Here is a 59,178-nt window from a genome sequence, read left to right as displayed (position 1 = left end):
TAGCAGAATCATTGTGTTCCATGCCAAACCTGACTAGCCTGGGAGTTGGGTTTATGGCTTTAGATGTTGACGATTTCTGCTATACATTGAGAGCAAAGGCATCATCCATTCAGGTATAATAGATCACTTGAAATACAGTGTCTTTGCCTAACATTTTGTGAAGAACCGATATTGCAATTTTCACTGTTGATACTTTTAATGTAATATATCACTAAATGAAACTTAACCTTCATATACTGGCTTATATTATCAAGATATTGCGTTTTACTCGTCATTCTGTTTTTGTGTTTGTTCTTGATGTTTTGTCTGGGTGCATGATCAGGGTTATTCTGATGAATATGCAATAATTAAATGCACCATGGTTGTAATTGTAAAAGTCAGTCCTCCTATTGTTAGACACATGCTCTGTCAGCACTTTTTCTTTGCTTTTTATCCTGCATTAACCAAATTCTCAACTTCAACCCTATTTTACTCAGCATTCTTTTTTTTCCTTTTTTTTTCCTAGATGTTTTGGATAGTTGCATGACATGGGTTACTATTATGATACAGACATTACTGTAAATGCACTAAGGCTGTATTTTTAAAAGTCAGTCCGCTTATTTTTTTGTTATATGTGCATGTTTGTCTGGGGGGGGGGAAGGAGGTGCCAGCATAAAGTTTTGTTTAAATGTCGACCAGTTTTGAATGTGTGTGTTTGGTGGGGAGGGAGGAAGGAGGCTGAGGGGTATCATCATAAATTTTTGTTTGAATATTGACCAGTTCAACAAAGCTGTTTTGTATGCGTGTGTGTGTGTTTGGTGGGGAGCACAAGGACACTAACGTCTGTGTGATATATGGTACAGTATGTCAGCGAGACTGTAATGGAGGAAAATGACGTTTAATAAATGAATCACTATCACCAATCTTGCTCTTATATCTATATTGCTTTCAGGGTTCTTTTCCTCGAGTCAGAGAAGGAAATTTCAGGTTCAATGAAAAGCCCCAAGTGGATTTTGAATCATTCCTGCAGTGTCTCGATGAATGGAAATCGTAAGTGAACTAAACAATGAAATACACATTGATTCATTTAATATCCCAAGACGAAAATCCAATTGAATCCCCATTGAATCCAATTTGGAGTAAATGGAAAGTGAAACAATGGGTACCCATTGAAACCAATGGGGACCCATTGAAACCAATGGGGACCAATTGCCAATTGGTTCCAATGGGGACCAATTGCCAATTGGTTTCAATGGGTACCCATTGTTTCACTTTCCATTTACTCCAAATTGGGGACCAATTGCCAATTGGTTCCAATGGGGACCAATCGCCAATTGGTTTCAATGGGTATTGTTTCACTTTCCATTTACTCCAAATTGCCAATTGGTATTGAATTGGGATTCAATGGGGGCATTCAATGGGGATTCAATTGGTAAATCGATCCAGTTAGAAGAACCAGTGATAAATTATTGATACTTCATAATCGCTATTGGCAACTGTCCACCATTTAGGTATATTCCAATCTCATTTGCATTAACTTCATCACAAAGATCATTTGAAGTGAATTCAAGAGTTTCATTTACAGTGACATTGGCTCGTACAAATATATATACTAAATATGTATATTGTTTTTTGGTTAGTAATCATATAATCAATATATAAATCAATATAGCTATTGCTAAAACGTGAATGTAATTGTAACATGATCAGACAAAATAATATATTGGTTAATAATTGCTGGAGGAATAAAGAAATCACGAAATTGATGTGCATTGTCATAATTTGCTTAACAAATCATGATAAATTATTTTTTCTGTGACACGTGTAAAGTGATAATGAATATTCATGAGATGCCTAGATTTGTTGGTTTCAATTGGCCAATTGATTTCAATGGGGACCCATTAAAGTCTAATGGGGCCTAGGCCAATGGGTCCAATTTGTCCAATGGGGCCAATCCGGACCAATTGAAACCAATTGGGGACCCATTAAAGTCTAATGGGGCCTAGGCCAATGGGGCCAATGGGGCCAATCCGGACCAATTGAAACCAATTGGGGACCCATTAAAGTCTAATGGGGCCTAGGCCAATGGGGCCAATGGGGCCAATTTGTCCAATGGGGCCAATCCGGACCAATTGAAACCAATTGGGGACCCATTAAAGTCTAATGGGGCCTAGGCCAATGGGGCCAATGGGGCCAATTTGTCCAATGGGGCCAATCTGGACCAATTGAAAACATCTGAGGTCCCATTGAAACCTGTTAAAACCTATTGAGACCTATTGAGACCAATTGAAACCAATTGAAACCAATTGAAATTTCAATTGGTGTTCAATTGGTTTCAATTGGATTTTCGTCTTGGGATACAACTCACTCCTAGATTATAATCAAATGATTGGTCAAATGAGGTGACGTATGTTTCACTTACTGAGACTACCACACGTTTTTCAATGAAAAGGCATGCAATACTTTCCTACTATTTAATGATCTGTAAGTGCACAATATGCAGCAGTGCATGTAGAGTTACACATGTGTAGCACTAGCTTGTAGAGGTAAGTGCACCTATCTCTGTGTGTGCCCTCAATAAAGCTTATTAAAGTTGGGGTTTATCAATTACTAAATACCATCTTGAAATGAAGTCTCTTTACATCAAATAACATGGAATTAGGCTTTTTCTTGTATAACACAAATGAAAAGTGTTTTCATTTGTTCATTACAGGGTCTATCCAATCTTGTTAAGGATTTGTATGCACCTATCATTGTCCAGATAGATCATAATTATCATGCACAGATTTCCCCCTTATGTCTTATTTTTTCTATTAGGCACATTTCCTCCTCTTTTCATTTCTATCAAGTCTCTACGAAATGCAAGGCCACCCAAAGTTATTATGATGCAGCTAGTTGCTGCAACATTTCTGCTAACAATATATACATATATATTGACTTATTTTCCACGGACAATAACCCAAATACATATGCTTAATATTCTGGTGCCATATTCTGAAAACTATATTGTACATGTATGTTGTCTTTTATGTTTGAATAGTGAAAGTATGTTCATTGTCGTGACTTGAGAGTGCATGGAATAGACACTAAATGTAGGTGCTGGTGCAGATTTTATCTCTTAAATGTACATGTACATAGCCAGCTTTGTGTAGAAATTAACCAATTAATTTTCTTATTTATCTTTACTATAACAGGAAGCATTCTTTCACTAGCATAAAAGATGAATTAAATTTGGAATACCACCCCAGGCCATTAGCACCTGAGCCATGTAACATTCTAAGTTACGATTAATATTATCTCCCAAATCTTGATTGTACCTGTATCTCCTTTAATAAATCTAAACATTAATAAATAGCAACTTACCATTAATTTTATGTTAGTGTTACAGATACATGTAGATCAATCCTTAAAGATACAATGAATTGTAGCAAAACTGGAGATTTAACAGATTTTGTACAATTGATTGGATTGTCAGTTTGTTACAGGGCCCAGATCCTATCCCCCAAACCTATGTTTTATATTCTTTCCTCAATATCATTCAGAGAGGATTTATTTTACATCTACTCCTGGCATGAGCAAGATTTCTGAGATGAGGAAGATTACCTATGATCGACATCAGAATACCTTTGAGAGCCACACAATGGCAGTGTGCAACCATCCAGATCGCACAGATGAATTACATGCTGCACGATTGTATTCCTGAATTTGATTGGTTATCCGAGCATCATTGCGCGTACACTTCACATAAACTTTGACACGCTCGGTCATTACCACTCATTGCCCCTGATGACGTCATTCTGAGTGCAGGGAATGTACATTTGGATGCTACAGTGCGCAGTCAACTGAATGTCACGTGACCCGATTTGAACCAATCAGATTGCAGAACATTATTTCACTAGCATAGAAAATAACATAAATTTTGAAATACAACCCCAGCCCCCACTACTTGAGCCATGTTACATTGAAAGTTATGATTAATATTATCTACGATGGACATCACAGCCATCAGAATACCTTCGAGAGCCACACAATAGCAGTGTACAAGATCAGAGTTCTTCAGCTCCTGTGAAGTATATTTATACTCTCTCTCTGGTATATAGACTTAATAGTGTCCTTGTGTCCCTCACAAAACACACACACACACATACAAAAGACTGGTCTTCTACACATACCGCTTTCATAGAAATCTTGGGGGAACGAGCTTTTGCTCATCCTGGACCAACCCTGTGAAATTCACTTCCACAGGAGCTGAAGAACTCTGACTCTTCAACGTCTTTTAAGAGCAACCTTAAAGAGCGTCAATACTACTGGGCCAGAAGGGATTAGACCACACAGCGAGGTCACTGACAGGTGGCAGTCTCATTAACTCAGCTCTCAACTAACACAAGAAAAAGAGGATCATGGGGGACCAACAGGCACCGATTTGGGAAGTCTTCTATATAGAGGTAGCAAGTAGCTACAAGTAGGACAGTGGGGCTTTAAATCGTATGTGTTCCCTATTTCCCGGTTTCCTACACCAGCCAAAATTCTACCTTTAACCTCAGACCTTACATATTACTGTAAACTTCAACTTATAATATTTAACACTAATAATGTAACAGCAAATTCAATGTATTCCAGAAATATGCTGATCATACATTTATTATTAATTGTATCTTCAAGGCGGCGGGTATGCATCGGCGTAGCACAACATAGCAACGTTATTATACACATTCAATATATCATATTATGTGTACCTAACCCAGGGGCGTACGCAAAGGGGGGTTTTGGGGGTTAAACCCCCCCCCTTTGGTATTTTTATGTGTGTAAACCCCCCTAAACCCCCCTAAAAAAAACCTAAAAAACTTAAACCCCCCCCCCCCCCTTTGGGTTTTTTTTTTTTTTTTTTTTTAATTATTAAAAATAAAAAGTTATGCCCACGGCTAACCTAAAAAAGGTGACCTTACCCCCCCCCCCCCCCCCCCAACGAAGAAAAATGTCAAATTTTCAAATTTCGAGACCAAAAACAAACAAAAAAGTGTCCGCTTACCCCCCCCCCCCCCCCCCCCCCCCCCCCCCCACTGAGCGACTTTTCGGCTGGCTGAGTCGTTGCGATTTTTTTTGGACTCCAAAAAAAAAAAAAAAAGTGTCCGCTTCCAAGGTGTAACGCCCGATCGTTCGCAATTCCGAAGAAAAAAAATGCTGTGAAGGATGACCTACTGAAGTCTTTTATTATTGTCTACACTTATAATAGTAAGTTGCAAATTTGAACAGAAATCTAGGCCCTGTTTCATGAAACTTGTTATCAATAACAAATTGCAATATCTATTATAAGCTAGTGAATTGATTGCATTTGATTGGCTGAGAGCAAATTTGTCATAGAAATGTGACACTTGTTATTGATAACAAGTTTTATAAAACAGGACCCAGAGTTACTTTGAGCCAGTTTGTCTGGAAGTGGGATTCCATTATGAGAACCCTCTTGCTTTAAAAAGTTGCGATATTAAACACAACTCAAAACTGGTCGGAAATTTAATTTTAAGTTCAACTTTTCATGGAAGAGGCCTTTGAATGTAATATTGATTATGAGGTTGTTTTGTTTTGTATTGTGATTGTAATTTTATGAAGTATATACAGTACCATGTTGTACTTAATTGTATGCATTTTGTTCAGGTTCACTCAAGTTGAGGATATACAGTTGGCCCCTGAAAGTTAACATGCACCTCAAAGAAACTCATTTTTACTCAAATTTTCTCAACTGCACTCATTCCTATCAGGAGTCACTCGTCTCAGAAGGATTAGTGATGTATATACTATATATATTAAACAGAGACTATATTTGTATATCTTTCAGGCCCAACTGTACATGTATGTACATCTATAATTCAAGGATTATTCCAGTACTTGATAATGTTTTTTTTTCTTCTTCGCCTTCTTCTATTTTAACTATCAGTAGATGTGTACCAAGTTGTGTGTGCCGTATGTTATAACAGGGACCAAAATTGTCTATCTTCCTTAAGTGAAAAGTTGGCAGGAATGAGCTAAGTTATGATAATGTATATCAGGCCCAACTGTGCATGTATGTACATCTAGAATTCAGGGATTATTTCAGTACTTGATAATGTTTTGTTTTTTCTTTGTCTTTTTCTAATTTAACTATCAGTAGATGTGTACAAAGTTGTGCGTGCCTTATGATTTGTATACTATAAACAGAGACAAAAGTTGTCTATCTTCCTGAAGTGAAAAGTTGGCAGGAATGCGTGAAATTCCGATAATGTATATCTGGCCCACTATGTCTAAAGTATGCAAATTATGTCTACAATTCATGGATTATTCCACTACTTTATAGTGTTGTTGTTTGCCTCTGAGGAAATGTGTACCAAGTTGTGTTATGCCTTTTGCTGAAGTGCTCATGAGATTTGATATTTGCCTTGATGCCAAGAGCTACTTGTATAGGAGGGATATATATTATGCATTGAAATTATTTCAAAATCACAATTGTTGATACAAACTGGCATGCCAGTATGTCATTACTGTAAGACATACTTATATCAGTGTATAAATCAATATTTCTTTTGAAGGTACATGATTTTTATGAGATAAATGTAGCAATAAAAGAATATTTCCAATTTCAAGAAGAAAATATTATCATTGTAGTCCAAATCAAATGATCTTATAGTTTACAGCCTTGTATTTATATCATATGCAAAGAATACCAACTTAACTGAAATGGAAATTGTATTACATCTGAAATATTAATAATAATAACTTACTGTATATAGCACCAAATTCATGCTCTGTGGAGTGTTCAAGGCGCATGCAATTAAACAAAAGCGTTTTACATGATTTTTAAAGGAATCAGAGCCTGTAATACACTTTTTGATTTCTTCAGGAAGGCTATTTCAATAAGGTAGGACACGCGTGAGCAAGGGAACTGTTCAGAGCAATCATGTTTGTGCTTATCATGTTTATGTTTACAGGGTATTTGTGCCATAAGATTAAAGGATTTGCTGTGTTTTCTTATTCCGAGTCTGAATTTGTGATTTATTTGTAAGGGTTGAATCCAGAGAGATGGGGAAGGGAGCGACGGAGGAAGGCAGGGAGGGGAAGGGAGGAGGGAGGAAGAGATGAGGGTGCATGGGGATGAGAGAGAGTGAGGGAGAAAGGATGGAGGGAGGAAGAGAGATGATGATGGGAGGGAGGGAAGTATAGAGGTGGAAGGGGGGGGGGTAATTACTGATACAGTGAGCAAGAGAATAGAATGAGAGGTGGGGATGTAGAGAGATGGATAGCCAATATGTACCAGTAAGAGAAAGGAGATCGAAATATTCGAGTATATGAGGGGTTGGGGGGGGGGGGGGGGGGTTGGAGAGATGTTGAGGTGGATAGCTAAATAGAAAAAGGAACAAGATCAAGAGAAAGATTCAGAGCATATGAGAGGTAGGGATATAGAGATGGATAGCCAAACGAGAAATAGAGCAAGCTAGAGAGAGAAAGGAGAAATGTAGTATGTACGAGAAGTAGGGGGGGGGCGGGGATAGGTACATGCAGTGCTAGTGAAGTAGAAGATGATACATGTATGACGTGGCAAAGAGCGAGTGTTTTTTTTAATGATGTAGAGTGTTATACGCATCACAGAATTAAGAATTAAATATTGATTTCCTTTGTTATATTTTACAAGATTCCATAGATTGCTTTTATAATTGTTTTTATTAATCATGTCACAACTCTGTATTTTATTATATCATGTTGTATTGTTTTGAGTACAAAATAAAATATCATTTGAAAAACAAAATCAACCTTTCTATGTTTGATTGTCCAAGGGGGTAATTTTCTTGGGGGGGGGGGGGGTAATTTTTCTTGTGGTAATTTAGCGAGGAATGTTTGTATCAAAGCGGAACGAAGTAATACCCCAATTTGGACATGCTTACACTTCCAATAGTTTTGGTGGAATTGTCTCTCATCTAACGACCATCTCTGACAGTGTTACTCTTTCCCGACAACGTGAGCTTAAGCACAGTTCTTTGCCTAGCAAAGGAATCTATTACGTAGAAGAAGAATAAGTAGAATAAGTAGAAGAAGAAGAGGAAGAAGAAGAAGAAGTAGAAGAAGGAGAAGAAAAGAAGAAGAAGAAGAAGAAAAAGAAGAAGAAGAAGAAGAAGAAGAAGAAAAAAAGAAAGAAAGAAAGAAAGAACAGGAAGGAAGAGGAGGAGGAGGTGGAGGAGGAAGAAAACGAAGAAGGAGAAGATGATGAAGAAAATGAATCTATACCACACACTCCGAGTCTAACCGTCTGTTTTACCCTTACGTCAGAGCGTAAACCTTCTTCACTGCAGCTCTCATCATTCTTATATAAGCAGATAATCTTCACTCTACTCGCGCCCCTCTCTGCTCTGCTTGATAGAAGTTCGGGCCAGTTTCATAAAACGTTTTATCTATAAAAAAATGCTTTCAAATTTAGTTTATTTTCGCAATTCACATTCATGGATTAACAGTTTATTTCTTTCAATAAAATACCCAACAAATTGTCAGGCTCTTACCTATTTTGACACTGTCCCTTTCAACTTTTCAATATTATTTGCCCCATCAGGTAAGTATTTCCAAACAATAACCATAATAGTAATAACAATCTACACTATCATATCGATTTCTGATGTCAAATATTGAAGAATTTTAGGAAGCGACAAACAAACACACAAACAAATCACATCAAATATTACAAGAATATTTATTCATGCTTTAACAACATCTAACAATTTTTATAATCATCAGTATTATTAGATAATTACATTTGTAACGCCAAATTCATACTTCAGCTATAGGCGGGGTTTAGGAGTGTTTCAACAAGCCTTTAAGTCGATCTTAAAATAACGCCGACCATTTTATTATCAAATGATCTAAAACACCCTCAAGAAGCTTCAAATATTCTTGATTTAAACTCCAACTTGAGTCTTAGTTAGTATAAAAATGTCAGAGGTAGAAAAGGTGATAGAAGTGACAATTCAGCGTCATTTAATTTCAATAGACGTGTTTCAATTTTGTTTTCACATTTCCTTTTCCTACATCAATTTAAAGAAAGAACAACAAAAAACAAATAAGCATAATAACCCGACCCGACCCTGCGCTTGATGTCAATGTTTGTATTTCAACCCAATTTAATATTTGTTCGACCTTAATTTATATAGGCGTTTTGGGGCAATTCCATGTCATTTTCTATTTGTGCGTATTGTGTGGTATAAGGTATATCAGATTGGGGTTTTATTTTTGAGATACCACATCCCCTCATCCCTGTATCTGCCGATGTATACATCTTGAACTTTCGTGGCACTATCACCCTCTCGGAGCTGATCATCAAGTCAGATAGCTTCGCCAAGTTTTACCGGGTTTGACCGAGTTTTTATCGGGTTTGACCGAGTTTGACCGAGTTTTAATCCCCCACCCCCTCCACCCCAGCCCGTCGTTCCTAGAGCTGCCACAATGTCTCTCACATTCACTACCATCCTTTCACGCTAACTCATTCAAACAAACTTTCTAAGCCAGTCACCCCTTCTTCGCGGTATCTCTTGGCGACCCACCTCCGCACACTCTCGCTTGTCGGGTACCGCAGTTTCGGTTTCTCCGCTTCGACGCACTCCACAATGACGTCGATGACCGGTTCGGTCTGCTGGGCGGCGAACAGGTCAGGCTTGTGGAGTAGGAGTCGGAATGCCGTCATTTGCTGCATAGGATAATGATAATAATAAAAGTAGCAATAATAATAGTAATAGCTTCTATAATAATAAAGATAAGAAGTAGAAGAAGAGAAGAGGAAGAGGAAGAGGAAGAAGTAGTAGAAGAAGAAGAAGAAGAAGAAGAAGAAGAAGAAGAATAACTACATTTATTGCGTACATCCATCTATACTAGAGGATGCTTAAGGCGCCTAGTAATACTGTACGCTTAGCACAGCTGCTCTAAGGCGCTGAAACCATTCTAAGAAAAAAATCCTCCCAGGTACCCATGCACTTACTAAAACCCTTTTCAAGTGTGGCAAATATAGATTAATACAGGGACTTTTAGATTCGCAGACGAAGACAATGGGGATTGCTACGATCGACGTCCTGTTTATGCACTGCCTTGAATGGACGTCACACGTATCAGTCCACGCAAATCTAAAAGTCCCTATTAGTGCCCGACGGTCTATAGTGACGTATCCACTAGACCACGAAATTTCTTGACAATAAATGACAGGCATGCGCATGGAAGTACAAAGAACATTTTGAGCTAATACAGATTATAACAAATGAATTAAAGTTGAAAAACAAAATGAAAAGGCAATACTACTTTTTGTTCAAAGGCATCGTTTAAACGATGTAAAATCTGAGATGCATGGTATATATACGTGTTATCAGTGTCTGTGATATGGTGTAATATTGAAGCCCTAAAATAATTGCGCTTCAAAATGATCATGAAGTGCCTCAAAAAAAAAATTAGTGATCGGTTTTACCATACTCATTTCCCCAATAGTCTCTAGTGTTATGAAAAACGGTTAGGAAAACGAATTTTTAAATTTCTATTTCCAATCATAACTATCTTGATAATCAGACAGGCGATCGGCTCCTAAAAGTGCACGGGTTCCTGACTGACCTCAATATTTATAAATATCATTGCAGCATGAGCTAAATCCAGGATTTTGTTGCATAATGTGAGACAAAGTAACCCGATCCCTTCAAGAAATGAACTATGATTATTTATGGTTACGACGAAAACGATTTCTCACCTTCACCGTTTCTTCAGAAACGTCTTTGTTGTCTTCTTCTGTGCCGGCGTTCGCGGCCAAAGCTTCACCAAAGTTGGTCGCCACTGGTCCTGGCTGGACTGTACTGATGCTATAAAATACGAAGTATTTAAAGGAAGAAAAAAATATATAATACCTTGCGTGGGTAATTATTATACTAATGCCCTCACAGCTGTGTATTATTTTTATACTATCTACAACTGTGCAGAGAAGGACAAATAAAGGCTAAACATTTTACCCAAGGATGTAAGCACCGGATGAGGATTGAACCTAGAACCTCTTGTCAAGAACGCTCACCATAATATACCACAGTACCTCCATTAGAGTTATAACTTAATCTTTGTTTGTGTGTGTTTATATTCATTTTACGTCTTGGGGAGGGGGGGGGGGGGGTATTAGTAGAGTTTTTTCTTTAACAAAAAATATCAAACATCTCAAGGTGTCCATGTTAAGTTGACGAATTTCTAGCATATCTAATCAGAAAATGCCAGCAGTGGATATTATTCATTCGACTTTATTTTCAAATTTGATCGTGTAACGGCTTGTTCAGATATATATGTCGCGAAAAATCGCCGCAAAAATATACATATTTCATTTTTAAAAGAGTAAACGAATGGCATGCAACTCAAGAACAGTGCGCGAAAAATGTCCAGTTTTGCATGTATTCACTCAGCTTTGTTTATTTGTTAATTTATTTATTTAAATACGCCCCGGGATCGAAATGACCGCATGCGTGTTACCAACATGTCCGGTAAATGGGTACTTTTCACGTACCGGCAAAGTCCGGCTCGTAGTACACAAGATTCACCGGACTTAGGGGGTGTTTTCAAAAGGAGAGAACACGCATATGCGTACCCTAAATAACACTGAGTGGGGGGGGGGGGGATACGGTAAAATGTGACGCGTATTATACTTTACATCACCAGTCGGAACTCATCATAAAGAAAACCGCATCAGTTTGCCGTGTCATATCTGAACAAACCTTTACACTCAAGTCATCATAAAAAGTAAAACAAAGTCGGTTTTGATACCACGTCATGACCGAACTAGGCTTCATTTTTAATAAGTTCAATGGGATAGCACGTACCTTATACCAAAGTTTTTAAGCTGTGGCAGTAACGATTCACTAAGACCCTCCATCGCAAACTTGGACGCATTGTACATATCCATGTAAGGCAAAGCTTCAGAGAGATATATATATAGAGAGAGAGAGAGAGAGAGAGAGAGAGGGAAAGAGAAAGAGAGAGAGAGAGAGAGAGAGAACAAAAAATTGAACACGACCGCAAAGACTTTCGAGAAATCAACTCAAAGGCGATTTCAATTTTCAATACCTTATCACTTATAAATTAAGAATCTTGTTCGGATTAGCCTACGTATATAAGGCTTTTCTCATGTTTGCAAACCAAATCGACCTTTGATATATTCGTTAAACCCAACTCGAACCCTTTGTTGATTTTACGAGTTATGCAATCACAAAACTAATACACCGTGTGGCACAGCTATCAGTATCTAGTAAGCCCTCCAAAAAGCGATCTTAAAGTCATTTTTAGGATTGGTCTGGTTCGGTTTGGTTTCCGCATAAAAAAGATATACATACATATAAAAACGAACAAACAATTATAAAAAGCAAGTTTACGACTGGATAGCTCTATTCAGAACCATTTAACACAATGGCTCTGTTTTTTTTCTTCTATAGGTACAAAAAGAGAGAAGTACAAAACTTTATAAAAAAAAAATCAAATTATAATATAATACAACATATGAAGTAATATGATTATAATTATTCCATAGTATAAATACACATTCGAAATCGACATCGATCTTAATTGAAGAAACCCATATAAATCTATCAGTGGCGGATCCAGGGGGGGGGCCCGGGGGGCCCGGGCCCCCCCCCCCTTGAGAAAAAAATCATGTAAAATCACGTGATTTTTACCTTTTTGGGGGGTTGGGCCCCCCCCCTGGCGCTCAAGGGGGGGTGCAAATTGAAATTTTTTTGAGGATCAAAAAAAAAAAATGTGCTCACTACCCCCCCCCCCCCCCCCCCCCCCCCCCCCCCCCCCCCCCCCCCACTGAGCGAAGTTTTGGCCGGCGCGTTTTTCAAATTTTCGGGAGCAAAAAAAAAAAAAAAAAAAAAAAAAAAAAAAAAATGTGCTCTGTACCTCCCCCCCCCCCCCCACTGAGCGACTTTTCGGCCGGCGCGATTTTCAAATTTTCGGGAGCAAAAAAAAAAAGTTGGGCCCCCTCCCCTAAGAAATCCTGGATCCGCGCCTGAAATCTATCAAGACGATGAAATGGAGAATGGAGCAAAAAATTAAAAACTACTCGTACTCACCAAGATGTCCAACAACGCTACTGATATTCACGATGCGACCAGATTTCTGTTTCTTCATGATAGGCAGCGCTGCTCGTATCAACCGCACCGTGCCAAAATAGTTGGTGTCAAACATATTCTTAGCTTTCTCCATACTCATCGCCTCCAGCGCCCCGAAGAAACCAAAACCAGCGTTATTTACTGTGAAAAGAAATAAGAAAGGAGGAAGAAGGGAGAAATAAATAAAAGAATAAGTAATCGACCTGTGCGTACAAACTTTCGCTCCAATGCAGACCCATTTCGATTGACTTTTTATGTGGCTCGTAGTAAGGCAGGAGATCGCACATTCACTGTTGCAGCAGCTAAGGAGTGGAATAAGCTTCCCTCCAGTATAAAAGCTGCTCCACCAGTGGATGTTTTTAAAAAACTCCTTAAAACCTATTTATTTCCTACTTGATTCGCTATTATTTTTGTTTATTCAATGTGATGTTAAGATTTGTGGTTATATTGTTATATTGCATATTATTGTAAGCGCTGTGATATAGTGTATTATGAATAGCGTAGCTAAATGCCTAATAATGATAAGAAGAAGAAGAAGAAGAAGAAGGAGAAGAAGGAGAAAAAGAAGAAGAAGAAGAAGAAGAAGAAGAAGAAGAAGAAGAAGAAGAAAGAATGAAAGAAAACAGATGAAAATAAATAATGAAACAAAAACAGAATGGAAGAAAAAGAGAAATAACGAATAAAAGAAAGAAATAAGGTTTTCAAACGGTTTTCAAATGTTTCGTTTCAATGCGTTGTGAGCCCACGTACAATGATACAGATCCAATATGGTCATAATACCAGTAAAATAATAGTCTGGATTTGCTAAACAAAATGTCTGAAGTATGGGTTTTTGAGGCGGTTTCCCCGTCATATCCGGAGCCTAAAGAGAAAGTAAGCTGAAAGTAACACAATGCATACAAGTTTGTTGAACTGCTTACACTGACAATACAATATGTTTGTATTATACACTTAGTTTGCATGCACATACTCTTGCGCCAGTCACTGTATGTAACTGCAATGTGAGACTATGAGACAGCATACTACTTATATGCTATGTACTTCAGCTGCTTTAGACCATGTTCAGACACAGCCAGAGACCCGCATACCTAGGCTCTGTTAAATGCTTCATGAACTGTGGTAAATAATCGAATTAGAGTCTGTCCCTGCAAACTAGTCTACACTCACCCAGGACGTCGACACGCCCGTGTTTCCCCATAATGAACTCGAAGATGCTCTTGACCTGATCATCGACGGTGACGTCGAGCTGCCGAACGAAGAGCGTCTTGTCGAGGGCATCGTCCGCCGCCTTCTCGAGGCCTTTCTTCTTAGCCAGATTCCTCATGGTGGCATAGACCAGGTACTTCTTGTCTGGGTCCTGGGCCAGCCTGACGGCTAGGGCCAGACCGATACCGGTCGAACAGCCGGAGATGAGTACGACAAGAGGGGCCATGGTGTTCCTGAGAGGATATAGAAATGAAAGGAAGATTGGAAGGTTAAATATAATCTTCGGTGGAAGGTGCTCTAATAACCGAGTGACCCCACACCCGAAAAAACAGTCAGCTTACCCTCACACAAAATGTTGAATAGTATACCAATAGTATACCATTCGGAAGTACCATTGAAAATACCATACGGATACCATTCACAAACACCATTTAAATACCATTTTGATACCATTGAGATAACGCTTGCGACATACCATATAGGGCACCATTTAAATACCATTGTGATACCATTGAGATAACGCTCGCAACGTACCATTGGGCACCATTCATTTACCAATGAAATACCATTCAACCTATTAAAAACATTGTGGACGCTCATTTGCATAATCACTATTAGTAGATGACTGGTGCCATTTACATTACTGAAATTTGAATATGAAATATCCAAATTTTTGTACCATTTATCTACCCTTATCCTAACCTAAATAAAGCCCAATCCCAACCCTACCCTTAACCGTAAGGCCTATAACAAAGCGAAACCTTCGAGCCCGGTGCAATTTTGTCAGAGGAGTTAAAGTCACGGACGACTTGCGACGGAGTTGAACAGTCAAAATTGTATCGCAATAAAAACGCTAATAACAGTACAGTGAGTTAGATAACAATCGCAACGATTTAGAGGAGAGATGGGAGATGGTTACTTTGCGCCGATTAAATGGAAAAAATTGCGATCGATTTTGATCCAATGCAACATTTTTCTTAAATATCTAAATGGTAGTTCTTTGTAACCGTCTGCGTACAAAGTGTCGTTAGCTTAAGACTCCATTTTATATAAACTAAAATTCTCACAAATTTAAAAGTGTTGTAACCAAACCTTGTATCTTTCAGAGAATTACATGACATAGCATAGCATAGTATACGGCATCTGCAAGAATCTTCAGTATTGAAGAAGGCAGATCAGTTATCTTGAAGAAGAAGAAGCACGATTGCATTTAGCTGAACTATAGAACATACTAGATCTAAATTATACTAAAGCCTGCAAATGATAAGAAACATTTGAAGACAACAAAATATACAACAAGATACGGATACTTACAGAATGCTGTTGCGTCGACGGTCAGCTTCAAGAATGGACTGTAAATCAAAGCCGTCGGTGTACGATCAGCTTTATAAAGCAAACACGTCCACCTTACGGTGAAGCGTTATTTGCATTCAGGACTTTGTGTTTTCCAGTTACGTAATTATGAACGTTCTCGAAATAAAAGATAAGATTCGAGTTTGTTCTACAGCTTTGCCCCGCCGTTAAAGTCTAAACCATTACGAAAACCGCAAAAAATGGGACACGAATCATGAGGCAGGACTTTTTAACGTTGTAACTTTGCAAAGATTTATGGTAGATAGCCCCTAGCTCCATTTGTTTACAGTAATATATTGTGCGGGGTTTTATATGCATGCAGTTAATCATTTAACAAAAGAGTATTTGAACCCCAGGTCGAAATTCCATTAGGATCCGATCCTATTGGACCATCAGAAACCATTAGAGCTATTGGTGTCTAATGGTTTCAATAGGGAAAGTGAAATGATGGACCCACAGAAACCATTAGAAAATATCTATTGGACCAACACAAACCCAGAGAAAGAAATGCTGATGGACCAACAGAAAGCTTCTATTGGACCAGCATCCACCCATGTCTTCTATGGGTTTCTGTTGGTCCATTAGATATTTTCTATGGGTTCCTGTTGGTCCATTAGAGATCTTTCTATGGGTTTCTAATGGTCTCATATTCTGAATTCCCTATTGAAACCAATAGTCCAATGGCTTCTATTGGTAGATCAATAATGATTAATCAAAATCGATTTTAGCAACTGTCCACCAAAAAAAGTATATTCAAATCTCAATTGCATTAACTTCATCACATAGATCTAGATCACTTGAAGTCAGTTTAAGAATATCCTTTATTGTAACTTGTACTATTCTATATAATAAACATACATGAATTGTTTCTTGGTTAGTAATCTTATAATCAATATATCTATTGCTAAAACGTGAATGAAATTGTAACATGATTAAACAAATAATCTATTGGTCATTAGTTGCTGAAAGAAAATAAAAATCACAAAATTGATGTACATTGTCATAAGTTGCTTAACAAATTATGATAAATGTAATTTTCTGTGAACACGTATAAAGTAATCATGAATATGCATGAGATAGAGTTAGCTGTTGGTTTCTATTGGTTTCTATTGGACCTATTGGTTTCTATTGGTCCCATTGGGTTCTATTGGTCTCATTGGTTTTCTATTGGTCCTATCGGTCCTATTGGTCCTATCAGTTATATTGGTTTATATGCATGGGTCTTATTGGTTTATGTTGGTCCTATTGGTTTTATTGGTCTTATTGGTTTTATTGGTCCTATTGGTTTCTATTGGTCTTATTGGTTTCTATTGGTCCTATTGGTCCTATTGGTTTCTTTTTCTATTGGTTTCTATTGGTTTCTGATGGTTTGAATGGTCTCTATTGGATTCAATTCTATGGGTCCAACAGAAACCATTAGAGACCAATAGAATTTGTCTAATGGTCTCTATTGGTCTCTATGGGATTTTCGACCTGGGACGGGGGAGGGGATTGAACTACCGTGGAGGTGAACTGGGGCAGTGCTAGGGGTAGACTAGGACAGTCAGGGAGAAGTGGGATAAACTCTTAAAAATGCTAATCACAATTTTTAGAGGGAATTGTCCCAAAGTAAGTGCTTGAAATATCAAAAGTAATAAATCACTTTAAAATAGCCAACTTTCATAGTCACTTCTAAATGGTTTGTTGTTTTCTAAATATCGCACAAAGTTCTGGATAGTAATTGAAGAGTTTAAAGGGATTACAAGTCTCTTTTTCCGATTGCATTCGTTCGTCCATTTAGAGGTTGATATGATGTATTTTTCAAGTAAGTATTGATTGTTGGTATTTAAATGACAGAAACTAGAATTCCACTGAGTACTGCTCAGTTTGTTTATTTTATTTCTAATAAAATACAAATACCATATTAAATATTATGCAAAATTCATACAAAACATTATAACATTTGAAGTAAAGACCAGTCATTACAAAAATGTAAACCTTTCAAACAGAAAAAGGAGAATAATTACAATGCAAATGTAGTAGTACGCTCATTTGGGCTAAAGGGGGCGCTAGAGCCATATAAGAGCCGAGCTGGGTTGATTAATTGTATTCACCTAAAAGTTAAATAACATTAATTATGTTTCCAATAGTATGCCGGGAACGGGTAAACAACCCCTGGGTTTGAATTCTTGCATTAGATTAAAGTGTTCATTTCGAAAAGCACGTTGGAAATGAATTCCTGCATCAAGATGTACAGGTGTTCATTTCCAATAACAAGTTAGACAATAGACTGTTTTGCCGGGGACGCGACATTCTCGCGAAGAGATAGACTCCTCCCATTTCTGTCGGTGACTAGATCAGATAACACTCATCTATTATGCTTTGTCATTGGTTATAATTAATTAAAGGTATAACTCCTCAATTAATTGGTCGGATGACCTAAAGGGTAATTGGATATATCCCGTCTTGTAATTGGTTGGCTTCGTAAGAGCCCTCCTGGTTGGCTGGCAATATCATGTAATATCTAAGCCTCATCGGGTGCCGCGGTATTTAAATGCGAGGTGCGGGATTTTGAAGGGAGTTTTTAGTTGATATTATTTGAAAGTAGATATTATTTGAGAGTTTTATTTCATTCCTTTACCATGTTCAGTAGGATGTGCTGCTAATTTCAATCAATAGGGCCGCCCAGCCTCTGAGAGAAGCAGTTTATTTACCATGTTCAAATAATAATAATACTCGTCGTTTGCAACGATTGAAGCTTCGGCTGATATATATATTTAATAAAGTGGACTTCAACTGTAATTCCGAGCTTCCTGTGTTTCATTTATGTTTGAACTTGTCATCTTCAACTCATTTACTGGCCCACCACATTTGGTAGTACGGATGGGGTCAGCTTTCTTTCGTTAACGGCGAAGTTTGCCGTTGGCTTGCTAGCGGTTACCGCTGGTTCGTCCTGCCGACCCACCACTCGAACTCGATATCATTTGCTCGGAACACAGAAGTATTTTTGAGTTGCTGCTGCTGAACTGTTTTTCACCGGTGGAGTTAGCGACAGATTATCGTGGCGCTTATTGCAGGGCATGTTTTTTTTATGTGGCTCCAGCGGAGTAGTCCAGTACGAATAGGGCCAACGGGTAATTGGAGGCCCTTCTTGGAACACATTGCACATTCTTCTCGGTGAATGTGATTGGGATCACCACGGAGAGAGAAGTTTCCCCGAGACCCCCCTCTTACCTGTTACCAACACGTCCGCGATGATGTGCCTTCCGTGATGTCCAGAACGTTTGGTATATACTAATGAAAAAATTGTTTAGTCGACTGCCCCACCAGAAATATTCTGCAAACCATTTCTGCGTGGGCGATCTGATACGTATTACCTAATGGAGGTTCCCCGTACAGGAGTTACTCAAAGTCTGGCTGATTCCTCTGGACCTGGTTTGTCAGCTGGCCTGGCACCCGAAGTACGCGCGTATCGGGAAGCTCGCGGGGGAAACCAGTTACGCCGATGCCTCGTCACGATACTCAACCCTGCTAGTAGCGTGGACGCAATTGAAGGAGATGTTCTGATACTTCGATTGTTGAGCTGAACTTGGGTTTTTTGGTCTGCAACGCCAAGTTCGTAGGGAGCAACCTTCGGCGGGGGACAAGTTGAGCTGAGGTATGTTTTGAAACCAAAGATGTTGGCAGAAGTTGCAAAGTGGACAGTGAGAACTGAAATGAACTGATAAATTGAAACGTCCTTTGAATCTTGATATTTTTGGATTGATGTCTTAGATTTTTTGAAATTATTGTAGTGTAAGACTAAGTGTTGGAATATTGTGTGTTGGTGAAATTATTTGTACCCGTTTGCTCTTCAAATTTTGGCTAGCATTAATGTAAGCATAGGATAGTTAATTTAAACTTAAACCTACGTTTAACCTAAATTAGTATAATATAAGCACTTAATATTAATAGTTTCATAATGATTGAAATGGAAAAGTTAGTAACCGGGCTAACCCAAGCTTTACAGGGTTGTAGGTTTACTACATCCGGTCCAGTAAAATTACGCAAATTTCATGGTAGTCCTACTCTGCCCGATGACCCGACTTTAAAGGAATGGCTAGAAGACGTAGAATTTTATTGTGATCAAGCACATATTCCAGAAAGCCAACAACCTTCTGTTATTCTCGCACACTTAGAAGGGTCTGCCAGGGCTGAGGTTAGGTGCCATTCAGGTATCGAGAAAGATAGAAAAAAATTGATTCAGATATTGGAACAGTATTTTGGCCCCAGAGAAACTGTCCAATCTTTACAACAGGCTTTTTACGATAGGGTGCAACAAGATAATGAATCTTTGGTCGAGTTCTCACGAGAACTTATTCAATTATACGACCGTGCGGTTGATAAAGCTTCTAAAACAGAAGCACAAGCTCTCAAGGTTTTGCGAGATAAGTCATTGATAGGGCAATTTGTTGCGGGAACCAAACACCCAAGTTTTCGTTTAGAATTAAAACGAATACAAATGAGTTCGGAAGAACAATCCTTTGAAGATGTGAGGGAAGTGGCTTTGGGGTTGTTGGGTGAATTCGAGACTCCTAAGGGTAGGAGGGGAGTGGTCAGAGAACTTCACCTTGGTTCTATTTTAGAAGATCAGAGTCAAGCACCACAAGGTGCAAGTGGAGATAACTTGGCCATTAAACTCCTATCAGCAATGGAAAAATTGCAACAAAGTTTAGATCAATTGTTGCGTCAGAATTCCTCCACTTCCCAATCTCCACCCAATTACCTTCCAAATAACACATCTCAATCTCAATTAAGCAAGGGTGCTTGCTGGCGTTGTGGGGGGTTTGGTCATTGTGCGAGATCCTGTTCAGTAATTGTAGAGAAAAGAGTTAGCCGAAGCCGATGGCAGGGAAAGGGTCGTTCTCGGCCACTACCAGGGGCCAGGTAAAAATTTGGAAGAAAATGAAGTATGTATTTAAAGTAAATTGATAAAGAAAAGTCCCAAGGCTACTGTTTTGTTAGCCAATACTCCTTGTGAGTGCATTTTGAACTCCTAAGGGTAGGGTGGGAGTACTTGTAGTTAGGTCATTGGAGGAAAAGTTTGGTATTTTAATTCTCTTGTGCGACTAAAAAGGCATTGAGAATTCGGTAATAAAATATAAATGTTTTAAATGTTTGCTAACATTCAAATTCATATAGAGGCTGGGCGCTCCTTGGGAGAAGATGTATATTAAAGATGTTTCGTTTATTAATTTGCTAAGTTAGCTGCACCGTTGATTCAGTTCAACTAATTCTCCCTTTAGTAAAAGGACAAAAAAGAAGGGAAAACTATTTAAGCTTGAGTGGATTATTCTAACGAATGATTCATTTAATTTACTCAAAGAAGTTGATTCAGGCACCAGTTAGTTATCCGGGTTTTTCATAGGGTTTTGTTTTTAGAAGTTGATACAATTGCCTAAAGGTTAGGGCCTTGCCTATCACAAGTAGGGGAGGATAGAAGGCGTCATTATTTAGCATATGCTAATAGACCATTGAAACATACAGAAGAAAAATGGACAGTAGTGGATAATTTAGAGATCACTTATTTGGAGCCCCGTTTGTTATATTTACTGATAACGATTCGTTAGCTTATTTATAAAATGCTTAACTAGGAGTTAGGATGAATTCAGGGTTGAATGTTTTGGAGAGGGGGGTTATCCTCTGATATGATACGATCCTGTCTCATAATGTTGGTATATAGTGGGCATGATATCTGGGTATGATATTTTGCTGAATTCTGCATTATTTCAATGTATCGAAATTTATAAATGCAAATATGTTGGTGCTTTAACTTGTTAGGTTTGTTTACACGCATTTAATATTGTAAAGATGGAAGGTGACATCATACGGAGTGCGCTGTGGAGGTCTTGGGAAATCCAGTTCCATTAGTTGTCCTGTATGTTTTTCCTGATATCATTCATATCTTTGCGAGGTACAAAATTATTGTTACCAGGTGATTTAACTTTTTTTTTAAGAAGCCATCCTGTGCCAAGTTGGCACTTAATATTTGTTTGGTAACTGTATATATAAAAAAAGATAAAATTAAACAGTTGGAGTCTACATTAAGTAGATATTAAATAGTACATTATGTGACAAAATAGATTTGTCTGAGTTTTATAATGTTAGTTGGAAGTAGATTCGATGAGATAATTATAGACTGCTGGTTGTTGCGACTGGGGATTTTGAGATAATTATGATACATGTGCAGGTTTATGAGAAAGGGTGTTAATTGTATGTATATAATAAGGCATGTTTAGTCTTGCTTCCAGTGAGATGTTTGGTTTTCATGGTGACGATGTTGATTGTTCAGTTGAACTTTTTCTCATGGGGGTTTGAGGAAAGAATGGAATTAAGGAATATATGCATGTAGGTTGTTTGTAATGTGATTAACTGTTATCTATAGCTTTGGGTATCATATGCCGTTGGTTGCGTTATATTATTTATTATTACAATTACCAGTTGACCTGGCACGATATCATTGTGTTGTCATTTTCGTGGTTATACCCTTCCATGTTTGGGAGCAGTTAAAATCGAGGGATGATGTTTGTGCCTGCCTTTGATTTAGAGGTCTGGGGATATCCAGCTCCAAAGAAGAGGAAGGGCATGACGTCATCCTGACATTATATTCTGTTGGGTGGGTTATATTTGCAAGGTGGACAAGACATTACAATTGCAGGTCTTCCTGGTCAATTGGTTGTAAAATAAATAAATGTGGATATTGTTGTATAATGTAATTATGCATGAGTGTTTGACATTGCAAGGAGAATGTTAACTGTAATTCATTTAAAGTACATTTTTAAGTCAAAGTGTTGGTTAATGCAGCCCAAATATGCTGTATTGATAGTATATTGACAAAATTATGCTTTAAAGCAACACAAATATGTATTGCTTGATTAAATGATTCCCAGTTGGTAATCTAGTATTTTATCTTAATTTTGTACGATCTCCAGGTGCAAGATCGTTTTAGTAGGGGAGATTTGTAGTAGTACGCTCATTTGGGCTAAAGGGGGCGCTAGAGCCATATAAGAGCCGAGCTGGGTTGATTAATTGTATTCACCTAAAAGTTAAATAACATTAATTATGTTTCCAATAGTATGCCGGGAACGGGTAAACAACCCCTGGGTTTGAATTCTTGCATTAGATTAAAGTGTTCATTTCGAAAAGCACGTTGGAAATGAATTCCTGCATCAAGATGTACAGGTGTTCATTTCCAATAACAAGTTAGACAATAGACTGTTTTGCCGGGGACGCGACATTCTCGCGAAGAGATAGACTCCTCCCATTTCTGTCGGTGACTAGATCAGATAACACTCATCTATTATGCTTTGTCATTGGTTATAATTAATTAAAGGTATAACTCCTCAATTAATTGGTCGGATGACCTAAAGGGTAATTGGATATATCCCGTCTTGTAATTGGTTGGCTTCGTAAGAGCCCTCCTGGTTGGCTGGCAATATCATGTAATATCTAAGCCTCATCGGGTGCCGCGGTATTTAAATGCGAGGTGCGGGATTTTGAAGGGAGTTTTTAGTTGATATTATTTGAAAGTAGATATTATTTGAGAGTTTTATTTCATTCCTTTACCATGTTCAGTAGGATGTGCTGCTAATTTCAATCAATAGGGCCGCCCAGCCTCTGAGAGAAGCAGTTTATTTACCATGTTCAAATAATAATAATACTCGTCGTTTGCAACGATTGAAGCTTCGGCTGATATATATATTTAATAAAGTGGACTTCAACTGTAATTCCGAGCTTCCTGTGTTTCATTTATGTTTGAACTTGTCATCTTCAACTCATTTACTGGCCCACCACACAAACTTGATATAAATTCTTTTAAAACTGAGAGATCAACTCAAAATCATGCATTAACTGAAAACGGTATCTTTTAAAAATATATAAAAGAATAAGACAAAGCGGCCAACAGACCCAGGGGTCTCAGTCAAATAAAAATACTGTGAGCATGTGTGACCAAGAAAACGTATAATTATAAAGGGTGTTTCGTTTTAGATTGGACGTGGTCCGCGCGGTGCCGCGTTAAGGATAAAGAAAACGTCCATTTTCAAGAAAAAGGGTACTTTTTCCAAATTCTGCTGTACTCGTTTTGGGGTATTCTTCTAGATCCCGACTCAGAATTAAAAGCTGGTCGGGAAGCCGGTTGTCATTAACTTTCGGTTTATGTCAGCTTGCTAATGTAAAAACACATAAAGAAGCCCTTATGCTTCGCGTACCAGCATGTGACATGCTTGATTACGACAATAATATGGTCAATATTATGGTAAATATGGTCACGTTTCTGCCACTCTGGCTGCATCTAAATGGTGATATTAATGGCGTCGTGGGAACGTTTTTATACACATTTAATATTATAGTATTAATGACTGCTTTTAGAGAAATAGTTGTTTTTATACGCTCAAGGGAAGGTTAGAATTGTGCTACTACCCGAGGCGTGCCGAGGGCAATAGCCCAATTGTAACCTTCCCGAGAGCGTATAAAAACAACCATTTCTCGAATATTAAAGCAGTCATTAATACTTTTATATGCCGAAAAAAAATAGACTAAAAAATAAAAAATAAAAACACTTTTGTCGAAGATGGGATTCGAACTCTTGCGTACAAAAGGTGATGTAACTAAAGGCACCGCCTTAAACCTCTCGGCTATTGCGCTCTGTTTCCTCACTTAGCAGTTTTCTCTAATATATACATTAAAATGGATTGACAACGGCTTCGGTGGTGGATGCTTCGCTTCTGCTCCATTAAACGGGCCCTTCTTTTACTTTTGCAATGCATATTGGCACGAACTTAGATCAAGATCTATCGGCAGATGTTGTTTTTTTGTTTTGGGAAGTTTATTTTCGTCTTCATGTCAACAATGCAAGATAAAATTGTCGGTAAGATCGATCGAGATTCAATTGTTTTGAAATTACCGACCAATTCTTCGCACACGTATGGTATCCTCGATCGCTCAGACCATTTTTTAACATGTAAACCTATGGGATAACCATGGAGACTGACCTATTTTCCCAATAACCATGGTTATTGGGATTTTGAACTGTTTTAACCATGGTTACTGGGAATTTTCGAGAACAGTTAAAGTTTATGAATGCAATTTCGACTAATCAGATTGCTGGATTACTTAAGTGAGGTATATAAATCATATTACGTGTACCTAACCGTAACTCTAAACATTATTACCTTAACTCACAATGAAGTGCAACCCTAACCCTATATGTTTCATGAAGTATAGCCTGGATCATAGGATCAAATGTTGATCCTCCATTGCAACTTTTGTGACAAGCACTTGTTTTTCCCCCATCCACAGGGTTCCTTTATTAAACGATAGCAAATAAGTCATAACTGACAGTAATGGGGATAAATGCCCCACAAAAGGGCACTAATATAGCACATCGACACGGTTTTGATCCTGGGGGCTCACAGTAACGAGGCCATTGCTTAGCCAATGAATCATGACTGTACGCAGCGGGCGCTAGGGTACGTCGACGCCCCCACAAAAACAAAAAACAAAGAAAATGCAATAAATTGTTAATAATTCATTGCATCTTCCCCCAGTCCCCAACAGGAAAAAATCCTCTGTAGGGCCATGCATTATGGTTTAAGGCATGCCCACATAGAAGATTTGTTTTAATGTTGGGGGTCGGGGCAAAATGCAATGAATTATTGAAAATTTATTGCATTTTCTTTTTTCTTTTTTTACTGTCAGTTATGACTTAAGGACGTAGGTCCCCTAGTTGATTAGCATTGTAGCACACACATACTTTAGCAGTCACGCAAAACAAACAATTCCCAATTGTCATTCAATAAAATCGGAGAATGTATACTATTATCTAGATCTATTAGGAATAAATCATTGTCAAAATCATTCAATTAATTGGGGTAAAAATAATTATTCCGCCATTATGACCAACAGTGTATAAGCAGATAATCTTCACATTACTCGCGCCCCGCTCTACTCTGCTTGATATAAGATCGGGGGCCCGTTTCATAAATTTGTTTTATTTATGAGAAATGCTTAATTTCTATGATAAATTTGCTCTCAGCCAATCAGATGCCTTGATTTCAGTAGCTTTTAACAGTAGCTTGTAACTTGTTATTAATATCAAGTTTTATGAACAGGGTCCAGATCTTTCTCTTTACAACTCATGCAAGACTTTTACTTTTCGCGGTAATACTACTGACAACTGGGCCCCCGTCTTATAAAGAGCTGCGATTGATACAATCGCAAGTTTGCAGTCTTTAGCTCTTATATATGTACACAATTGCGATTGATATCAATGCCAAATAAGTTGCGATTAAAAGCAACTGTTTATAAGACGGGACCCAGAGGAAGAAACCCAAGAAGAAGTGTGATGAGGAAGCAGAGGAATATTTGAATACTATTTCCCTTTAAGAGAATGACATAACTTCAAAACATGATACAGTCGACCAGAAAGGGCGGGGTATGGGGCGACCGTCATCAAAATTTCAACTTTCAAATTTAGTTTATTTCGCAATTCACATTCATGGCATTAATAATTCATGGATTTAAAGTTCACTTCTTTCAATAAGAACACAAAAAAATAATTGTCAGGCTCATACCTATTTTGAACTCTCCCTTTCCACTTTTCAAAATTATTTGCCCCATCAGGGAAATATTTCCAAACAATAACCACAATAGTAAAAACAATCAACACTATCATATCAATTTCTGTAGTCAAATATTGAAGTATTATCGAAAACGAAAAACAAACACACACAAAAATTACATCAAATATTACAGGAATATTATATTCATACTTTAACAACATATAAACAAGACGGGAGTGTCTATAATCATCAATACAATTAGACAATTACATTTGTAACGCCAAATTCATACTTCAGCTAGGCGGGGTATGGGGGTGTTTCAACAAGCCATAATCAGATGATCTAAAGTCGATTTAAAATGATAAAACACCCTCAAGAAGCTTCAAAATAATGTTCTTGATCGAAATACAACTTGATTTTTAGGTTCGGTATAAAAATGTCAGAGGTAGAAAAAGTGCCAGAATTGACAATTCTCCGCCCCTACTTTCGATAAACGTGTTTCAATTTTATGTTCACATTTACTTTTCCTAGATCAATTCGAAAAAATAACAATAAAACAAATAAACATAATAACCCGACCCGACCTGCCCTAGATGTCAATGTTTCTATTTCAACCCCCTTTTAATTTTTGTTCGACCTTAATTTATATAGGCGTTTTGGGGCAATTCCATGTCATTTTCTATTTGTGCGTATTGTGTGGTAAAAGTTATATCACATTGGGTTAATTAATGAGATATCCTATTCCCTCGTCCCTGTATGATGCCAGTATGCCACTATATACATCTTGAACTTTCACTATCATCATCTCTGAGTTCACCATCAAGTAAGATATGCTTCACCGAGTTTTACCGGGTTTTACCGGTTTTTATCGGGTTTTACCGAGTTTGACCTAGTTTTAATCCCCCACACCCTCCACCCCAGCCCCTCGTTCCTAGAGCTGCCACAATGTTTCTCTCATTCACTATCATCATTTCATGCTTATTCATTCAAACAAACTTTCTAAGCCAGTCACCCCTTCTTCGCGGTATCTCTTGGCGACCCAGCTCCGCACATTTTCGCTTGTCGGGTACCGCAGTTTCGGTTTCTCCGCTTGTACGCACTCCACGATGACGTCGATGACGGGTCCAGTCTCCTGGGCGGTGAACAGGTCAGGCTTGCTGAGTAGGAGTCGGAATGCCGTCATTTGCTGCATAGGATAATGATATTTATAAAATTAGTAATAACAATAGTTATAATAAAGATATAAAGTAGAAGAAGAGGAACAGGAACAGGAAGAAGAAGAAGAAGAAGAAAAATAACTACATGTATTGCGTACATCCATCCATACTAGTAGAGGATGCTTTAGGCGCCTAGCAATACCATAGGCTTAGCACAGCTGCTCTAGGGCGCTGAAACCATTCAACGAAAACAAATCTTCCCAGGTACCCAGGCACTAACTACACCCTATTCAATTGTGGCAAATATTTTATATATTAGTATCTTGTCAAAGGACATTAGGGACTTTTAGATTCTGCACGACGAGAACGCGTGGACTGCCCTTTTAAGGCAATGTGACGTCCTTTTAAGGCACTGGCAGTGACGTCGCATTGCCTTAAATGGGCAGTCCACGTTCTCGTCGAGCATAATTAATCTAAAAGTCCCTATTAGTGCCACAGCGGGACCCGAACCGAAAACCATGTGTTCGACGGTCTCTAGTGACGTATCCACTAGACCGCGAAATTTCTTGACCATAAATGACAGGCATGCGCATGGAAGTACAAAGAACATTTTGAGCTACTACAGATTATAACAAATGAATTAAAGTTGAAAAACAAAATAAAAAGGCAATACTACTTTTTGTTCAAAGGCATCGTTTAACGATGTAAAATCTGAGATGCATGGTATACGTGTTTTCAGTGTCTGTGATATGGTGTAATATTGAAGCCCTAAAATAATTGCGCTTCAAAATGATCATGAAGTGCCTCAAAAAGTAAAAAAAAAATTAGTGACCGGTTTTACCATACTCATTTCCCCAATAGACTGTAGTGTTATGCAAAACCGTTAGGAAAACGAATTTTTAAATTTCTATTTCCAATCATAACTATCTTGATAATCAGACAGGCGATCGGCTCCTAAAAGTGCACGGGGTTCCTAACTGACCTCAATATTTATAAATATCATTGCAGCATGAGCTAAATCCAGGATTTTGTTGCATAATGTGAGACAAAGTAACCCGATCCCTTCAAGAAATGAACTATGATTATTTATGGTTATGACGAAAACGATTTCTCACCTTCACCGTTTCTTCAGAAACGTCTTTGTTGTCTTCTTCTGTGCTGGCGTTCGCGGCCAAAGCTTTACCAAAGTTGGTCGTCACTGGTCCTGGCTGGACTGTACTGATGCTGTAAAATTAGAAGTATTTAAATGAAAACAATGATATGATACCTTGTGTGGGTAATTCTTATAATAATGCCCTAACTGCATGCTGTGTATTGTTTGTATACTACACACTGAAGATTTTTTTTCTGTTGGGGATCGGGGGGAAATTCAATGAATTATTGATAATTTATTGCATTTTCTTTGATTTTTTATTTGTGGGAACTGCCCCCCTACCCCCCGCTGCGTACAGTCATGGTTCAGTGGCAAAGCAATGGCCTCGTAACTGTGAGGACCCATGATCAAAACCGTGTCGATGTGCTATTTTTTTTCTCTTTAACCTCAATCAGAGGAACTTTATTATTCAAATTGACATTCCTTTTTGTTTCTTTTCCTTCAAATAAACAAATTCAACTCATATACAATCATAAACAAATAAAATATTGCAACGTCCCATTAGTTTGTTCATGAGTACATCTGTTTTCGTTGTCTACAGCATCTCAATTAATTTCTGTACCATATTGTTATTTTCTCTTTTAATACTTTTACAGTTCAAATAAAATGTCAACTCATATTTAAGACTACGATATAGAGTTCTCGCATGTGTTCTATTAAATGATTGTAAATTCTTTATGTGGTTTCTATATATTACATACTCAGCAAAATTTATTATTAAATTTACTAAATGACAAATTGAGTTTTCAACTTCATAACCAAGTATTAAAATCTGTTCAGTCATCTGAATATTTAGACCACATAAATTGAAGATTACACCTGAAACAATTCTCCAAAACAATCTTACGTTTTCACACTCCAACATCATATGCTTAGTGGTTTCTAGCGTATTACATATCTCACATGTATTATAATCTAAGATCTTCCATTTGCATAAATTGTATCGTGATGGTAAAATCATATGCAAAAGTTTAAAGTTAAATTCTCTGATTTTATTATTCCGTACAACATGAAATTTAAACTGTAGAACAGATGACCAATTAAAATCCGCATGTAAGTGTAATCGTTGTTGCCATGCGTTTAAAATATATGGTTTTTTCTTATTTTTTTGCACAATCAGTGAATATATTATTTTCGTATTAAGTTTTGACAAATCTATCATATCCCCTGTCGAAATCTCAATGGTCTGTAAATCAATTACTTCATCACGTTCTACCTCTTGTGATTTACGCAACCATACCAAGGGGAAAGCCTTTTTCAACATAGCAAACTTAAAAGCAAATAACATTTTGGGTAACCCATATCTTTGGGCAGTTTCGTCAGAGTTTTTCCATCGACCGTCATTAAGAACATGGTGTACTCTTTTTATTCCTCCTCTCTCCCACACCTTAAAATGAAGCATTCGGTTCCTTATTTTAATATTACTATTATTCCATAGTATCGTTCTCATTATGTTATTCGTCCCCTCAATATTTACATATTTTAGTTCAGACCATGTACAAAGCAAATCAAAGTAAAAATATGGCAAATTTGCTGTTTTACATAATTTTTCCATGTCTTTCTTGTGACAGTTAAATTCTAAACTTAAGGGTATTCCCCCAACCTTGTCAATCCAATAGGAAAACAATGTTTTCCATGAGGTATTTTGACAGTTCAAATATTTCATTATCCATGAAAGACGCAATGCACTAACTCTAGCTTCCAGATCAATCATTCCCAACCCCCCACTTGTAACATCATTAATACAAATATTTCTTCTTATTTTTTCTGTTTTTGAGCGCCACAAAAAGGAGTATAATAACTTATTAATTCTTTTGATGGCATCTTTGGGTGCTGGAACAGCAGTAGCCACATATACTATTTGTGATGCAGCTAGCATCTTTATAACTGTGATTTTCCCGTAGTACGTCAGATGACGCATTTTCCACAAATCTAAAATTCTTTTAATCTTGTCAATTTTTCCTTCCCAATTTAGTGTTTCTATTTCTTTTATATTCATCCCTACATAAATCCCAAGAAATTTAAATGGATCGTTTGAAAAAGCCAATCCTTCAATTTCATTTGCATCACATCTTTGTGAAAGCTGCATTATTTTCGATTTATCCAAAATACCAGCATATCTGCCAATTTTTTTTATTTCGTCCATTGCATGTCTCACTGACGCAAGTGAACTGAGTGTCATTACCGTGTCGTCTGCATATTGTGCAATTTTAATTTCTGTTTCAAGTCCTTCATGATTTTTATCTAGAACTTGTATACCTTTAATATCTTTATTTTGATTCACCTTTAACGCTAAGATTTCTGCAGTAATAATAAATAACAATGCTGATAGTGGGCATCCTTGCCTTACACCTTTCTCAATTGTGAAATTTTCTGAGAGCCATCCATAATTCATAACACTACCACATGCATTGTGATATAGTGTGCGAATCCATTTTATATATGTATCTTTGAACCCAAATATTTCCAACGTTTTAAAAAGAAAAGAATGATTAACATTGTCAAAAGCTTGTTTGAAATCGATAAACATAATAATACCCGGAACATGTTCTGACTCACAATAGTCTATTATATCTTGTATAAGACGTACGTTTTCAGTAGCTGACCTTCCTTTCATAAAACCCGACTGATCGACCGATACTATAGTATTTATTACACGCTTCAGTCTATGTGACAAGGCACGAGCAGCGATTTTGTAATCGACATTGAGTAATGATATTGGCCGCCAGTTGCCAAGGCGCGTCTTAGGACCTTTTTTATACATAAGAGTAAGAACAGATTGTTTTTGTGACCATGACAACCCCCCATTACAAAATCCCGTATTCAGACTTTCCAACACCAGGTCTTTTATCTCTGACCAGAAACATTTATAGAATTCCACTGTTAGGCCATCACTGCCTGGCGATTTATTATTATTCATGCCTTTTAATGAGTTCCAACATTCTGCTTCAGTAAGTAAACCTTCGCAGCTGTCTGCTTCTTCTTCGCACAATGAATGAATATCTATGTTTGTAAACACGTCGTGAGAGCTATATTGATGATCATCGATTGAATACAAATTCGTATAATAACTATGTATGTGCTTTAAAATATTATCTTTCTGAATTTTCCCATTAACTTCTAAAGAGTCTATTTCTTTTTTCTGGCCCCTTCTCTTTTCGAGTTGCAAGAAATATCTATTTGATTTTTCACCCTTTTCTAACCATTTCTCCCTTGAACGTACAAAAGCACCTCTACATTGATATGTATACCATTTGTCAATATTATTTTTTAGTTTCTTCATTCTATCGTTATCCTCTACAGATAGGTTACATTCATTTTCACATAGATCTCTTAATTCTTTTTCTAAATTAACAATGTAACATTTTTTCTTTTTATTCACATCTATTGCATATTTCATACTAAATTCCTTTATCTTTATTTTACAAAGTTCCCATTTTTGTTGCAAATCTAAGTGTCTATATTCAAGTTTTAGTTTTCGAATAACATCTGTGACATTTGTTCTATATGTCTCGTCCTCAAGCAGAGAGCAGTTTAGTTTCCAAATACCTTTCCCACGCTTCTGTTCATGAACCTTAATCGTAAGTGAAACAGCATTGTGGTCACACTTTAATGCAGGTCTGATATCGGTTGAGTAAACCCTGTGCATAAAATCAGCTGGAACAAGCCAATAGTCTAATCTTGAAAACATCTTTAAAGAAACCTGTCTCCATGTTAACTGTCTTTTATCTGGATTCTGCTTTCTCCATACATCAATCAAATTGAACAAATGTTGAAAACATGAAAGATTACGCTTACGTATATTTATGTGTGAAATACCCCTAGTATCTAATTTTCGGTTTTGGACACAATTAAAATCACCACCTACAAGAAGCACATCATTATGGTTCTTGTACTTATTTGACCATATTTTTAAAGTTTTAAAAAACTTTTCTTTCAGCGTACTCTTTGTTGGTGCATATATATTAATACAAAAGTATGATTTACCATACAAGCAAAACTGTAATGCAAGAATTCTTCCGTCTCCTCGTGTGAAAGCTTTTACTGATATCAGTGAACTAAATAATCGGTTGTGTATTAGAATCACGACTCCTTTTGAATGATTTGTTCCATTATTGAAGTAACATGCTCCGTTCCACTCTGATTTTATTATTGATTCCAGATCTTTTGTTACAAATGATTCTTGTAAAAATGCGATATGACATTTTTGATCATTAATCCAGCGAAATATTTTGCCTCTTTTAGTCTTGTCTCTTATTCCTCTTACATTGAGGGACACAAAAGTATTCTTGATACTTCATTCATCGTTTCTTGTTTGTTTTTCCAACAGTATTTCGTCATCTTTGTATTATGTAGCTTTGCTATTTTTTCTTACTTGAATTTCTTGGCTTTACGGGTGCTGGTTTCTTCTTCAATTTGCGCTGATTCTTGGATGTGGTATCGGCTCATCATCGCACTCGCTTGAAGATTCCTCATCGCCACCCGAATCGATTTTCCCTGATGCATTGCTGTCGCATTCTTCGCTGCTGTTGATATGTGACGTACTAGCTACGCTAACTTTTGCCGATGTCACATTTGATGCGTCGCGTACTTTGCTGGCCGATCTCGTACCGGTTGCAACGCTACTCGTGCTGGCATCTGCTTCAGGAGCCTTGTCCTTTCTTTGGACTCCGTGGCGGACGTTGGCGATAAAGTCCTCGAGACTTGTCTGTCGCGTCGCTTCACGTTCCTTGCTCATCTTAGCTTGATCGTGCGGTGCGGATTTCCCCTCGGCTACAACTTGTGGCGTTGCCACGTCATGATCGCGATGGTCGTTATGATCGTTAGCAGACGACGCGTCATTCGTTGCCATGGCATTACGCAACATGTTGGAGCCTTCGGGACATGCGCTTTGGATGTGACCGGATTCCTTGCATTGTCGGCACCGTACGTCATTGGTGCACGTCGAAACATGGTGACCTGCTTGTAGGCATTTCGAACATGTCGCACTTAAAGGCTGACCTAGATGATAAATGCGAGCAACAAAAGAGCTTACAAAAACCAGCTTGCGTGGTAGTGGCTGTGATGGTGGTCGAATATAGAGTACTCGATCGCCATTCAAGCAGCTGGTTAGCTGACCGTTGACTCTCAACTTCTGACGTATGATAGAACCAACAACCTCGGACTTCCTAGCTTGTAATTCTGATCGGATAACATCATCGTCTACCGAGAGAGGAATGTCCTTTATTGTGACCCTTGTTAAATTGTCCTCCTTTTCTCTGGTGAAAGGGTTCAAATCATATACAGGGGCAATGGCGCCTCGCACTCCCAACCCATTTGAAATTAATCGAATGCGCTCTTTGGGGCAGGTCAGGTATATTCGCCATAGACTACGTATCCGCTGAATTCCGGCAATCTTGTCCCTTTTCCCGCCTTTGGCAAGGGCAATGTACAGTTCCTCACCAGTAAGCGCTTTCTTATCGGTATCTTGCACATCATTCTCACGGAGAAAAACAGGTTTAGGCCCCGTTGGTAGGAACGCGTCGGGGCGTGGCGCCGTTTTCTCTGCATACATAGTTCAATGTAGAATTTTTTTTTTACTCACATAAATTGCAGGAATTTCCAGGACGGTTGTCCTTTTAATCCAAAGGGTATATCTCACAATATCTCACAATATAGGTGAAAAACTTCTGTCAATTTCTGTTTAGCAATCACAGCTGATGTTCGAGATATTTCACGATTTTAGACCAAATTTTAAGAGAAGTCAAATACAAGCGTCGTAACACTTGAAGCGCCCTCTATTCTGTCGATGTGCTATATTAGTGCCCTCTTGTGGGGCATTAATCCTCATTACTGTCAGTTATGACTTAAGGGCGTAGGTCCCCTAGTTGATAAGCATAGTAGCATACACATGCTTTAGCAGTCACGCAAAACAAACACTGGCAAACTATTATTCAATCAAATCTGAGAATGTATACTATTATCTGGATCTATTAGAAATAAATCATTGTCAAAATCATTCCATAAATTGGGGTAAAAAAAGTTCGAACTATATGAGCGACAGTGTAAGTTCACTGGGATAGCACGTACCTTATTCCAAAGTTCTTAAGCTGTGGCAGTAACGATTCACTAAGACCCTCCATCGCAAATTTGGACGCATTGTACATATCCATGTAAGGCACAGCTTCAGAATGAGAGAGAGAGACAGAAATTAAATTGAACACGATCGCAAAGACTTTCGAGAAATCAACTCAAGGGCGATTTCAATTTTCAATACCTCATCACTTATAAAGAATCATGTTTGGATTAGCCTACGTATATAAGGCTCTTCTCATGTTTGCAAACCAAATCGACCTTTGATATTAGGTGACCGTTAAACCCAACTCGAACGCTTTGTTGACTGTTACGAGTTATGCAATCACAAAACTAATATGCCTACACCGTGTGGCAGGGGCGTACGCAGGGGGGGGGGGGGGGTTGGGGGTTCAAACCCCCCACCCCCTTTGGTATTTTAATGTATGTAAACCCCCCTAAAAAAACCTAAACCCCCCCCCCCCCCCCTTGGTTTTTTTTTTTTTTTTTTTTTTTAATTATTAAAAAAAAAAAAAAAAAAAAAGGTGACCTTACCCCCCCCCACAAACGAAGAAAAATGTCAAATTATGAAATTTTCGAGACCCAAAAAAAAAGTGTCCGCTTATTCCCCCCCCCCCCCCCCCCCCCCCCCCCCCCCCCCCCCCCCCCCCCCCCCCCCCCCCCCCCCCCCCCACTGAGCGACTTTTCGGCCGGCGCGATTTTAAAATTTTCGGGAGCAAAATATTTTAAAACCCCCCTTGAAAAAATCCTGCGTTCGCCCCTGCCGTGTGGCATATAGCTACGAGTATTTAGTGAGCTCTACAAAAAGCGATCTTAAAATCAATGTCTTAGGATTGCTCTGGTTTGGTTTCGATTTCCGCATAATAAAACGTTATAGGCCTACATACATATACAAATAAACAAACAATTCTTTAAAAAAAATAAGACTGGATATTTCTATATATCTAGAGCCATTCAACATAATGGCTCTGTTTTTTCCTAGAGGTACAGAAAGAGAGATGGACAAACATATTAAAAAATAAAGAAAAAGTAATATAATAGAAAATATGATATAATATGAATATAATTATTCCATAGTATAAATACATATTAGAAATATAAATCGATCTTAAAGGTAATCCAAAGTTTTGGGAAATTTTGAAAATTGGATGGATAGTAATTCTTTAACATTTTGATATATTTGAATGCCCTGTGGATGTATTATAAGCACTAAAAAAATTAGTTCCTAAAACAGTTCTGCTTTCGAGCAAATTGAATAATCAAAATTTACCGGTGCTCCCGGTAAATTTCAAGTATTAAAATTAGCGCCTAAGCCAATTCCATGGTAGCTGATGCGATCATTTTAGCCAAGAAACATTGTTTTAAAGCTAAAGTAATATCAGTCTTGAGAGGGAGCAATACAACATAACGAGTTTATTATTTACAATTTCATCCCTTTAGACTCGATTTAAACCTCGACAACGATCATTGAATATTGTAATATCGCATAATGCTTCCAATACGTTCATTTGAACCGAATTTATGACCCTATACCAAAACTTTGTATTACCTTTAATTGATTTAAACAAACACACATATAAACCCCACGCGAACGACATTATCGGTCTCCTGGCCCGGCGTTCGCATGGGCTAGCAGAAATATAAATCTTAAGAGGATGAAATGGAGCAAAAATTAAAAACTACTCGTACTCACCAAGATGTCCAACCATGCTACTGATATTCACGATGCGACCAGATTTCTGTTTCTTCATGATAGGCAGCGCTGCTCGTATCAACCGCACCGTGCCAAAATAGTTGGTGTCAAACATATTCTTAGCTTTCTCCATACTCATCGCCTCCAGCGGCCCGAAGAAACCAAAACCAGCGTTATTTACTGTGAAAAGAAATGAGAAAGGAGGGAAAAGGAAGAAATAAATAAAAGAATAAGAAATGGACCTGTGCGTACAAACCTTCGCTCCAATGCAGACCCGTTTCGATTGACTTTTCATGTGGCTCATAGTAAGGCAGGAGATCGCACATTCACTGTTGCAGCAGCTAGTGGAATAAATTTCCCTCCAGTATAAAAGCTGCTCCACAAGAAACTCCTTAAAATCTACTTATTGCCTACTTGATTCGCTATTATTTTTGTTTATTCAATGTGATGTTAAGATTTGTGGTTATATTGTTATATTGGATATTATTGTAAGCGCTGTGATATAGTGTACAATAAATAGCGTAGCTAAATGCCTAATAATAATAATAAGAAATAGAAGAAAGAATGAAAGAAAATTGATGAAAATAAATAATAAAACAAAAACAGAATGGAAGAAAAAGAGAAATAACGAATGAAATAAATAAATAAGGTTTTCAAACGGTTTTCAAAAGTTTGTTTCAATGCGTTGTGAGCCCACGTACAATGATACAGATCTAATATGGTCATAATACCAGTAAAATAATAGTCTGGATTTGCTAAACAAAATGTCTGAAGTATGGGTTTTTGAGGCGGTTTCCCCGTCATATCCGGAGCCTAAAGAGAAAGTTAGCTGAAAGTTACACGATGCATACAAGTTTGTTGAACCGCTTACACTGACAATACAATATAATACACCTAGTTTGCATGTAACTGCAACGTGAGACTATACAGTGCGTCCCAGAAAAAACGAAACCGAGAAGTATCGATGTTCTATCATAACTTAATCACAACTATAATTAATGAATGATACATATTTGGAAAGCTTAGAATCTTCTCTTTCACGTGATGTTACTCAGATGATGCATATTTCACGCATAAGTGAATAAAAGCAATTTGAAGGAAGGAAACCAAAAAGACATTTGGCGGGCGGTATTTGAATTTCGAAGAAAAATTCACATTTCTAGAAAGTTGAGTTTCTGCCCTTTCGTATGACACCTCAATCAGGAAAAATGAGGTAGGAATGACAAAGTTCTGTTTGTTTAAAGTAGTGCTTGCATTTCCATAATTTTATCAAACGAATTCGTTTTCACTGGCTGCCTGCCGTATCAATGAACGAAAATAACAAAAGACTTTTTCGTTGACAATCAGCCGTAGACGAGAGTCTTCATGCATGGCTGATTGTCAACGAAACGGAGTTAAGTCTTTTGTCAAATCTGCTATTTGCTACCCAGTGAAAACGAATTCGTTTGTTAAAATTATGAAAATGTAAGGGCTACTTTAAACAAACAGAACTTTGCATAAGTGAATAAAAGCAATTTGAAGGAAGGAAACCAAAAAGACATTTGGCGGGCGGTATTTGAATTTCGAAGAAAAATTCACATTTCTAGAAAGTTGAGTTTCTGCCCTTTCGTATGACACCTCAATCAGGAAAAATGAGGTAGGAATGACAAAGTTCTGTTTGATTAAATTAGTGCTTGCATTTCCATAATGTTATTAAACGAATTCGTTTTCACTGGCTGCCTGCCGTATCAATGAACGAAAATAACAAAAGACTTTTTCGTTGACAATCAGCCGTAGACGAGAGTCTTCATGCATGGCTGATTGTCAACGAAACGGAGTTAAGTCTTTTGTCAAATCTGCTATTTGTAAGGGATACTTTAAACAAACAGAACTTTGTTATTCCTCGCTCATTTTTCCTGATTGAGGTGTCATATGAAAGGGCAAAAACTCAACTTTCTAGAAATGTGAATTTTTCTTCGAAATTCAGATACCCCCCGCCAAATGTCTTTTTGGTTTCCTTCCTTCAAATTGCTTTTAATCACTCATGCGTGAAATATGCATCATCTGAGTAGCATTAACTGAAAGTGGAGACTCTAAGCTTTCCAAATATGTAGGCTATCATTCATTAATTATGGTTGTGATTAAGTTATGATAAAACATCGATACTTCTCGGTTTCGTTTTTTCTGGGACGCACTGTATAATAAGACGGCATACTGCATGAGCTAGAAACTCACAGACCTAGGCTCTGCTCAAGGCTGTGGTAACATTCAAATTAGAATTGGTTCCGTCAGACTAGGCTACACTCACTCAGGACGTCGACACGCCCGTGTTTCTCCATAATGAACTCGAAGATGCTCTTGACCTGATCATCGACGGTGACGTCGAGCTGCCGAACGAAGAGCGTCTTGTCGAGGGCATCGCTCGCCGCCTTCTCGAGGCCTTCCTTCTTAGCCAAATTCCTCATGGTGGCATAGACCAGGTACTTCTTGTCTGGGTCCTGGGCTAGCCTGACGGCTAGGGCCAGACCGATACCGGTCGAACAGCCGGAGATGAGTACGACAAGAGGGGCCATGGTGTTCCTGAGAGGATATAGAAATGAAAGGAAGATTGCAAGGTTAAATATAATCTTCGGTGGAAGGTGCTCTAATAACCGAATGACCCCACACCCGAAAAAACGGTCAGCTTACCCTCACAAAAAATGTTGAATGGTATACAGGGCTCAAATTAATTTTTTTTTCCACGGGGGCTCTTCCCCCGAAAAAAGAGCCCCCGTGAGCCTTCTCACGGGGGCTCTCACGGGGGCTCTTTTATTACTGACGGGGGCTCTTTTTTATACAAATATCCATTGAATTGGTACCTATAATACTCCTCAATTATTTGCTATTTCATCATTATCATTTCAATCAGCATTTTCCCTCTTACAAATTTACAAGCTACATAGCCGTTACTGGCCTGTGTATATAATATATACGCATACAACACTGATCTTTATGATGTCTTTAACGTGACATATCTTCTTCTCCCCTTGCAAACGAAAAAGAGAACATGGTCATTAAAAGGGATTAAGCGACAAATAATGATTGTGATTCAAATTGATGCGAATATTTGTTTGAATAAGCACTGCTATTCACCCGAATCTTCTTTGTAAAAACAACTTTTACAAATCTCAGCCATGCTTACTGAGTTGAGACGTTCCATTCAATTTAAAATACCCATTACATAATACACTTCTCCTAATCTCAAAGTGATCTTACAACACAGTGGCAGAATTGCATGGCTGAGATTTGTAAAAGTCGTTTTTACAAAGAAGATTCTGGTGAAAAGCATTGCTTATTCAAAAAAAATCCTTGCATCAATTTGAATCACAATGATTATTTGTCGCATGGTCCTTTTATTAAATAACCTTGTTTTCTGTTTTGTTTGCAGAGGGAGAAGAAGCTATGTCACGTTAAGAAATCATAAAGATCAGTTGTATTGTGCGTATATACATATGATACCAGAACAAATGTTGATTATCAGAATGTCATTTTAGAATACCTCTATACAAATACCACATTTTCTTTAGCCCGTATCAGTATTAGTATGATCCAATATAAAGCTATTATTCTTTATTTAATTCAGTATAATGCTTTTCCTCAAAAATAGTTTTGCTATTTTTTTAGGGTTGAGACGCTAAGAAATGGTTTCAAATGTACATTACACGAACCCTGAACCATTGCAAAATGATGGTGGTTCTCTCTCTCTCTCTCTCTCTCTTTATTTTAATCATGCATTATCAACTACATATAGAGCAGCAACCAAAAACTTAGGGTTATCTGAGATAGGTGAAAGTAAGAGTTAAAAAGAAAGTCATGCTAAAACGGCGCTTCACTTCCCCCCGCCCCCTAAAAAAATAAAATAGATTAGTAGTCCTCCTCTCCAGAATCCCCCTCCCCCCCGCCCCCCCCCCCCGCTTTAATATCACATTTCCCAAGGGGGCCGGGGGGTGGGAGGAGGGTAAACCCCCTACCCCCCCCCCCCCCCCCCCCCCCGCCGTAGATCTGCCCATGTTACCATATCATTCCACGACATTTTGGTCTTCCTCTTCTCCTCAAAAGGGACTTTTAGATTTGCGTGGACGTGGACGTGGACGTGTTACGTCCTTTTAAGGCACTGGCAATCACATGTGACGTCCTTTTAAGCACTGGCAGTGCCTTAAAAGGAGGTCACACGTTGCAGTCCACGTTCTCATCGTGCAAATATAAAAGTCCCTAATATTGATTTACTGGTCGAGGTTCATTATTTGCTGACAACGATAAACTTCCCCAGGCCATGACCATGTTTCTGCCCTTGCGCGATCGCCTCCAGCTCCAGCAGACATGGCGCGGCAGCGTGCACACGCACCGCTACTCCCGCCGCTACTAACGGCGCAGTAGGCCTATAACCACTGCTGACGGCGGCACTGCACTGCGAGCTGAATCGGTAATAATAGGCCTACTCATAAAACGAGAAATCTTGCACGCTAATCTTAGTTCCATTTCATTTAAGGTTTGAAAATTGAAACTCAATATTGAAACTCAATATTGTGGTAAAGTTATAACAAAAAAGATTATCTTTATTTTATAATTCCACCGGGGCGATTTTTAATTTTGCAATCGCCCCCGTGAGCAACCTGACGGGCGCGATTTTGTAGCTCACGGGGGCGAATCGCCCACCGCCCCCGTGTATTTTGAGCGCTGATGGTATACCAATAGTATACCATTCGGAAGTACCATTAAAAATACCATACGGTTACCATTCACAAACACCATTTAAATACCATTTTGATACCATTGAGATAACGCTCGCGACATACCATATAGGGCACCATTTAAATACCATTGTGATAACATTGAGATAACGCTCACAAGGTACCATTGGGCACCATTCATTTACCAATGAAATACCATTCAACCTATTAAAAAACATTGTGGACGCTCATTTGCATATTCACTAATAGTAGATGACTGGTGCCATTTACACTACTGAACTTTGAATATGAAATATCCAAATGTTTGTACCATTCATCTACCCTTATCCTAATAAAGCCCAATCCCAACCCTACCCTTAAAGCTATTACAAAGTTTTGGTATGGGGTCGTGAATTTGGTTCAAAGGAACATATTGGAAGCATATGCTATCCTACGATATTCACTGATCGTTGTCGCGGTCGAAATTGACTCTAAAGTTATGAAATTGTAAATAATAAACACTTTATGTTGTATAGCTCCCTCTCAAGGTCAAGATATTAATTAAGCTGTAAAACAACGTTTCTTGACTAAAATCGACCGATTAGCTATTCCCGTTCGGAAACTATATACCACAACTACATACTCTGAGATTTTCATGGTCGCAGCTACCATTGTACGGCCCTAGGAGCTATTTTAATTTTTTTCAAAATTTACCGGGAGCACCGGTAAATCTTCATATTCAATTTTTCTCGAAAGCAGAAGTGTTTTAGGGGCTAAAATTTCTAGCACTTTTAATACATCCACAGGGGCATCCAAATATATCAAAATTGTAAAGAATAACTATCCACCCATTTTTCAAAATGTCCCAAAACTTTGTAATACCTTTAAGCGTAAGGCCTATAACAAAGCGAAACCTTCGAGCGCGGTGCAATTTTGTCAGAGGAGTTAAAATCACGGACGATTCGCGACGGAGTTGAACAGTCACAATCGTATCGCAAAAAAACGCTACTACAGTACAGTGAGTTAGATAACAATCGCAACGATTTAGAGGAGAGCTGGGAGATGGTTACTTTGCGCCGATTAATTGGAAAAAATTGCGAACGCTTTTGATCCAATGCAACATTTTTCTTAAATATCTAAATGATAGTTCATTGTAACCGTCTGCGTACAAAGTGTCCTTATAGCTTTAGACTCCATTTTGTATAAACTAAATTCTCACACTTTTTAAAAGTGTTGTAACCAAACCTTGTGTCTTTCAGAGAATTACATGACACATAGCGCGATTGCATTTAGCTGAACTGTAGAACATACTAGATCTAAATTATACTAAAGCCTGCAAATGATAAGAAACATTTGAAGACACCAAATATATATAACAAGATACGGATACTTACAGAATGCTGTTGCGTTGACGGTCAGCTTCAAGAATAGACTGTTAATAGAGTTGACAGCATTATAAGGAAAACGCGTCCCCCTTACGGTGAACCGTTGTTTGCATCAATGGCTTTGTGTGTTCCAGTTACGTAATTATGAGCGTTCTGGAAATAAAAGATAAGATTCGAGTTTGTTGTACAGCTTAGCCCCACCGTTAAAGTGACACAAAACACCCCAAAAAGGTGGGACACGAATAATTAGGCAGGACTTTTTACTCTGTAACTTTGTAAAGATTTATGGTGGCCCCTCCCTTAAAAAAAAAAAAATATATATACATGTAATGCTTATCCGGGGCTACATATTCACACATAATATACTCTTTCCACCTCTAGATTCGATGAATGGGGGGGGGGGGGGGGGTAGACTAGGACAGTCAGGAAGAAGTGGGATAAACTCTTAAAAATGATAAAATCACAATTTGTAGACGGAATTGTCCCAAAGTAAGTGCTTAAAATATCAAAGGTAATATCACTAAATAGCCAACTTTTACGGTCACTTCTTAAACTGTTTGTTGTTTTCTAAATATCGCACAAAGCTCTAGATAGTAATTGAAGGGTTTAAAGGGATTGTAAGTCTCTTTTTTTTGTGATCGCATTCATTCGTCCACTGCTTAGAGATTGACATGATTGTATTTTTCAAGGTAATGTTGATAGTTGGTATTTAAATGACAGAAAAAAGAATTTCACTGCTCAATGTACAACTTAATTTCATTTCACTACGTGTATTTATTTTCATTTCCAGCACAGTTCAAATATCATGAAAATAAATACTACGCAAACTTAAGCAAAACATAATAACATTTGAAATAAAGAACAGTCATTACAAAAATGTAAACTTTTAAAGGAGAAAAGTAGAATAATTACAATGCAAAGAAGTTGTTATAATTTTTTTTAAATGGAGAGCTCAACTCAAAAGCATGCATTAACTGAGAAACGCTAAAATATCTTTAAAGAAACAATAACGACAAAGCGGTCAACAGACCCAGGGGTCTCATTTAAATATAAATGCTGTAAGCATGCATGACCAAGAAAACGCATTAAAAAGGGTATCTCTTTTATAAATTGGACGCGGTCCGAGCGTTAAGGGGTTACAAAACGTCCATTAAAAAACGGTACTTTTTCAAAATTATGCTGTACGCGTTTAGGGGTATTCTTCTAGATCCCGACTCAGAATTGAAAGCTGGTCGGGAAGACGGTTGTCTTTAACTTTCGGTTACGTCAGCTTGATAATGTAAAAACAAATAAAGAAGCCCCTATGCTTCGCGTACCAGCATATGCTTCATTACGACAACAATATGGTCAATATGGTCACGTTTCTGCCACTCTGGCTGCATCTAAATGGTGATATTAACCCGTTGACTACCGAATTATCTAATTCCCATAGACTTAACACAGAGACCACCAGGTTCCAGTAAGCGATGGGTTAATGGCGTCGTGTACAGCGATAAAGATGTGTTAATTTCCGGGTCAAATAAATTCAATATTGTCATAGCTAGAGCAATGTATTCGTGTATCACAGTCAAAGCCATCCAATTATATATATAGATATCATTTTGATTAGCGGACATAACTATTTTTAAATTATCTTGCTTTCTTCCAGGGTTGGGTGTCGATCCGGGGGGGGGGGGGGGGGATGGGGGATATATCCCCCCTAATATTTCAGGTGGGGGGGGGGGATGGCCTGTACAATCATCCCCCCCCCCAATAATTCACCATCAAAACAAAACATGAAGAGAAAATTAATGATGAGAGCCCGATGAGAGTAGTTAATGGTTATTACTCGCAAGATGACCATCAATATACACATTTTGCTATCTCATTTTCTAAAACGAAGTAAATGAGACAACCGTATATGAGACAAGAATAAATTGAATTCTCGCTCATACGGCTTCATCAGGAATTGATGAATTTATTCAATTTATTCAATCAACAGCATCATAGAAAAATTAATACAGTGCGCCAAATGCAAAGCCGCAGCGCTAAAAAGCAACAAAAAGCTAAATTGTTAAGCTCGAAGCGCAAAAGTGCAAAAAAAAAAAGTAGAGAGTGGGAGAGAGAGATGTTGAGAGACAGAATGTCCACACACACAAACAAATTATCCCGAAACTCTATAACGAAACGTCGTATAAATAATCATCGTATAAATTCCAGGATTTCCACACACAGAAGAAAGTACTCCTGAAACTCTACAGCGAAATGTCGTATAGGTAAGAGGTCACTTTTTTTTTTTTTTTTTTAGTCCCAAAAAAAAAAATCGCAACGACTCAGCCGACCGCTGAATAAGCGAGGGGGGGGGGGGGGGGGGGGGGGGGGGGGGGGGGGGGGTAAGAGGACATTTTTTTTTTTTTTTTTTTTTTTTTTTTTTTGGGGGGGGGGTCTCGGTTATGGGGGGGTTTACACATAGAAAATTACCAAAGGGGGGGGTTAACCCCCCCCCCCCCCCAACCCCCCCCCCCCCTCCCTGTGTACGCGCCTGGTTCCATGACACATGCTTCGCCGACGATTGCTCTGCCGACATTTACTCCGCAAATCGCGACAATTGCTCTGCGACATTTGCTCAACGACATTTGCTCGGACGTCAAAAGCTCCGCCGACACTTGCTCCATCGACACTTACTCCGACGACAGATGCTCCGCCGACAATTGCTCCGCCGACAATTGCTCCGCATGAAGCGATAAATGCTCCGGTGACAAATGCTCCTCGAACGACAGTTGCTCCGCCGACATTTGCTCCGCCGACAATTGCTCCTCCGACATTTGATCCGCATGAAGCGACACTTGCTCCGGTGACATTTGCTCCGACGACATTTGCTCCGCATGAAGCGACACTTGCTCCGGTGACATTTGCTCCGACGACATTTGCTGCGCCCAAAAAGTGTCCTATAAAATACAAATGCTACTAGTTGTTTTTTTCATTTTCTGAATGCATTTCATGAAATAATGTAGATGAAATGAAATGAATGAATGTTGATGATGTGGGAGGAAAAAGGAGTTACCTAAAAGTCATTTCGAATATAATGAAAAAACTTTCCATCTATCACTGTACGTCCCATATAATGTACACTAAACACTCATTACATGTTATGGGAAGTTTTTTAAAAAAAGTAGAGCAGCAAGCCACATACCCCAATACGCGCATAGGCTACCTCCTAGTTAAGCAGGGCTCCCACTTAGCCGAGTTGTATTGGCGAGTAATGGCGTGATGTGACACCGATGTGATGAGTTGCCTCAAAGAGGCACTCGCAGTCTCGCAATACTCGCGAATAACTCTTTTGTAACTCGGGATAACCCTCGACAACTCGGTATGGCTCGGCTTAACTTTTCACAACATTCCACGGCTCTCCTCGAAGTCGCGAGCAGTTCCAGAATTTTGAACATGTTCAAAATTTTCACTGACTCGTTGTAACTCAAGGAGAACTCGCTTACACTCGTGATATACTCGCATTATACTCGTAACAAGCTTGCACTGCACTCTTCATAACTCGTAGCAACTCGCCACCTTCAAGTATACGCGAGTGCTATTCGAGTTTCCAAGAGTGGAGTACGAGCACGGCGATCGTGCTGCGAGTCATGCCGAGTTGCCTACGATATTAACGCGAGTTTAGATCGAGATACAGGGAAATAATTATGACCGAAAGAAATAACAAGGGGAAAAGAAGGAGTTTTATATAAACACTCCATATCAGTATGTCCATGCTTTCTTTTGATATGAGTTTGTTACACCTGGCATTTTTGGATAGACGTTGTTCTAATTCCATCCAAATAATACACCATGAATTCAAGCCAGTGTGCAACTATTTAAAAAAGATTCGGTTTATAGTTATGTTTTAAAAGATCCATTAAAATAAAGTTCATGTACCACATCATCATTTATCAACATGATCTAATATCTGAGGAATTAATCTACATTAATGTATGAATTCAGCACAGCGTGTGGTATCCAACATTCCAGAGGAGAGAAATGTAATGTTTTATCAAGAAATCAACATCTTGGTGTTTAACAAGTTCGAACCTTTTTTTTTAAAGAAGATTTCGATAGACTAATATTATGGTAGGGAGAAAAGCAATGTCATGCAATGTTATGAATAGCGGTCCTTAAGAAAAGCGGGCCATAATGATTGCATCAATCTCAATCTTCCTCAAGAGCCTGAAAACTTTCCTCATGAACAAAACCTGTAATAATTCACGAATGTTTTAATCACATCAGTTGCGAAATGATATGAATGTTCATTTGTAAAGCGCAATAACTATGTGGATATATTCTATTGCGCTGCAAGAGCTCGTAAATGCTGTGCAATACATACTATAAGAACAAGTGAGTTTTCAATTTTTATTTAAAATTATCTAGTAATGGGGCTTTCCTTATTTCTAGTGGTAATTTATTCCATAATCTAGGGGCAGCACAGAGAAATGACCGATCCCCAAGGGTTACTTTGGTTTTATATGGGGGTATTTGCAACATAAATGTGTCTTGTGTACTACGAAGGTTACGCCCATGAGTGTGAGACTTGATGTGTAACAATTCAGTAACGTAACTAGGAGTTTGACCATTTAGAGCTTTGTAGACTATCATTAATATTTTAAATGTAATTCTATGGCGAACTGGCAACCAGTGTAGTTCCTTTAGAAGTAGGGTTATTCGAGAGAATTTTGGGAGGCTGCAAATTAGTCGTGCACATGTATTTTGGACCCGCTGCAACTTGGAAATTTGGGAGTCTGGTAATCCATACAATAAACTAGTACAGTAATCTAGTTTACTTATGACACATGCATGCATGCTAGTTTTCATGCTGTCAATCATCAAAAGTTCTGTTTTTTCTCATTTAACATCAACTTGTTTCGCAACATCCAAATCTTAATATAAGAAACACATGTTTCTAATTCAGAAATACAATGATCTTCAGCCGGTGTGTTAGGAAAGAAAGACAGGTATAGTTGTGTGTCGTCTGCGTAGCAGTGACAACTAATACTAGGAAACTCCGTATGGATATTTGTTAAATGAGTCTGCTTGTATACAATGTAAACAACCGAGGGCCTAATTGCAACCCTTCAGGAACACCAAAAGGCACATTGAATACATCAGAGACAACGTTATCAATTTCAATTTTCTGTTTTCTATCTGACAAGTAAGATTCAATCCATTCGATAACCTTGCCATCAACCCTAAAATGGCTTCTTAGAGTTTTCAGTAGACATGAATAATGATCTATTGTGTCGAAAGCACTGCTCATATCAAGGAGAAGCAGTAGACTTCTAGTTGTCCATTGACATAAGAAGATCACTTTTTATCCTAAGAAGTGCTGTTTCAGTACTATGAAATTTTCGGTATGCTGATTGATTAAACGGCAAGAGTGAATGATGTTCAATGTGCTCAAGAATTTGTTGGGTAGCAGCACCTTCTACCAACTTAGAAATATACTGAAGATTACTAAAGGGCCTTTTAATAAATTACTCAATTCCGTTTCGAGGCCCGGCTGTTTCAATAGTGGTTTCACTAGAGCGACCTTCCACGATGCAGGGAATTGCCCTGCTGATAGAGACAAGTTCAACATAGAAGTAATAACAGGTATCAATACATCGAGACAGCAATAATTTGCAGCAATAATTTTGTGGGCATTGGGTACAATGGACAGGACTTCTTATTGAGCTTCATTGTCAATTTTCTGACGTCTTGTTCGGACAGTGATTTAAAACTTGTCAGCGTTACTATCTGCGAATCGACTGGAACGTCATCATTGATCAGTTTGTCTACATGTACATTGCTACGTTTTAAATCTATATCGTTATGAAATTTCTGAACTTTATCCAAGAAAAACTTGCCCAAGTTGTTGACGAATGATTTCGAATCAACGTTTAAAAGGTATAATGGGTTGTTTATTTGACATGTTTAATAAAACCTTTACGATATTGAACAACGCTTTTGTGTTTCTTTATATTCAGACATTAAATCTTTATGGTGACTCTTCCGTGCCTCATACAATGAGAAGAAGTAAGAGTTACGAATTGACTTAAATGTTTTCCAGTCTTTGTCTGTTTTTGATTTCATCCAATTTTTTTAGCTTTCCTCTTTTTTCTATTTTCTTCTAATATACTATCGGTCAACCATATGGCGCCTTAGGTCGTAAAACAAAAGTTCGTGTTGCCTTTGGCGCATGCTTGTCTAAGATGTCATTGAGAGTTGTGTCATATAGCATCGCTAATTCAGTGACATCAATAGGTGTTCCATCACAGAGACGACTTTCAGTTAAGTTTTCTGAGTAACTCAGTATTGATTGCAGATAGTCTGCGAAATGAAACCTCTTCAACAGGAACGCGAGGTTTACTTGAATAAGGTAACGCATTACAGGGATGTGATCAGAGATTAAAGATGAATGTACCTGAGGTTTTCCAATGACAATGTTATCATCAGATTGCCGTCTTATTAACAGATCAAGAGTGTGGCCGTGTATGTATGTGGGTCAACTAACTGTGTACAACACAGATACTCGAGAAGATTTACGAAAGACTGTGAGTCTCCACTAGAACTATGTATGTTGAAATATCCAACTATTAATAAAGGAACTTTGGACAATAAATGACTTTTAATATAATCATTGAATTCTGATAGAAAACATGATGCAGATACAGGATGTAATGCAGAGTAAGGCGGTCTGTATATATTAATGACACACAACTGATAGGATTTACATGAAATTTGGTACCCTGCAGGCGCGGATCCAGGATTTTCCAATAGGGGGGGCCGGAAATTCGAAATTCGCGCAGACCATTATTTAAACTTACCAATACTGACAAGGTCATATTAGAAGCACTGTACTTTAATAGTGTACTGGTACCTACAAACGGGCACAATTATTTTGGAAAGGGGACAAAAAAGTTTCAAAAATCCAAAAAAATGTCAGCTTCAGAGGGGGGCACATCACCCCTCAGACTCCCTCTAAAAGTATTAACCGAATCGCACGAATCTAGGTAAAAAAAAAAATCGGCTTCAGAGCTAGAGAGGAACCCCCCCCCACACACACACACACACACACACACACACGCACAGAGACACCCCCTGTGCGCGCAAGCGTGAAATTAACGCTGGCGCTAATGCGTAAGCAGGGCGGCGGAGCTATTTCCAAAGTGGAAAGCACCAACAAAAAAGGGCACCTACAAAGCGAAATCTCAAGGCGAAAATATACATTTTTTTAGACATTGGTATATACCCTTTCATTGTGATCCCATTATCAGGGACGATTTCAATATTTGTTTTTCTTTATATATCATACAAGTTATTGCTTAAGCATCACACTTTCGGCTGAGTGTGATTGTCTGAATATTCATTTGCGAGCGAGCAAAGCGAGCGAGAAAAAATGTAAGATCTGTGAGGTCGCAGAGTGAAAAATTACATCTTATAAAAAGGAAAAAACCAAATCATGATGGGGTTATAAGCATCACGGAAGACTGAAAAAACATTTGTTTTAAAGTGACATATAATTGTATCATCTATAAATGCGAGCGAGCGAGCAAGCTTTAGGGGAAATTACTCTTAGTCGCTTTAAATTAGTGCAAGACTAATGATGAGCAGGTTAGGGGGCACGTGCCCCCCCCCCCGTGCCTACGTGCCTGATGATGAGGGGTTAAGGGGACACATATCGAAAGGGATAAAGACACTTATTAGAAAAGAAAAGGAGCATGTGTCAAGGTACAAAGAGTAATTATCAAGTTTTAAACTGGGCACTTCTTACACCTGAAAGGAGGCACTCACCAGAAATGAGATCGGGCACTTATGAGTATGGGAAATGGGCATTTGTCGACGGAAAAGGGGCATCCATCAGAAATTGATTTATCAGAGGTGAAAAGGGGCATTTATGAAAAGGGGATAGGTCCCTTAATAGAAAGGAAAAGGGGCACGATTCAAAATAAAAGGGCAGTTAGCAAAGGTGAAAATGGGCACTCATCATAGATGAAAAGAGTACCTATCAGGAGGGGAAGGGGTACTTTTCAAAGTAAAACGAGCATCTCTCAGATTTGAATAGGGGCAATTATCGGAGGTGAAGAGCGCACTGAAGTGAAAAGAATTAACTTCTCATATATGAAAATGGTCATTTACCAGAGATGAAAAGGGACACTTTTTATTTATGAAGGGCCTCATTTTCTAAATAGCCCTTATCAGATAGGAAAGGGGGCACATGTGTTGATGAAATGTGCGCTTATCCGAGTTAAAAAGGGGAAGGGGCACTTCTTTACAAAGTAAAAGTGGCCCTTTGGGGAGGGGGGTACTTGAAGAGTGGGGCGAACTTTGCCCCCTACCCTGCCACCCGCCCCATCATCTGAAAATCCAAAATGATGTTGTAGGGGCCGGGCGCGGCTTTATCATGAGTGCTTTTATGTGAACCTCTTTTTTTATAAATATATTATGCTGGATTCCGACCCAGATTGCACACTCTAAAATGATAGTATGATCATCCCCAATACGCTTGTAGTTCACGTATGCACCCCTTCCTCCTAATTCGTCGTTACCGTCACTGCCATTTACGTATGGCCGGCCGGCGTATTTTTATTTACACGCTAGCGAGGGGAATTTCTCGATTAATTCCAATGAACATCCAGGAGAAAGTTTTCTTAACTTTTTCTTGAAACACTTGAACGGTTATGGAAACTGTTTGTGTTTCTAATCTCCAAATATTAATATTATTCTGCATCAAATATAAAACATTGATTTCTACTGTGATATGTAAAGGCACGAACTTACGTATACACATAATTTGTTTGTAACCAAGAAGGTGCACCATGGTAATACATTTTAACAAACACATCAACATGTTACCTAGACAACTCATCACCATAGCCATTGTAAAACCATATATTAATGATACATGTAAAATATAGATTAAAGTAATTCTCTTCGATTGGCTGTATCCTGAGTGTGATTTATATAATGGATTTTGAGTAACATTTGCATCTACCTGTAGTTGAAGAATAGATACAGTGTATAACATCAATTAAGTTGGAGTTCAATTGGAAGGAAGTAACGAGGAATATTAAAGCAAGGGAGACTGGGAGATGAGGAAAGCAGGAAGTTAGAAATTGAGAGATTACTCGCGTGATAGCCTTGCATTAATGAATCCTTTATATAATGTTGTCTTGAGAGAAAGTAGACGATTTTTTTTAATTGGAGATTAGTGCAAGTATTAGATATATTGGAAATAGAATTGATGAGAAATTTATTTTTTATCGAGATCAATACATGGGGGGGGGGGACCATCAAAATAGGGCACTTTCTGGAATACATCAAAATGTAAATCTACCATATTAAGACATTGATAGACGTACGCGCAACGCATGTCACACACAGAGAAATGAGAAGAAAAGAAAGAATTTTTTTTTTTTTTAAAAGAAGAAAGAGGAAAAGGAGAGAGACAGAGAGAGGGAGAGAAAGAAAGAAAGAAAGAAAGAAAAAAAAAGGAAGAACATGAAACTTAACTTTACACTTAGGCCTACATATTACATTTCCGACTGAGTTGGCTCGACATGTGCTTAAGTAGTCTGCGGACGAAAGTACAACAATACGAAAACAGAAGTTATATGAAATTGTCTTTAAGAGAGAAAGAGAGGTTAAATTCTAAAATGAAATGAAAGGGGGTATGTGACTCTCAAGGAGGAAATTACAATTTCTATCGCTCATATGACGACTATTTGGAATTTCCTAATTTTTTTAAAGTTCAAGAACTTCCTGGGGCTCCGCCCCATGCAAGACTCCGGCAACAGCGAATTATTTACACAATTTCTTGCTGTCTGCTGCCTCGAGATCACTGGAGCGAAGAAAGGTAACATATAGCAAGAATCCCTATTCAGTGAAGGATTTATCCCTTTTATTATTAAAGACTCCCGACAAAGGCTCTCCCCCTGCAAAATTGGAGAGAGTTTTAATGTAGTTTAAGCTTCTAACAACCACGCCCGTGGACTTTTTATTATTTACACAAAGGTAAAAGTGTATAGCAAGAATCCCTATTCAGTGAAGGATTTATCCCTTTTATTATTAAAGACTCCCGACAAAGGCTCTCCCCCTGCAAAATTGGAGAGAGTTATATGTAGTTTTAGCTTCTAACAACCACGCCCGTGGACTTTTTATTATTTACACAAAGGTAAAAGTGTATAGCAAGAATCCCTATTCAGTGAAGGATTCATCCTTTTTATGCAGATGCTTCTTCTACCATTCTTGACCAGAAGTGCGTTTCAAACTCAATGATATGAGCATCATCCCATTGAATGTTGTGTCCAGTGTTACGGGTTTGTTTTGCTACTTGCTGCCTAATCTGAGGGCTCTGTTGTGCTCTTTAAAAAGAGGACACAATAGGGGCGGCGCAATTTAAATATCAAGGAATGTATTAGAGTTTATTTCTAAAATGAAATGAAAGGGCTATTTGACTTTCAAGAGCGATAAAAACTCTAATCCATCCCTTGAAATTTAAATTGCACTGCCCCCATTCAGTGTGCCATTTTCAAAGAGCACAAAAAGGCTTCAGATTGAAGATTCCATCTCATAAAATTGTCTATAAGAGAGAAAGAGAGTTTATTTCGAGAGAAAAATGAAATGAAAGGGCTATTTGACAAGAGCCCTTTCATTTCATTTTAGAAATAACCTCTCTTCCTCTCTTATAGACAATTTTATCTCTTGAAAGTCAATAACCCTTTCATTTCATTTTAGAAATAACCTCTTTTTTTCTCCTAAAGACAATTTCTTTCTTGAAAAGGCTCTACCAGACCCCTCAAGCTCTGCCACGTTGTATGGATCCATTAGAAAGCAAAATAAGCCCACTCAATAATTGATACATATTAAAACGTCATAGCGATTCATCCAAATAAGAAATCCAAGAGGCTTTTTGAATGTTTTAAGAAAATTCTTTCAAATTCCAGGATATTGGGTGTTCTTTTTCAGGAAACTCTATTTAAACGAGTGGAAGCACTGGCGGTTCTGTTTTTTTTAAAACTGTAACAATTCTCCTTGGATCAGATATAGACCAAAAACAAGCCTCATTATCTTCAGTATACAAGTGTCATTTCGGACCTTACAGCTTTCATAGAAATCGCTTCTGGACCGTCAAAGAAAAAGTTTGAGAACCCCTGGTCTACGCATTATACACAATGTTTTGTCAAGTTGTCAAGTTGGTCCTGATGTCATCAGGACCAACTTGACAACTTGACAAAAATTTGAGGGGGGTTCGACCCCCCTCCCCCCCCCCCCCCCCCCCCTGCCTTATCCATCGTTACCGTCACAACCATTTGCGTAGGGCCGGCCCCCTCCTTAATAACGACTCCCAAGCCATCAAGAATGACCCCATAATTTATAGATTACCATTCTGCCGTTCTTTGGAGGGGCCGGGCGCGGCCTTTTCAGAAGTGTTTCTACACTAACCTTTTCATGCACTCCGGCTTAACATAAACAAGCATGCTAAGATTGTTTTGAAAAGAAGCATAATTTCGACTCAGTTTCGCATAACCTAAAAAATAAGAATACGGCCAGTCACCCCCCCCCCTCCCCTTAATGCATCCGCCTTCACGCACCCCCTTCCCCTTGTCTTTCCCTTATTCGTCGTTACTGTCACTAATTTTTAGTGCCATTTCGTTGTCTTGCTTTCTCCCCGGCTCCTCTCTTCTTTTTCTTTCCTCTTTTTTGAACTCTCTCTCTCTTTTCTTTACTTTTTGTTCTCTTTTCTTTTATCTTCTCCTTTTCCCCCTTTTTTTTCCTTCTTTTTTTTCTTCCTCTTTTTTCCTTCTCAATTTTTTGCTTCGCCAATAGGGGGGGGGGGGGCCGCGGCCGTTTCGGCCCACCCCTGGATCCGCCACTGCCCTGCATACTCGAAAGAGTTATGCTCACCAGCTGAGGCTTGAAGAGCGTTTATGGTTTCTCTGTAGACAAGTCCAGTTCCCCCTCCACGGCGGATACTACGAGGACGATGAACTAATTATAGCCAGAAGGAACAAATTCATTTAGAACTGTAGAGTCATTGTCCGTTAGCCAGGTTTATGTCTTTGTAATAAGCTCAGCATTACTGTCGCAGATGAAGTCGTGGATCAGGGCTGATTTATTGCGCACTGAGCGAACGTTCATGGACCCAGTAGTAGGTTTATGATGGAACAAAGTAAAAGGTTTGGTGATGATGATGATGATGATCTTAACACTTTTGATTGTCGGAGACAGTTTCTTCTGCGGCTACCGCGCCTACCTCTCCTTGTCTTTCTTCGTTGAATTCCGAAAGAATTGATGACATCACGAACGTCGGACAACAGTCGAAGATTTGCATATCTCCACTGTAACAGTTCCCCTGGAGACTATTGAATTCTACGCTGAAGGGGAGGGTCATGATCGATGAATGCAAAATGATGGTACAGTGCCATCTTGATCCCGATCTGATCCGGGGGGGGGGGGCGTGTAGAGGCTAACGATTACCGACAAAACTAGCCACCAATTACCGACAAAATTAAATGTCCAATATTTACAACTTCAACCCTATACACCTGGGGCCGAAAGCTAAATTGTTTTTCCTATGGACTATCTATAGTACTTGCATATGCGCAAAATGGTCATTTTCGTCGACGACATAAATATGCGAATTATTTCTTCAATTTAGTCAGCATGATAGCTATATATTTTAATGCAGGCGCGGAGCTAGGATCTTATTTTAGGGAGGGGCGGTAGTGAGCAAGAGAATCACATAAAAGCGCGCTCATTAGGGGGCTGTGGGTGATGGGCCTCCCGCGCGGAAGCTTAGACGTTTCCTTAAATTATTAGGAAGAGAAGACGATTAATTGTACCGTTTTCGACTGGCAATCCTTGGCTGAATGAATTCCCCCCCCCCTCCGCGCTTTGCGCTGAAGCTTTGTCGTTTCATTAAATTATGAGAAAAAGCAGACGATTCGTTGTACTGTTATCGACTCTTAATCCTTATCTGAATGAAGCTTCCCCCTCCCGCGCGAAGCGCGGAAGTTTTGACCTTTCATTAAATTATTAGAGAAAGAAGACGATTCGTCGTACCGTTTTCGAATCATATTAAGCCCTATTCATCTGAATTCAGTTTCCCCCTCTCGCGCGAAGCACGAAAGCTTTGACGTTTCCTCAAATTATTAGAGAAAGAACACGATTCGTTGTACCGTTTTCGATTCTAAATAAGCCCTATTCATCTGAATTCAGTTTCCCCTTCTCGCGCGAAGCGCGAAAGCTTTGACGTTTCCTCAAATTATTAGAGAAAGAACACGATTCGTTGTACCGTTTTCGACTCTAAATAAGCCCTATTAATTTTGTCTGAATTCAGTTTCCCCCTCTCGCGCGAAGCGCGGAAGCTTTGACATTTCCTTAAATTATTAGAGAAAGAAGGCGATTCGTCGTACCGTTCTCGACTCGTCTAAATGAAGTTTTCCCCTCCCGCGCGAAGCGAGGAATTTTTGGCGTTTTATCACAATTTAGAGAAAGGAAGGCGATTCCTCGTACCGTTTTCGAATCATATTAAGCCCTATTCATCTGAATTCAGTTTCCCCCTCTCGCGCGAAGCGCGAAAGCTTTGACGTTTCCTCAAATTATTAGAGAAAGAACACAATTCGTTGTACCGTTTTCGACCCTTAATAAGCCCTATTCATCTGAATTCAGTTTCCCCCTCTCGCGCGAAGCGCGAAAGCTTTGACGTTTCCTCAAATTATTAGAGAAAGAACACAATTCGTTGTACCGTTTTCGACCCTTAATAAGCCCTATTCATCTGAATTCAGTTTCCCCCTCTCGCGCGAAGCGCGGAAGCTTTGACGTTTCCTTAAACTATTAGAGAAAGAAGTCGATTCGTCGTACCGTTCTCGACTCGTTTAAATGAAGTTTTCCACTTTTTCTTTCTTTCCTTTCTTTTCCTTTCTTTTTTTTTTCCTTTTCCTTTTTTTCTTTTCTTTCCCTTTCCCTCTCTTTTTTCCCTCTCTTTTTTCCTCTCTTTTTTTCCTCTTTTTTTTCCCCCTCTTTTTTCCATCTCTTTTTTTCCCTCTCTTTTTTCCCTCTCTTTTTTCCCTCTCTTTTTTCCCCTCTCTTTTTTCCCTCCCCCTTTTCTCTTTTTCCCGACGGCAGCGCAATTTTACCGACAATATCCTGACCGGTGGGGGGGGGTGTCGCACACCCACACCCCCCACACCCCCCCCCCCCCCTTTGGCGACGCCCCTGGTTGGGATGTACATCACCCGCATGTAGTAGCTCTAGTTGAAAAGATGCTGTAATATTCGGGTTTTATGGAATCCTCCTTTTAAGATAGTGTTTTCTGATGAAGTTTTCATTAATACAGAGTTTAGTGAAGGATTGCTCACTGCAGTACACATTTATATTCAAAGTAGCATACAGGCAGAGTGCGAACAAAAGTCCAAGTTGAAACAGTCCCATTGTGCTTGCTAGTGAATCCAGTGATTCATGTTCATCCAGGCATACAATATATCCAGGCATACATAATAGGCTTACATTAAATAATAGAGTACCAGTTTCTGCGTGAATAGTGTATTACCGTTGTTGTTATTTTTTATGTCGGTTTTTACTAATTTTTGTAAACTCTTGTAATGTTTTGATTGTGTGTGTGTGTGCCTTGAATGGCATTATAGGCAGATATGTCCATTTAAACCTCATATTCTAATTCTAATTCTAATTCACATATCTCAATTCGCTGTCTCTCGCTGTCTCTCTGTCTCTCTGTATCTCCGCGTCAATCTCCGCGTCAATCTCTCTGTCTCTCTATTTTCCGCGTCAATCTTTTACCCGTGGCATATCTCTCTCTATTCATTATTATCTCTCCTAGTACTTTTCCAATTCCTAGTAGTAGTATTAATATTAGTATTAGTAATAATAGAAGTAGTAGTAATGATAGTAATAGAAATATTAGTAGTAGTAATATAAGAAGAAGTAAAGGAAGAAGTAGTATTAGTAGCAGTGGCGTACGCAGGATTTTTCCAAGGGGGGGGGGGGGGGGGGGCGGGCGGGCGGGTATAAAGAGGACACTTTTTTTGTTTTTGGTCCCAACAAAAATCGCAACGACTCGGCCAGCCGCTGAATAAGCGGGGGGGGGGGGGGGGTAAGAGGACACTTTTGGTTTGTTTTTTTGGTCCCCCAAATATCGCAACGACTCGGCCAGCCGTTGAATAAGCGAGGGGGGGGGGGGGGGGGGTAAGAGGACACTTTTTTTGTCTCGAAATTTGAAAATTTGACATTTTGCTCTGTGAGGGGTGGGGGGTAAGGTCATCTCTTTTAGGTCAGCCATTGGCATAACTTTTTCTTTTTTTTTATTTAAAAAAAAATGAAATGCCAACAGCTGACATACACACATAAAAAGGGGGGGGGTAAACCCCCCCCCCCTGCGTAGTAGGGGTAGTGGTGGTAGTAGTAGTTAGTTTTAGTGGTGGTGGTAGTAGTAGTAGAACTAGTTGTAGTGGTGGTGGTAGTTGTAGTAATAGATGTGATGGCAGTAATAGTAGAATAAGATTTGTCGTGTAGGATTAATATTAGGGACTTTTAGATTTGAGTGGACTGATACGTGTGACGTCCATTCAAGGCAGTGCATTAAAAGGACGTCGACCGTAGCAATCCACATTGTCGTTGTGCAAATCTAAAAGTCCCTATTATCTCTTTTGACCAACGGCGAACAGAAGACAACAATGTCATCAATGAGCTTTCCCGTCACCTTATATTTTAAACAATGATAACATGACTCAGGTAAACCAATTACCAACAGTTCCTAAAAGGAGTTTTTTAAACTAACTTGATATTTAAAAAAAAAAATGAAGTTAGATGATCGAACGTTTTTTCACACTGTATCAAAGACAGACATTGTCGTATGTGTGATGGAGAAATATCACTACTTAAACGTATTGATACTGTTTGATACGACATTGTTATGCTTCTGCTACAGTCGCTATGGGTTTCATTTCGTCAAAGACTTTGGAAGATGTAGTGTTCGGGTAAGGGTATAGTGATTCGGTTTTAGATCATTATATGTATAGCATATTGTCCCAGGTTTAAGTAAGGAAATCACTTTATTAAACTGTGGAGCAGTTGAGCTTTATCGAGTATTACGCTGCAGACGGACATTAGTTTCATACGCGATATTTCTATCCAGCTTGTGAATAAATATTGTCGGATCTTCAATACAGTGTAGCCCTCCTGTACCATGTGTATTACTGTCGCATAATTCTACTAAAGCAGATCACAAGCGTAAGAAAATCTTACAAAATAGTTACAAAGAGTTACAAAACCTAGTACACCATTCAGGAATAAAGTTGCATTCAAACATCTTAAAGGGAACCCAGCAATATTTTAATGATTTTATACGAAAGTAAGATTAAAAGAAAGCCAAATAATCCCTACTGAGTTAATTTGATACACCAATAAAAAGCTCTATGAATCAACCCCTATTTAAGAAGTAAATTGAACATTTAGTTTTATGATATGAACTTAAACGGTATGTTTTAGATGCACAAACTTATCACTGTTTCCCTCTAATTAAAGGGATAGTTGAGTTCTGTTTTCAGACCGTAAATGCCTTCAAAGTGCATGGTTATTGCTCTTATTCTTATCTATGACATTTATAGTGCCCTTTTAGAACCTAAAATTGCTATGAAGGTAATGTTGGACCCCAAAATAAGTGAAATTTAGCCAATACGATCATACCGATTCAGCTCCACTTTCAAACAAACACGGTTAATTAATTATTAAATTAAAAGTAACAATACATGAGCCGGCTAATTG

General features: G+C 38.5%; 2 protein-coding genes across 2 annotated transcripts; both read right to left on the bottom strand.

Moving 5' to 3' along the window:
* Positions 1-9,378: 9,378 nt before the first annotated feature.
* LOC762727 (retinol dehydrogenase 8) lies at positions 9,379-15,715 on the bottom strand. The gene is made up of 6 exons (XM_030988615.1): positions 15,627-15,715; positions 14,274-14,545; positions 13,068-13,247; positions 11,820-11,913; positions 10,715-10,823; positions 9,379-9,676 (listed from the first exon to the last, which is right to left on the bottom strand). Exons 2-6 carry the CDS (start codon positions 14,536-14,538, stop codon positions 9,473-9,475), a joined length of 852 nt encoding a protein of 283 aa, XP_030844475.1. The 5' UTR covers positions 14,539-14,545; positions 15,627-15,715; the 3' UTR covers positions 9,379-9,472.
* An 11,506-nt stretch (positions 15,716-27,221) lies between these two features.
* Positions 27,222-42,443, bottom strand: LOC115918734 (retinol dehydrogenase 8-like; the record flags this gene model as incomplete). The annotated part of the gene is made up of 6 exons (XM_030988614.1): positions 27,222-27,431; positions 28,518-28,626; positions 34,625-34,718; positions 36,321-36,500; positions 38,608-38,879; positions 42,403-42,443. Coding segments are annotated over 6 exons (900 nt in total), but the record flags the coding sequence as incomplete, so codon positions are not given.
* Positions 42,444-59,178: the final 16,735 nt, after the last annotated feature.

The sequence above is a fragment of the Strongylocentrotus purpuratus genome, unplaced genomic scaffold, assembly GCF_000002235.5.
Source record: "Strongylocentrotus purpuratus isolate Spur 01 unplaced genomic scaffold, Spur_5.0 spur5_scaffold_17, whole genome shotgun sequence".
In the NCBI taxonomy this organism is placed as follows: Eukaryota; Metazoa; Echinodermata; class Echinoidea; order Camarodonta; family Strongylocentrotidae; genus Strongylocentrotus; species Strongylocentrotus purpuratus.
The sequence above is the reverse complement of the archived record's forward strand: the minus strand, read 5'-3'. Positions and strand labels throughout refer to the sequence as shown.

Bases quoted from the DNA above. Each gene is read 5' to 3' on its own strand.
- LOC762727 (XM_030988615.1), bottom strand. From the start codon at position 14,538: ATGGCCCCTCTTGTCGTACTCATCTCCGGCTGTTCGACCGGTATCGGT. The intron at 11,914-13,067 runs GTGAGTACGAGT...ATCTCTCTGAAG, and splicing joins TAGCGTTGTTGGACATCTTG to CTTTGCCTTACATGGATATG. The intron at 9,677-10,714 runs GTGAGAAATCGT...TATCCTATGCAG, and splicing joins TTTCTGAAGAAACGGTGAAG to CAAATGACGGCATTCCGACT.